Source organism: Aythya marila (genome assembly GCF_965140915.1).
Source record: "Aythya marila genome assembly, chromosome: 1".
Taxonomy (NCBI): domain Eukaryota; kingdom Metazoa; phylum Chordata; class Aves; order Anseriformes; family Anatidae; genus Aythya; species Aythya marila.
In genome coordinates this window covers 60717552-60789640 of record NC_139042.1, presented here as the reverse complement: position 1 = coordinate 60789640, position 72089 = coordinate 60717552, and positions in this window count along the sequence as shown.

Here is a 72089-nt window from a genome sequence, read left to right as displayed (position 1 = left end):
CTTCATGCTCATGGAAAACTTTGGAGTCCTTTCTTTGTTCACAGCACAGGTATAACAGAAGCAGATGGGGACCTTCTCTTTGCTAACAGGCCAGAATACCATAATAGTTGGGTACATTTATTTCAGCTGTTACAGGTGTGAGCTCTTACAGCTAATGCATTATTATGACATCTAAAAACAACACCTTTTCCCTGGGATGGACAAAGTTATAGAACTGGCTCTACACATACAGAAATTCTGATATATTTTAGGCTTCCTTCACAGGGGATATCTAAGAAGCCATGATGTAATTTAAAGATAGACTTGGATCGGAACATGCAGTTGCACCAGTGAATGCAACTTAAACATGGAACATTTCATAAAAAACACTGCCTCTACTGGTATGTTCTTTTATGAAAACAATCCAACAGTTTTTGTGTATTCTACAAGTAGCAAGAACATGCTTTTCTTCGGAAAATGTTTTTGGCTTTGGTGCCTACGGTGTCAGGCCACCTATGTGACAGATACCTATGATGGGGAAGGAGAGAAGCACAAAGTAACTCTTTCCCCTTGCTGCTGTACTTTTAATTGCTCTATCTACCTTTTGGCTAGACTTATTCTGTGAGATAGTAGAATCACAAAGTAACTCAGACTGGAAGAGACCTTCTGAGACCAAGTCCAATTACATTAGGTTTCTCAGGGACTGGTGCAGTTGAGTTTTGGATATCTCCGAGGATATTCACAACCCCTGTGGGTTCCTGTTCCAGTGTCTGGTTACCCTCATAGTAAAAGAAAATTTTTCCTTATTCATAGAAAATCAGAAACTCCTGTGTTTTCCAATTTGTGCCTGTTTCCTCTTGATTTATCACTGTGCACTCCTGAGAAGTCCGTCTCTATTCCTTAGTCAATGCAGAAAGCAATAAAACCTCTCCTTATCTTTGTCACCATAAAGTTGAGCAAGACCTCTCCTTCAGTCTCTCCTTGTATGTCATATACTCCAGCCCCTTGACCATCTAAGTGTCTCTGTGCAGGACTCACTCCATTAATGTTGGTTTCATTCTTTTGGAGCTGGGAAGCTCCAAACTGGATACAGTACTGCAGGTTTGGTCTCTCTAGTGCTGAGGGGAAGGATCATCTCTCTTGACCTATGGGTTCTTCTCTTCCTCGTGTAGCCCAGTATTTTTGTTTGTCTTCACTGCAAAGACACTAATGACTCTTGTTCAAAACAAATATGCTATGATGTGATGACATAAATTGTTTTAATTATAGCTGGTCTTAAACACCAAAGTAGTGTTTTTAAAAATTCTCTGAAAACTTTATGTCATCGTGTCACAGTCAATTGTATTCAGAATATCTCAGTTTAGATCTTATTGAATAGTCTGTAACACTCCTAAGTGATATTTAAGCCAAAAGTCTCAATCTACACTGGTGGTATTATCTTTAGTAAACTCTTTTATCTATTGAATAAAAACTTGATTTCCAACATGTGTTGCATTTCTTGCAATGTGAAGGGTTAAATGCAACATTTCTTTAGCTTGGCATGTACATACCCTCTATTCCTTTCCATTTATTTCAAAGGCAGTTCCAGACATGAGTGTGATCTGCTGTGTAGTGTGTATCTTCTGGAATCTTCAGAATGGAATGAAATTACACCAGCTCTAATTCACTAAGAAAACAATTTTGATTGAGCGAACAGGAAACTTAACTGGTGGGTGCTTCTGTAGTCTTGCAATCCTTTGCCAGTTAACTCGAGCATACTCAAATTGCTCTGTTAAAACAAAGCAAAATTTGCTGGTAACCAAAGTATAATTGTTTTGGAATATTAGTCTCCAGCAGATGGCTATATGTATTTTTCTGTGCAAGGATATTGTCTTTTTCTCAATACGACACTGAATAAGTATTTATGACTACTCTATGAGAGACGTCTTACAAAACTCTTTCTGATTTAAAAAAAATTACCCAATTTTGCATTAGTGCTACACCTCCTCCCTACCCCAAACTCCACTCTTTCTCAGTGAAAAAGGTGGGACAGGTGAATCCCCATTGAACACAGAAAAGCAGCATCACTGAAGGCAATGGTGAATTGGTTTCAAGTTCCTGTTCTACCATGCTTCATATCTCCTTATCTGCTGAACTGCTGTACTCATTCATCCCTTTATATAAAACAGAGTGGGATGTTGCTGGGTGGCCTTTCATATCCTGTGCTAGAGATGACACAATCCTCCTTTGTGCTCCTAGGCATAGGACTTGAGAAAGAACATGAGCACATTTAAAAGCAGTGAGTGACCAAAGCACTAGGCCATGTTGTCTTCGAAAAACTTCACCTCAGACCTGAAAGATTATTCTGATGGAAATTCCCAGAGCATAGGCATTATTATTACAAAAAGGTTAGTTTTAGATTCAGCTGTTTTGTGTCTTTACTCCAGCATCTTACCAAAACAAAGACAGAATTCACCTGACTGGGAAAGAGAAAAAAACATTTGGTTGAAAAAAATGGGAATTAATTCCCATTCTCAGTTATTTAGTTTATTTTTTTACTTCACTTGAAGAGAATGGAAGTTGTATCAGTATCCTTATATTAAGATGTAATAATATCTGTAAGTGGCTAATAAGTAGTAGTAGTCTCAGGACAGTAGAACTTTTTACAGATGAATTCCAAAGTGGTAAATATTTTAAATGGGAAAGCAATTGGTTGGAATTCAAAGTAGTCAGTTATTACTGTGGGACATAACAAGTGAGACACCTGTCTTCAGCACTCAAACTCACATTAAATCATATAAAAGCAATATCAACCACACCCGTTTGACTGAGAAATTTTCCGAACAGAGAAAGGGTGGGTTTCCATACAGGTAGATAACTTAGTTGTGAATTGATCAGTTAAATATCTGCCTTACTCAGCCTTTTTATTTTGAAAGTAATTTACCTCTGGCTCTTATTGATTGCCTTAAGCCTCTTTTTTTCTCTGCAGCAGTTTGCTTTGGTGTGAAAGGTGGTAAGAGCCACTCTCTGCTCGTCCCAGAGCTGCAGAGCACTGTCAGGCATCTCTTCCCCTTTTTCCCAAGCTGGGGCTGCCAGCCTGCCCTCCCTGGCCCACACAAGACATTGGACATCCTGAGCATGAGTAGAGGTTTTCATCAGATCCACACAATGTTTTCCAGCCATCTTTCAGCTCTTGGGATGGCCCTTTGTACTCTCTTTATCCTCCAAAGAGGAGACAGGCTGATATCTGATAGCCAGAAATGTTCTTCTATTTTAAATCTAGAGAAGTTAGTGTCAATATATAATCTTACAGCCTACCGATCCTCCAGGATAAACACTAAAATCTAAGAGCACTGAAATGTTTCCCACAGCCCATGTCTTTAGGGCAGAATAGGCCACACTAGCAAAACCAAGACCCCTCTGGGGGTAGCTCAATAGCTACCCTTTTAAGATAGGGAGGAGTTCACAGAGGATAGAGAACAATGTAAAAATGCATCTAAAACTGGAACCGGGTAATGGCTTTTGTGCTAGATGGCTAAAGAGAAACATTGAATGCTCTCAAGAATTGCAGTTCAATTCCTGGTTGTAGCAGTGCAGTCAGGAGTCATGAAAATGGCAAATGGCAATTTTCAGTTATTATTACTTTAAGATAAGGGACTTCTCTCTCTCCCTTCATGTTCATGTCATTCCCCCCCCCACACACACACTTCTTATTTAGAAATGGGAAGCTCCCTTAAGAGAAGTGATGCACAACAGGCTATGTCCAAGTATGTTATAAGCATACTTTGGCCTACAACATAAGTTTTCTTTCAAAAATCATGGTATCGAGTAAAGGCTTTAAATGGAAGCTTCTTTAGGTAAGATTATAATATTTATCAGTGATCAGCAAATTAGTATATTAAATTGATTTATCCTTTCAACTCTAAGGTTCACTTTTAACATCTAACAACCTGAGACATGGTTCATTTATTTCACCTGGACTAAGTGTCTATTGCTTATTTGTTTATTTGTTTGTTTGTTTTAGCATTTGGGAAGATATTAAACTAACTCTTAAATCCTTTACATGAGTATTAGGTACGACTCTTTCAAATAAGCTTTACTTCTGCATCAACACCTATCTTCCAGAATTGAGTCAAAGTACACTGGAACTCTACTCCTTTACTTAAGGCATTGACAGAAAGGAAAGCTGAAGTATCTCTAACCAACTATATACTAAGATGGCACTGAAGACTGTCATTTCTTAGGCACTATTCATCATCCATCTTGACATCTGCTGAAATGCTTTCCTGCAGTTGTATTTAGTATTCTAGTAGATTTATTTATTTAGAACCATGGCATCTCAACAAATGGCAAGTTCAGAATTTGATATGGGTTCTCCCTGTAAAAACACCTGTATTCTAAAACACAGTGCAGCATTTAGAGCTAACAAAAAGCATTTCTATTCAGAATGGATTTAGGTATTCTTTTACTAGTTTTAGAATTCAACTGATTTTCAGGGGGTGGTATGATCCATTTGGTTGTGTAAATATCTCAGACATCCATAGATTAATAAATTCAAGAGAAACATATCCTACTTTGTCACCTTATTCCATTGATATATAAAATAAGCCTTTGTGAAGTAGATGCATACGTTAATGGAAGCTTCAACTGTTGATTTCTCTGTTTCTGTCACCATTATAATATTACTTAATCACAGCTTTTTGTGTCTAATTTACCCAAGAGTATTTTTAATAGAAGCACAAGAGAAGTTTAGTGCTGGATATGAAAAGAAAAGGAACTGGGGTCCAGTCTCTTTGGCAAATACTCCATAACAAGGTAATTCTTTAAAGGTATTTCACATAGATGTAAGAGAATGAAATAAATGCTTCAGAGTCACTTTGGTCTTTCAGATAAATACACAATTAGATTATATGATTTGCATTAAATGATGTTAATTTACATAATAAAATATGTAAAGCATTCCCAAGGATTCAGGACAGATCTACACAAATAGAGAGACCTTTAACAAGCACATGCAAATGATAAACCAGAAGTAAACTTTAAGTGTCAGAGCTTTCATGATGTGTTTGGGGGTCTTTCTTACAAATTTTGAATAAAATTAAATACCGCTCATTCTCATGCATGCGATCAAGTTTCTTACATACCAGTATACCAACATTTTTCACATCAGCATGTGGATGTCTTTAACATTAATGAGACATAAATGCACATATGTAAGAACAAATAGGTAAATGATGTAAAGAAAAGTAACAAAAGTAAATTGGATCATTACAAACATGTCCACTTCTGGTTTTGTGAAATGAAAACTATGAGTATCCTATTAATGAAATATGGGGAGAATTTGCTTTCCAGATATTTTTATAAAGATAAAGCTTTTATTTTCACAAAGATTTAGCAAGTGATGTAACACAGAAAAAGGATGCAAAAGGCTGGGGGGGAACTGAAGGGAGCCTGCCTTCTTTTTTCATGGAAGACAGAGGCAAAGGAAAGACATCAGGCAAAGGAAAGAACTATGCTGGCTGGATCTTCCAAATCCAGTCCACAAGCCTTTATTTAATTGGTTGCTTCATTTGACATCAGTGAAGACTTTGATGTGAGTAAAGACTGTAGGGCTGTCTCCTCTCTGATGTCATCAATGGTTGGACTTGATGTTCTTGGACATCTTTTCCAACTGAGGCAATTCTGTTTCTACATGTATGATCATCTTGAAGAGATCTCTCACTTTGGCTGCTTGTTCTCCCAAAGCTTCCAAATCAATGTTGATTTCCAGCATCTCTAATTATACATTTAAACTTTACAAACCATTCTGAGAGCTATGATTTTAATTTTATATTTTTACACTTGTACCCCTATGTATTTTGGAACAGTTCTGGGACATGTTCTTAGATATGTTTAAAACTATATGTAGCCAATACAGAATACAGATATCAATGTGGTACAACTGAAAATAATGAGCTATGACATAACACTCATAAGTACATCATGTCTTATGTTTACAATCAGGTCAATCAGTCCACCTACCTTTAACAGCTAAGGTTGCACTTTCCACTTCAAATAAGAGAGTGGCAGATAGGTTATGAGCAAGCCACGTGGTTACTTACTTCCTGAACTTTACATTTTCAGAATAATAACTTGAAAATTTATGTAAGGAACAACTGTTAATGAGCACAGGCCTGTTTAAATAGAGATGTAGTACTTATTCATATGTGTTGACTACAGGATGGTGAAGCATTCAAGGTTAAATATGACAACTATGTCTTCAAGGTTTCTTGACTCAACATACATATGCATATATATACACCATTGTAGGGCAGGGTTCTCCTTGTTTAAGGCACAAAAATTACCTCATGAGAAAGCCAGCAAAACCCCAGACTGAACACAAGACACAGTAAAAGCCTCAGATTTTAAGAGGTGTGTAGTTTTGCATTTTTTCTTCTTCTTTTGTTATAACTACATATACCTGACATAGGTACAGTATCGATCCACCTACTGGTGCTGAAGCTGGCTTTTTGTTCATCTGGTGGTTGTGTTACCCTCCAGCTGCATGTCAGTTCATCAAAATCAATTCCCTTTTGATTTTTGCAACAGCAGAGATGGGTCAGCTAACAAATGACAAAGGGCCCTATTCATGACAAAGTGATTGTTGCATTACAAGTACAATTTTGTAGGAATTTAACAAAAAAAGAAGCACAAGAACACAATTTTCCTGCATCATTTGCTGTCTCACATGATTCCTCAGACCTCTTGAATGTCACATAATATAGTATTTAGACCATCTTTAGAGAAGACTAGTCACCTTCTTAAAGAGAAATGCACCAGAAAGTCTGCATTTTTTATTTGAATAGTAAAAATGAGTTCTTCATTTAAATGAATTTTCTAAAACTTTGCACCTTGACTGACCAAAAAGAACCCGCTGCATATTTCTCACAACATTATCACAATATTATCATATCCTATTTTTTTTTAATTATTTAGCATATATTATGTAAGTGAGGCAAGAGCTCACTGATGCAGTATGTGGATTGGTCACTCCTCCTGTTAAACAGTCATAAGTGCCTCCTGCAAAGCTGACTTAACTGCAAAGCTCTAATAGAATCTGGAAAAAGACACCAAGATCCAGTTTTCCAGAGATTTTGACCAACTCAGCACTGACAATTGATGATAATGTATGAATTGACAAAAGAAGGCACAGTTTCAGGAAATGAAATTTTACTGCTGATATTTTTGTCTAAATAAAAGCTTGGTTTTAACAGCTTTGAGCGCATGCAGGCCCAAAATGTCTTACTTTGTTGACATATATCAGATGAATGGCAAATATGTAGATAAAAATACAGTTTAAGCACTTTAACTTATACACAAACTTGAGTGTGAAAGTTTTCCATGGTGGTTGGAGTGTCCTTACTTACGTCCACAAGTAGAACATCCTGGCTGCAAGTTTCAGCTCTGCTTTATTGCAGCAATAATACCAAGGTCTGGGAAACTGCTGTGATTTACCTGTTGAAGGATCACCTATTCTGAATTAGCTTTTGGATGTCACAGAGCTGAAGGTAGTATTCAAATCTTTGTATTTTAACAGCTCTTGGTTAGTGGTTTAGGAAACCAAAGATTTAGCCAGTTTCTTGAGCTTGTTCTCACCTTGCAGGGTTGTAAACTTTTGTCTTACACTCAGATAGTGTCACCTATTTGGTTCCAAACCACAATTGTCCCTAAGGCTGGCATGTTAGAAGAGTTTTGCTTCCAGGAAGGTGGTAACTCATTTTTCAATTTGTCCTTTAATAATATTTTTCATATATATATATATATATATATATATATATATATATTTTTCTCTCCAGGAATTCTTAGTTGTTACTATTTATTTAGCAGTAATGGGGGAAGACATTCTCATTATTAGCTTGTCTAAGAGTGGTTTGTAAGCATTCCCAGGTCAGGGAAGAAAAGGTTATTCTTCCTTTTTGAAAGCATTGTAGGGGGATGGTGTAGAGCTCCCTGCAAGGAAGCAGTTTCCAACCTCTAACCCCATGGACTATTTTGCAAAGTCTTTGCCTTCTCAATTCCAGAGAGGTTTTCAAGTGCAAATTTAGCTCTCCCCATCTACACTGACAGCCAAAAGACGTACGCTTCTTGAACACATAATATGGCTTGGGCTATAGGGCTACCTGGTGCCCTTGTTGGAACTGGGGCTGCATCTACATTCTGCATTTCCACAAGTCCATGGAAAGGACCATCATTTGGCCACTCTGGGCTTGTTTTGATTGTTGTTGAATTTTTATTTTATTTATTTTTTATTGCTAGATAACTCAAAAGAGAAGCAGCTTCTGTTTGTCAGTCAAAAGGAATAAAAATGCAAACAATGACAGTATTATGCCTGTATGGATGTATGATTTGCATTTAGATTTATGTAAATAGCTATGGAAATTAAGTTGGCACTTGGCTTTTAGTAGGTTACTAGTACAGCTCATGGAGTTTTAAAGTTTGAACAGACACATTTTAGTTTCCTCTGTCACAGAAATAACTTTTCTCTAGTTAAACTAGAACACTTCCTTTCTATATTTCACAAGACACTAGACTTTTCTCTCATCTATAGACTTGAAACTATTCATATTTTTATTTTACATTCATGTTTTTAGCCCCAGAAGTTTTAAGCACACAGATGCTGTTTATTTTGCATGTGCGTATTCTTATGTGTTTTAATTTATAAGCAGAAAAACTTCAATTTACTGGTATCTTGTTCTGAAGGATTAGCAGTCAGTACCCAGGAACACATTGGGACTGTCTTTTCACAGCTGTTTAGGCACAGAATAGAAATGCTTATTGATCCTACCGAAACAACTAAGACATGTCTATTATTACTACATATCCATTGATACTCTGGTGTTACATTTGCCCTATAGACGATAGTCTTTAACTAAGGTGTTGTCCAGACTGTAGCCTGATAGGAAAATGCATTATTCTGGGGGACATGTTACTGATTTGTGTGCTCCATTGCAATCTTATTGTTGATATAAATGGGAATATCACATTAACCTAATTGGGAGCAGATTCAATCTTGAATAAATTTCTCTGAATGAAATTTTAGAATTGCTTAGCACTGATATGCTTTCTCTGTATAACTATTTGAAGGTCTTAGTACATTCAAGTATGTTAAATGTGCCTATTTCACATTTTCTGAAATGCTCAATAACATTTTTCTCCTCTCTGATCAGAAGCACCAAAAGCCATTCCTTTCTTCTGGTGCAAACACATGATTTAACTTGGGTTCTGTAGAGTGCAGAGATGCTGGTAGTTTATCAGGGCATTTTTTTTTCTCCCAGCAGTCTCCTTCTAAGGAGTTGATCCATTTGCAAGCTATAATGAGAAGTAGGTTAAAAGAAAAAGGGCATTATAGTGGAGGAGGGAATTAAAATTCATCAGCCTAATATCAGCAGTAGTTTATAGCAGGGCCTTATAAAGGCAGCTCTGTTTTTTTTTTTTTTTTTTTTTTTTTTTTTTTTCTGTGTGTGTGTGTGTGTGTGCGCGCGCGCACACTTTTATTTCCTTTGATATCAGCAGGGGAATTTTCTCTGTAAGACCCATTCCCATCTCACTTTTCTGCTTTCAGATCCCTGCTGCTCTGGGTTTTCTCCTTTCATTTTGATATATGTTATATTCTTCAACCTTCCCACTTGAAGGTTGTAGGAAGCTCAATATTGCCCTTAAAATAGAGAACACAACTGACATGAAAATTCTTCAAGGGGTCACCCTGCTTTTCTTATATGTTGAAAAGAATCCTTCCAGTGACTGGGAGGCCTTGGCGATTATGGAGGTGAAATCCTCGGGACATCATCCTATACTTAATAAAGTGGTACTAGAAATGGCAACTCACTATTGGAAGTTTCAGCCAGACCATATCCATAATGAAAATACATTTGAGTATTCTATAATTATACAATGGTATGCTATAATTATTTTTTTTATGTATATTAACCTATCTCTAATGCTGTTAGTGAATTAAAAATGTTCTGTAATGTACTATTGCTCAAATCTTTGCCCTCTTGTTGAATTTTGCCCATATGTCAAGCTCCCCAGTTTAGTTTGAACTAATTTATTTTCTATACTTCCTGGGACAGAGGCTAAAAAGCCAGTTAGATGCTTCTGCAGAAGTGGGGAATTTCGTTCAACATCCCAATCATAAAGTGGCTAACCTGTTCCGAGGGAAATTGTGGTTTAACTTCCCATAATTCTCTCAAGCTATTTGCTGGCTCTTTTGCTTTCTGGTGATCCTCATTGCTAGGAAAGCAGTGTGCAGGGGAAGCATGGTCGATTCACATGGTCGACTCCAGCAGTGGCCTTTGGTGCATTTCTAGCTTTTACAAATAGATGGCACTTTTGACTTGTGCTAGAGCAATTCAGCTGGTAGGATGCAATACCTGAAAAAACACTTGCTAAGGTTTTCATAAGTCAGGCACATATTTGTTATTACTTATATAGGGGCAAAAGAAAGGAAGCAGATTCAAATAGTCTGCCACGTATATCTCAGGTGGTGAAAGCTTAAAAATATAAAAATTAAATAGTAGAATGGGTAAATCAAGTACAATTGTAACATATTTTGAGACTCACACACTGGTTCTCAGGGCAAGCTGTAGGAGAATTACCTTTTAGTGCTGAGTTGTTTTAAATGTGAGTGAGGCAACTGCCACAAAAGTCTCTTATTTGCTGCTTTTCTGGTCTACACGTGTGCACACAGAGACACACGCACACAGGGGGGAAAAATCAGCCTGTTGTCTTGCAAGTGTTACTTATCATATTAATTAAAATCTGGTGACACGATAACACTAGCAGCTGTGTGGGAAAGCGAGGGAAATTAACAAACGTTTGATTTGTTGTGTTGCTAATGTGACACTTATTATACAGGTCACAGTAAAACAATACCTCAGCCAAAATATGCTAATACTGGTGGAGAACTGTTGCAGTTGTAAAAACATTGGTGTTTATTATAATGAGGCAAAATAGCACATTACCTTTAGCAGAGAGAATTGCTGTTTCTCAGGGCAAGAATACAGTGTATCTGAAGGTTTAATAATAGGAAAGATGTAGAGGAAGAATAAAGTGAAATTATTATACTTATTCATGCAAGCCACTAAAAAGAAAACAACCTCTAGTAAGAAAAGGAAGTAAAGCTCTTAGAAAGCAAAATATGTAATTTCTAATGGACATGGATTAAATGGAGGATGCCTGCAGCTTCTTCGTTTAGCATTCCAAGGAACTTTGTTACAAGAACAAAAGAAAATGATTTGCTAAGATACAAGTTATGCTATAAAATACACATAGCACTGAAAAAGTAATTACATTTAGAAATGGATGTATTATCTGCCCTTTTCCCCTGAGGAAAACTAATATGTAAGCTTATTTTTAATGCTGGCTTATATCCAATCAACCGGTTTGATAACATTTTTAAACAAAGAAATTTGGACTTTAAATAATTATTCCCATGCAATTGTTGGATCACATATAATTGCTTGTTGTTTAGTACCTCTTCCCAAACTTATTTTGCCTATGGTATACGGTGTTTTGTTTGTTTATTTTTTGTTTTGTTTGTTTGTTGTTGTTGTTTTAATATGTATAAAAAAGAAATAACTTTACAGAATTCAAATTAAAAATTCTTACCACAACCAAAGTAAAAATTAAGAGTATGCATTCAGAATGTTCTAGCTATTTACATCATCCCAGGAAGAACTTGATTTTTACCTTTTCAAATGTTTTTTTCATTTCCAGGGTATTTTCCCGATCTCTGTACCATATTTTTTCAGCCCAAGGAAGGATATATTTTTTTTTTGTTTCTGATGTTTTGATCATTTTACTGAAATGGGGTGTATGAAGTCAACCATTTGTTTGACAGTCTTTGACAGCAGATTATGTAGATTTTGTCTGACAGAACACTAGTCATTCGGAACTGAATTCTGAGTGAGCAGTCTAGACTAGAGGTCAGACTGCAGGGTACAAATGGGGACAGATATTTCACCTTGCCGTGTGAGAGGACACAAAAAAAGCACACAAACCAAGAATTGGTGAGAACTAAAAGGTTGAAGCCGAGGTGATCCAATTACACAATATTTACAGCCTAAGATTGTGTGTAAGTCCTTTTGAACCTCCTGCACCTCCAGTTCACAGAGGAAGCAGGCTCTGCTTTAGAAGTCTTCCCTGAAGAAATGTAAAAGTACTCTTTAAAGAACTGCTCAAATCTAAAATGCTAAGCTATACCTGTTGTCACTTGTGTTTCCCATCATTCACCTTGGTTTCAGTTTCAAATGGGGTATCAAAGGTGCCCCAAAGTATAAAAAAGTATATGTAGGTGCACTTACCAGTAAATATTTCTTTATTCCTTCTCTCTTTCCAGAATAATGCCAGTAAGAAAAAACATACAAAGAAGAGAAAAGATAGTTATCTAGGATAACTCAGTTACAGAACACAGGCAGTAGATCTTTTGAATTCTCAGATGGAAATTGCTAGGTGTAAAAGTGTAATACTGATATATTAAATTAAATTATTGGTAAATTAGATGTAAAAACCAAACCAAACCAACCAAACAAACAAAAACAGAGGAAAAAATCTTCCATGATTTAATGGTAACTGGACTACGATATCAATGAAACAAATTTGCAAATATCTGAAGCTTAAGCATTCAATAGAAAATGCATTTATTTTTAGTGATTAGTATTACTGTTAACACATGCAAAACAAAACTCAGAAGAACATTTCAGCTGTAGATTAAAAATAATATGTCTAGATCAGGAAGTATATTTTTTAATAACTCTGATTTACTTTTATTGGAGATAATTTTCAGAGGAATGCTGGCATAACATTTATTATTTATCCTTACCCATTCTACTTGTTCTTTTATTAATATATGCCAAAACATAGCAGAAGTCAAAGCAAAAGAGATTAGAGAAATTCCAGAAAGAGATTAAGTTTTGTTTTTGTTTTGGTGGAATCTGTATAAATTAGATGGAGCTTTTATGTAAACTTCCACCTTTTAGAGGCATGAAAGGATGTCTCTAAATGTTCAAGGAGGTTAAGGATACCTGAATCAATGATAAAGATGCCAAGAGTACAATTTAAATCTACTAAGTAACTAAAATCCTAAAACCATTATGTGAAAAAAGAGAGAGGAAAAAAGAAAACACTTAAGGCTGATGAAATATCAAGGTTTATTATTCTATTAGACTTTGACAATGAAATGAAATACACAGACCTCTAACAATGTTATTAAAATAAAATTTCAAAGCTTGATTTTTCAATCATGCAGTCAAAGAAAGGAAGACATTTTACAGTCATATCCTGTAGAGTATAGGAAAGTTCTCTGTCAAAGCTGTATAACATTTTGATTAAGTGCTTGATAGATTATAAATATAAGTCAGAGCTAGCAAGACACTATAATAAATGGATTTTCTAAGAATGACTTGTGATCAATTTCAAATTACAGAAGTTTATAATATACTAGGATCTTCCCTACATACACTCTCTTTTATAATGACTTAAATTACATATTTGTAGTTTTATATGTATGTAGGTGCTCAATACAGAAATGCATATGTGCATGTATAAACATATGTATACATATGTATGTATATACATATTTATATACATACTTATATTTGCACATGCACATCTCCATATATATTGTTTCAAGTAGAAGGTTCTACTCTGCAAATTTAATTATTTAATTAATAATATTTTTCATTTTACTAAACTATAAGAATAGATGGGTAGACCTGCTGTGAGTGGGTTTTGGACAAGCAGACTGGGCCCTAAATCCATGGATGATTAGATAGGAAGTCAGTGGCCAATGCAATGTCATAAAAAAGGAAGTGCAGCACTGTTCCTGCTAGATTGCAGTAAGCAGCAAAAAAAAAAAATATATATATATTTTTTTTTTTTTCCCTGTGCCTCATTTCTGGTGTGACATAACTTTGTAAGAGGTCTAAGGGAAAAATATTTTGGTAGGAAGTGAACAATAGCTGATTCAGTTCTGTACTCTCAACTTTTGTTACCAGTACCGTTCGTTGAAATAATATCATTTATTGATATAATTTAACCTCTCTCATGAATTGTTTGAAAGCAACCAGTCTCTTAAGTACTATTGATCTATGCTCTACCTTGATTTTAATGGGCACTCTTATAATACTGTCTTTGGAACCTATGCTATTTGTCCATAAGTACCTTAATCTCAATAATTACAATTATATTCATTATAAAAATACTCCACGTAGTACATAAACTATTTGACTCTTAGCTGGAATTAATTTGTCATTATCTTGTTCTGAACTGGAAAAAGCCTACAAAAAGGGAGGAAATGACTACAGAAAGAAGAGACAATTTCCAAAGGCTTTATCTAACAAAGAAGTGAATGTTTTCAGTAAGAGTTATAGCACACAACATGCTTGAAGTACATACATTCAGTAGTGTAATAAGTTTACTATCAATTGTTGGTTCATAGGTCATTGGTCATAAATTATAATTTGAAATTACTTTCTTCTGAATAAGTTCTGATATTATGCAGATTTTTCATATATCAGAATTGTTAGAGTTCACAGTTAAAGATTCATTATCAGTGCAAGCCTGATAAATTTGTCAAGATGTTAACTTTTATTACTAACATTTGTTTGTTTAGATTACTGTAACTTGTAAAGTATATTTATAATAAGCATTAGACCAGGAATAATGGGAACTTTCCTTTTGAAATGTCACAGATGTACCATTCCCTTTAATTCTCCAGAAATATGGGAAGTGATGATAGAAAAGGGGGTGGGGGGGTGGAGGGGGTTCCATTCAAAATATGTAATTTGGTTTTTAGGGACAATATTAAAAAAGACCAATTTCCATATATCAACACTTCTCAGTGAGTTCCATGAAACATTTTGATATGATTTACCAAAAACAGTTTTTGCATCAGGAACATTACAGTAGCTAATCTGCATCTGTAAAGAGTGGGAAATGGAATCACATTAGATATAAATGCAATGCAAACAAGAAGAAAAAGTTAATGCAACATTATGGTAGAGAATTTAAATGTACAATAGTGAGGATATTCAAAGTTGTGGTTCCCACAGCAACAGTAACTCAGTTTTATTTACATTGAAGTATTATATATGTTTTATTCCTTATAGGAAAACTGATTTTTATTTTATTTTTTTCTCAACTGCATGGGATAACATTTGCACATTAAGAAATATTTGTCTCTGAAATGAAACTGTGAACAGTAAGGATGTATATTTAGGATATTTCTTCTTGTGGCTAAGAAAATACTTTTTGTATAGAAGGTGAGAGAAATTTAGCATGGGACTAGAAGAATTACTGTGCAATAATTTAACACAGTTAACTGTTTAGCTGATGAAATGTAATGAGATTTGCTAGAATGATTTAAATATTTCATATTTAAATATTAAACTTTCTCATATATTCGATATTGTTAGATATTTTGCATTTAATATTAATATTTATTATCATTTATTGTGTTTTCTGTTAAGATTTTATACTGGCTGGATCATCCATGACATAACCTTTCAGTAAAAATGTAATCCCTATTACAAGCTTCAGAAGAGCCAACAAAACTGATTTCACCTGTGGGCTTAAAAACTGGGCAGTAATAAGTAAACAGAATGAGAAATAATAACAAAGCTAGAAACCTACATTTGGCTGCATATTTCACCAAAGTTTAAGGTTTATGATGATGTAGAAATCTCATTTTTGTTTGCTTTCTCCTTCTTTAAATAAAACAAACACAATATATAAACAATGGAAAATAATCCGCAATATCCATCCATTAGGCTTTTCCCTTGTGAGTCATTAGTCTAATGTGAATTCTGAACCTTCATGTTCCCCAGCTGTAGACATCTGTCACTCAGGTGACAAAGCAACTGTTAACCTCTTTTTGGGTACCAACCCCTACAGCAATACTTGAAGTACCCTTCTTGAAGCTAACAGAAACCCTGAGCCATTCAGAAACTCTGAGCTCTCTGTAGCTGTGGCACAAGGTTAAGGTACATCAGTTAGTAATAGGATTACTAAAATTTGTACATTTGATATTTAGAAATTTTTGACTTACAGGGTGTTTGGTCACTTTTCCTCCCCTTTTGCCTGCCAGTGGGACTTTGACTTCAGGTCAAAGAGATGCTAGAGTGTCTCAGCTAGAGATGCTATGGTGTTTGTTAGGGCCAGGTTAGTGGGGACTTGCATGATGTAAGAGAAATATATATTTAGCAGTGCTAGGATTAGAAACAGAAAAAAGACAAAGTACTGGCTGGGTCATTGTCCCACCATCTGTCTTAATATACTCCCTACCTGGAGCATGGACAAGGAAATGGAATATTCCAGGACCTCTTCCTAATGAGCACTCCTGACACAGTGGAGCAAATGTTGATACTCAAATATTGAACTTTGTCATGGTATGTGGCCCATTTCCTTTGTTAGCATAAACATCTCCTGGAAGTTCCCCTGACACATAAGTGCATGCACACACCTAGGTTACCTGAGAAGCTTAAGTTTGTCTCTGTGCTACTAAAATGTATGTGCTTCTGCACAACACTGCCCACAATACTTAGGACTAGCTCCCCATGGAGTAAACTGACTGTGCTCTCACTACGTGACAGTGGGCTGAGGCTTTATATGCTGTTCCTCTGGGACTGGGACATAATTCTCATTTTTAGTATGGTATTTTCAGATCAAAAGGTCCAAAATAATATGTGGTCTCTGTTGCAGCCTACAGCCATGGTATTTTCACAGCATGAAACAGAGAGCATGTGTTGTATGTTCTGGGGTGTGGGATAATAATATGCAAGTGTGGGTGAATGTGTAAAACTTACTGGTATTGTGCTGAAAAACTGTGGAAAGCAGGGGTATTGAATCCGGTGCAGTCTCATCCTTACAATATGTTTAGAGAGATCTTTAGCCCAAATCCTATCCAGATTTTTCTGGGAGATTAAAAACAAGCAAACAAACAAAAAATGGGATAAACTGAGGATTTTGTAGTATTGGCTATCATGTGGTTCAAGGTTTGAAAATAGTCCTTACAGTGCTATAATTAGCAGTAGTTTGCTTATTTGTTTTTGTTTGTTTGTTTTGCTTGCTTTTTTTTTTTTTGGTTTTTTGCTTGCTTTTGTTTGTTTGTTTGTTTGTTTGTTTTTGGTTTGACTTAGCAGGTCCAGGGATGGTCAAATACGTTGTACCATTAAGCTAATTGTTTCATGAAAAAAAGGTATTTTTAGGTCCCATGACCTGTGAATGTTGTTTTTTTTTTTTTACAACATTCACGTTTGTGGGCTTTTGGGGAAGTGTACTGTTGACAGCACATCCACCACACTCATATTTATCCAGACTCCTGGTCTGATGCTACTAATACTTATATTTAACAAGCTGTGTTAAATTAAACTCTAGTCTTCCTGTAACTAATTGTCATCAGAGATGTGCCTGTAAATTGATAAGTATTTATAGAATGGTCTTCTGACAAATAATATACTAAATACCCTTTGAGTGTCCTATACATGCAATGAATATGCACTGTATATGACTGAAATTCCTGGATTGTTTGTTTATATTCATTTATTTTTTTTTTATTTTTTAATTTTAATTTTTAGTGTTTTTAGAACAAAGTAAAAAGAAATTCATGTTAGCATCCTTAGTAATTTTGTTAGAGAAAATATTAATTTCACAATTTCACATAAAGATTAAAAAGATTTCTCTTAAGTTTCAGTTCTACAGAATGCAAAATGAATGTTTGGAGGGAGCAATATGGAGAAATTTACACTGGTAAATCAACTTTGTTTAAAAACAGAAGACATGTCCATTGAGAACCCTTCAATAAAGTCATTTTGGAGAAATAAGAATGACATTATGTGTGAAAGTCTGTGCTTATCTGAGTGTGATAAATTAGAATCAGACCTAACTACATGGAACTGATTGTTTCCACAGAACATTTCTAAATAATTAAATATCACACACATGATGCCAGAATACCACAGGAATAACACTCTAAAATATAGTGAGGTGAAATAACAAATGAACACATACACAATTATGTTGCTTGATAAATAATTCTAAAAACAGTGAAAGATCTTGAAAAAGTAATTTTAAGAATGATATTCTAAATTAAGGTAACTAGACACTCCTAAGACAATTATCTTTAGAGGAAAATATGTCCTTAAAAAAAACAAACTGCAGAAATCGTAGACATAATGCACATTAGTCTTTGTATCCAAAAGGTGAAAAAGACACTTTACCAATTTTTAACTGACTGGAAATCATGATGGCCCAAATTCTCTGTGACGTTTTATGTGTACTGACTCTCTGACTTGAGTGCAAGCACAGACCTGCAATCCACAGTCTCTAGGCTCTGATTTGTCAAACTCTACTGAAAGAGAAGCACACAGACTTTGCAAAAATCTTTTTTGTTCTGAACTTAGGACTTACAGGGATAAATTCCTCTTTTTGCAAAATCAAAACATTGGAATTTTCAGAAAGTTATGCATTCTTGAGAAAGAGAAGTATGTAATAAGATCACTTATTTTAATTATACATTACTGAAAATTATACATTACTGAAAAACATTTAAAACATTATCATGAGCTTCTACAGACTCATTTAAAATATTATCATAGATATGTTGATAAAAAAAAAACATTTCAAATTAGCTCTATGAAACTGTTAGACTCACACATTATTCTCTATTTCCTAATAAATTGATTTATTACCTGTAAGAGAGCTGTGTAACGCTTTCAGTAGTGTCACTTTCAAATTAGGCAAATGAACTGCAGTGAAAATTGGTTAATCAGTTTTAAAAATGATTATTTTTTAAAAGCAAGGTATATCTGGAACAGCTGGAGGTTTCAGACATTTCCATATGGATGGCATTTCTGTGTCTTTGAACATACTAATCAGAAAACCCAGGGTAAAAATCCAAGACTGTTCATCTTTCCCTGGCTACAAAAAACGCTGTGCTGGATTTCTGATTTTTACCATGCTCTGCAAAGGGTAGATCCTTAATGAGATTTTAGTGTGTTATTACTTAGGCCCTGTGGGGTTGATTCTCTCTGAATCAAGATAGTCACCTAGAGGCAGAAAGGAATTTGCATTGCTGGCTCATCTACCTGCACTCATGCTATAGGCACAATAAGGAGAGAGCAAGTGCTTCTTCCAGAGCATTAATTCAGAGGAGCCAATCTGGATTCCTACTGAGTCAGAGCAGCAGCTCTATTGGTCCAAGCAGCAGCTTCTCTCTGTCAGGGACAGAGGAGGCACGGTGGGACCAGCCACCAAAGTTGCTTGGAGGCAAGCAGGCACCAACAGCTGGGGCAGCCGCATGGCCACCATGGCAAGGACTGAAGAGCAAAGGCCAAAGGAAGACCTCTGTTGATTTCCTTTGCACTGCGCTGCACAAACACTGCATTGGGGAAGCTGAACATGCAGGAAAAAGGCTGCTGGAGATAGTAGGGAGAATGTGTGGCAGAGAAAATTAGGAACTACAGAGGGAAATTATGCAGACTGATACAGGACATTGGCAGAGATGACCATAAGTTTCCATCCAGGCATTCACATTTCTGGAACCTTGGTGGAATAATTGGTGCTGCTGCCATCTGCTTTCCTTCTAGTTGTTCCTTCCCTTGGTCCTCATATAAGCCTTAACTCTGATCATCGTTCATCCCAGTGGCTACTCAGGACAAGTTCACACCAGGAAAGATTTGTTTGCTTTGCAAATGCCTTCTTTATTGAAAAAAAAAAAAAAAAAAAAAAGTTTTTGTTATAGTCAACTGTTGCATTAACTCACATTTGTGAAGCTCCCTTTGTCAAAGATCCCTGTTTTTTGCAGGAGGCACTGCTCTTTGACACTGCAGTGCTTGGACTTGTCATGGCTCAGCTTCTGTTGGTGTCATGTCTGACCTCAAGGGTCTGTTCTGATTCAGAGAAGACCTCAAGTAGTTCTTGATCACTTGAAGGATGATCAAATCTGTAAGAGAGATAGTGTACAGGAACCCAGAAACAAGCACAGGTTGGAAAATATATCATGCAGTAAAGCTTCTGCTTTCTGCTCTCTACAGTGAAAACAGCAATTCTTCAATAGTGAGTAGTGACATGGTCAGTGTTGTGCTAGCAATATTTAGTGCTACAGCACATTTACAGAATCACAGAATCACGGAGTTGTAGGGGTTGAAAGGGACCACAAGAGATCGTCGGGTCCAACCCCCCTGCCAAAGCAGCTTACCTAAAGACACTTACAAATGTTACATTAACATTTGTAAGTGTCTAATTATCAGAATCAGAGAAATGAGAATCACGGAATCATAGAATATCCTGAGTTGTAAGGGACCCACAAGGATTATTGAATCTAACTCCCAGCCCAGGACCACCCAAAAGTCAAACCCTATGTCTGAGAGTGTTGCCCAAACACTCCTTGAACTCTGTCAAGCTTGGTACTTTACCCACTTCCCTGGGGAGCCTGTCCCAGTGCCCGGCCATTCTCTTGGTGAAGAACCTTTTCTTAACATCCAGTCTAAGGACTCAACATGTGGAAACTGAAATTTGAAAATGGTTGACACAACATACTGAAGTTTCCTGGTTAGGTTGGTTATTAGACTGTTCCTGGTGAATTTAAGTGCATTGCAAGACTCTCCACATATTCAATACCTAAAGAAAAGGTGAATAATTTTATAAGCCTCGATGAATATCAAGACAAAACCTTTTGTATACCACTTGTGGTATGCCTTGTCTGCCACGAGCTGCTCATCTCTGTTGCTGGAGAGAGCCCTGCCCTGTCTTTAAACTCTGTCAATATATTTCTGCTGAAGAGAGATCATGAGTAAAGAGGCTGTTGATGTACCATCACATCATGTACATGATGTACATTTGTACCATCAGTTCTAAAGCCGTTTTTTCCTCAACTTTTTTACTTTTTTTATGTCAAACATAGAAAATCTTAACAATTATCAAGAATCTAGTATTTTTGAACCACACAGCTATTACTAATATGAAAATTACACATTTGAACTTGTGTTTGGAAGTCAGAGTTGACAATGAAAATAATTTTGATAGATATGAATATGCGTTGGTGGTATAGAATATAATATTGTAAAATATGGCTCATTTTTAACTTTAGGATTGCTTTTTAACTGTACCATTTTTTTTTTGTTTTCCAAACGGCAAATATACCAGATTCACTTACTCTGATTCCTCCAAATATTTTTTCTTCTGCTTTCTGTACTTTTTTCTCTTGACACAGCTGAGGATAAACATTTGTCTGACAGTTTAGGAATGAATTTGCTCAGGTATGCTGAAGATCTTCCATATCTTTTTGTCTTGTATTCTGTGTGTTCTTAAATTCCCTTAGGGTCTGGCTCAATGATTTTGTCTGTTGTAACCATACCCATCATGCTGTCTTAAGAGTTGTTCCTGCCTCCTGCTTTATGTTCTTTTAAATGTTATTTTGCAGTCTGGTGCTCTGAAGTCATTCATTTCTGATTTAGGATCAGCAAGCTAAAAATATAAGTTTTTGGGAATGCAACTCTGAACCTGAGCAGTTTGCTATGCTTGGGTTCTCATTCAGGATGGAAGTGGTTAATGTACTGCAAGCACAAGACTAGTGCTTGCCCTGTTGAGTTCAGCCTGTGCAAACTCTTGGTGAAAATCTAAAGCCAATAATATTTTTTTCCCTTTCAGCTATTGTTTGCTACACTTGCTGTTGACAGTCCTTTCCAGATTAGGAAAAATATTCTCTTTTCTTGGTTTCTTTCTGCTGACCACACAATTAACCTACTTGGATAATGTCTGTTTTTGATTAATAACTTCTTATTTTATCACAAGGATGCATAATTTTATTTAGTTTCTCAGCATTGGTTGGATTTCCCTTGAAAATATAGGACATTGTGAAGTCTTTCCAGAAGCAAATGTATTTACAAATTCACTACATTATAGATATTCTCCCTGTGTCTTTAATTTTGGCATAATTTTCTGTGGGTCTGCCAGATTCCTTCCATTTTGAATAAGCACTTTTAATTTTTTTTTTTTTTTTTTTTTCATTGTAAGGATAAGTATCCATTCCCAAAACCATTTTAAAGTAGAAATCAATATATTATTAATAAGTGTGGAAGATCAGGACATAAATCCAACATATTCTGTGCTTGTTTACTTCCTACCTGGATTTGGCTTATTGCAATACTAGAAAGTTCATCCTGTACTGGATATTGGAACTCATCAGTTATATCTTTGTCTAGGGACTTAAAATTTAAATGAGAGTTCTGAATTTATATGAGTTTTTAATTGAATAAATATAGTTCCAGTCTTAATAATTCTATGCAACATTTTAGATACAGTCATATTCTTAAGCAGAATATGAGTAAGAATTATTTCATTAATAACTTAACAACAACAAATTTATATTCTTTCTCTACCAAAAAACAAAACTATTTTTCCTTTTTGGATATTGTTTAGTACTTGCTATTGACAGTTCTTCTCAGATTAGAAAAATCTTGGTTTCATTCTACTGACTATATAAATAACCTACATGGATAGTGTATTTTTATTTTATTTTGATTTTGATTAATGACTTTCTATTTTATCACAGGAATGAACAATGCTATTCATATATTGTTAAAGTACACCAAAGTTAATTCACATTTTGTAATTTTTGTAATTTTGTGTAATATTTCTTATATAACAACATTTAGCTTTTAAAAAGTATTTATATTTTTGAAACATTTTAGAGCCCTTAAGGTCTCATACAACATCTGCTCAAACAGCATAAAAATCAGTCAGAAACTAATGAAGATAGAAGGACAAACATCTAATTTAATTGACAGTAGAAAAGTTCTGTTTTCTAAAAAATAATTGAATTATTTATTTCAAAACAGATTTAGCAACTTTTCAAATTGTTACTAAAATAAATTAAGGAGCCCTCAAGCACAATTATTTTATTCCATAATAAAATAGTAGCAAAAAGATTTTCACAACTTGTGTTGGGTAATTTCCTCCGTGTCATTACATTTTTACTTATTGATGTCGAGAAAGGTTTCTTCCTTAGAAATCACATCAGCTAAAAAAAGCATCTATTTTTTTACTCCATTGCATTCTGCAGAAGGAAATGCAGTATTTCCTTGCATAAAATCTGCACTTTCCAAAGCTAGCTTTAAAGTAATTTTGGAGGGGCATGTTGTCAAGCAGGTAGAAATGTTGTCAGTATGTCAGTCAAAACTAGTGGTCAAATATTCTTTTGCCATCTCAGTGCATAGACATAAGAGTGTTTTCTCAGATAATACAACTTTGGTAGATAACCTAGTGAAGATAGTTATCTACCTTGTGAAAGTAGATAAACTGTGTGAAAACAGTTGTCAAGGCTGCAGTGAATGAAATACTTATAAAGAAGTGTTTTTCATCAAAGTATAATGTAAAATTTCATCTAGTTTGAGAACCAGTTATTTGTGTTCTTTTTAAAGAGAGTTAAATCATTATTAACAAATTAAAAAGTTTTTTCTTTCATTTACACTGTTAAAGCTCGTTCTGTTACTGGGCAGGTGAGGCTGATAATGCTGGAGTTCATGCTGGGAACCAAAAGTGCAGTTAATAAGGAGATAGGCACAGAGTCAAAAAATAAAAACAAAAGAAAACGGTGATTTAAGGGGCTGATTTCTCTCTCTCTCTCTCTCTCTCTTTTTTTTTTTTTTTTTTCTTTTTTCTTTTTTCTTTTTTTTTTCCCATCTAAATCAGAAGAAATCAGGAGATCAACAGCTGGAAACCCCAAAGAATAGGAATCCTGAAAGTAATTTTCTGTCAGATGAATGAGACAAAAGCAAGAATACACTTACAGACTGGAGGGAGGTTAAAGTTGGTTAAAGATATTTAAATTAAAAGCAAAAGAAGGTGAAAAGGAGGTTTAGGTCTTAAGATAGAGAATAATGTCTATAAAGTAAAGGTGGAAAATAAAGAACAAGGCTCAGGAGTTTTGGGGTAACATTCAGGAAGAGCTGATAGGGAAATAAGAAGATAACTCTTAAAAGCTAATCATAGAGCAGAGAAATCTGTGGATTTTTGAGAGGATTTGATGATAGTAGATGAAAACATAGAAAGCAGACAATACGCCACAAGGACTTCTCACAGCTGTGTGTTTGCTGCTCCCAGCTCAGACACATACAACTGTGAAAGAGGCCAATGAATGTTAATACAAGGGAGTGCCATTATTCATAACACGGTTAGAAAGAAACAAAGTTTTGGACCAAAGTATGCCATTTAGACTTGTGATCAATTAGAGCTGAGGAAACTGTCACCTCAAACCTTGCTAGCCATATTTAAACCGAGCTTGAATTCAAAGCAAAGTTTAAATTCCAGGAAAGGAAGTTCACACAGGGGAGACATACATGACTTCTATTGAAATATCGTTTTCCAACTGACTGCCTTCCCCCAATCAAGCCTCTTTTGTAATGAACTTCCTTGGGATTTCAAATGTGTCTTCTCTGAATAACATTAGCCGCTCCAGATCACTGCCTAGTGCACTGACAGAAGATAGTCTACTGCCTTTGCCTGCCTTGCCAACCCTGCAGCTGGCTCTTCCACAAACTCCTTCAAGACTGCCAAAGTGGGACCTCTCATTCTCAGAATGACGTGCTGTTCTCCAAACATTTCCTATATTTATTCTCTTTAACTTATCATGAATGTGATCACTAAGCACATGGAGAAATGAGGCAAGAGAAGTATTTTCTGTAGAGTAGGAATTTTATGTAGTGATTTTTCTCTTGTGTGTCAGGAGAGTGTGAGTTTTATTCAGAGTTCTTTCTGCAAACAATACAGTGATGAGCACATAATCTAAATGTCCATCTCTTCTGCATTTCATCTTTTTGTTTATTTATTTATTTATTTATTTATTTATTTATTTATTCTTGAAGTAATTGTTTGTTTCATTCTTGAGCAAGTGCACTGGGATTCCCCCTTGCCCATTACCACCTACTTTAATCTTCTGACACTGTTCTAAGGACAAAGAAGTAACTGAATCCCACTTCAAACTTCCACTGTACCCTGCCCAGCCACCATGAGACTTTTTCTCTAAAGGTTACAAGGACAGGTTATTCTGAGAAAGGGACAGGTTATTCTGAGAAAGGTTATTATCTCAAGACAGTAATATGTGTCTGCATAAGAGGGAGGAAAGCAGCAAAATAAGGCTGACATATATTTTTCCTTTTGAGTAACTAGTAGGATACGTTTTTTGCCCACACCTGAGTGCTTGTTGGAAAGGAGCTTCTACCCCAATATTTATATTTAGATACAGCTGTCTCTACAGATGATAACAATACTCTGTATGCAGTTATCCAGAGAATGGTATGAGGGCTCCTTCCCGGGGGCCAAGTGCTCTTCATCTTTGGTGCTTCCAGCTCTTGTACAGCTTTGGGTTTGAACCTAGATATCTTCAGACACTTTGGAAGGTCTGAGCTGGTACTTTTCTGATAATCGCATCACTTATCACAGAGACGGATAATATGCACTGTGTAGCTTGCTGCTTTAATTTCTGTGCAGCTTTCTTCCAGCTGCTTCTGAAGATAGTTGATGTCCTTTTAAAAACTAATGATGTCAAAGTTAGAAGAATGCATAGAAGAAGTGTCCTATTCCAATACAGAATAAATCAGATGAACAGTCTATGTCAAGTCATAAATGGGCAATAGAATAGAATGTAATAGAATAAATGTAATTAATTGGTTAATTGGTAATTTGTAATACTTTAGGTGAGAGGACAAAAAGTATTTCTTTATACAAAATACTTCTTATTGTTACATTTAACTAATTGAGTCTGTACTCCAGCACCCCTGTCTATGTAGTGAAGAAGCATTTAACTTTGTTACTGACTTTCTTTTTACTATTCTTAGTAATTTTTGGGGGGTGGGGGTAGCAAGAAAGGCCACTTGTCCTGTGGGAGTTTGTTAATGACTCTTAGAAATGTGTGCTCTTATTGGGGAAAAAGTGCTTTACCTGTAGTCAATCCTAAAGAAATGCGGGGTGAGGTCCCAAGATTGCAATACTTATTTTACATAAAACATCAGGTTGGTCTTTAAATAGGAGTCCCAGAAGCACAAGGCATTTTATTATCCATTAAGTTACTTAGCATCCACTATATTTTTTTAGAAGTTATTTTCCCCAGAGGAGTTCCTAATATATGGTATTCCAGCAGAGAAGAAAAAGAGAAAAGTATCTACAGCAAATAATCTTCTGCTAAATTAAATCCCTATAATTTAGGAAGTGTAGTAGATAACAGTAAGAGTGCTGAGAAATTAATGTGATATCTCTAAATCTGGGGTCTGTCCTGGACCTTTGCATGGACAACATGGAAGATATATATTTCTTAAAGGGGAGAAATTCAGTTTCACAAGGTTTGTTCTAAGGCAAAGCCAAGACTGTATTGGCAAAATTCTTATATTTTCTCTGATGAGGCAAAAAATCTAGTATGAAGAATAAAACGTGAGAGACACTGAACAATAGAAACTGAGAAAATGAAATATTAGCTGCAATGGAAATACAGAGAAGGAAGGTTTTCTTTACAAAATGAAATGATCCAGGAAGAAAATAAGAGCTTCATCCAAAAAGAGAAGATGGAGCTTAGGAAAACTGAGTGATCAAGGAAGGTTATGGCCTTAGAGTGAATAACATCAGGAGAAATACATTTATACTTCAGTTTCCTGAATGACCACTTTGTTCACTTTGTTAACCTTTCAGCCCATCCAACTGGCACATCACTGATGTGCCAAAATTTTCTCCAGTTGTTGAAAGTGATAACGTATTGGACCAGATGTATAAATACAGCGTATGAAGGTATCCTTCAAATAACATGAAATGCAGAGGCAAAGTTTGCCCCCACAATATGGATTAATCTTCTGGGTTTTGTTGCTGTCATTATTGCTAAACGATATTATTTCTTCAGCTAGTTTGAGAAGTCGTTTCTGTCTGATGGTCATGTTTTAAGTAATAGTGCATGTATTCAAACTCAGATCAGATTTAGCTATGCAGGTGAAGTTCCCAAAGTTGAAGTTCCCTGAGAACAGCTGAAATATTGGAAGGCAACTCCATAATCACACTAACAGATATGTTGTAGGAAGGTAAGTTCTTCTCTGAAGACTGTTCAGAAAATGTGGGATGAAAGGGATTTATGGAAAGGCATTAACAAAGATTCATAGTAGTTGAAGAATGCAGCCAGACACCCCATTCTGACTGTCGATCTCCTTTTAAGCTTTCCTATGCTTCTGTCTCTCTCAGACTGTCTGATGCACAGAGGACAGAGTATCTGTCTCCCTTTAGACTGCTACGAAGTCTAGCAAACAGAGATAACCTAACATAAGAGATAACTTAAGGATCCCTCCAAAGATGATGGATGAGGATTTTGGTTGGTTAACTAGCTATTTCAGCTCTCTGGAAAAACTGGGCAGGAGTTAAAAGCAGCAAGATTCCATCTCTAAATTGGAGAACAAACTTTTGGGAGAAGCAAATGTTAGCCTACCAACACAGGTAGTTCAGGTAGTTATAGCTAAACTCAAAGATGGATAAGTTCTCCCCAAAGGCTGTGTCTGTAAACCTCAAGTGATGATGTTACTCAAACAGGGATGCAGTTGCATTGTTACTGCAAATGTCCTTTTAAATTTTATTTTATTTTATTTATTTTTCAGTAAGCCTTGCAGACTGCAGCTTCACTCTCTTATCACATCTCCAATCTATAATGAAAATATTAGTCTGCTTGCCATGTAGAAGTGATCACCATTAAAAAATAAACAAAGCAACAACAACAACAAAAAAAATAATCATCAACAACAACAAAAACAAACAAAAAAACAAAAACAAAGCACTGCAGCAACTATCCTAAATCTTGTCAGGGAAGAGGATCTGCTGAGCCTAACATGACGTGGAAGCTTTCATTCTCCCTATATTTTAAACATCCTGAAGTTGAAATGACTTGACTCAAGAGAGTCCATTTCCTTTCAGGTTCATTTCTTTATGATGCTGAAGGGGAATAACTTTCAACTTCCAGTCACCCACAGAAGGTACAGTGTGGTGCATCTGTTTTAAGTGCCTTGTGTATGCAGCGGCTGTTGATTATATATTATTTGCCAACATGCTAAGTACAAAGGCAGATAGTTGCTGTACTTGATAGGCTAATTTTAAAGGGGATCTGTCAGTAAAAAAAATATCAGAGAAATAAAGCAGAAAAATGCCCAAGTTTGGATTCAGCTTCTCCCCCTTTCCCAGGAAGGAGCTGCTCAACTCTTAAGCAAGAATTCAAATGAATTGAAAATTCCTTTAGAACTGACAGCCCAAGTGTAAGAATGATAAACGGCTTTGGCCTTGATAATTTTTATTAAGCACTAAATGTCACATTTAACCTGCATTACTGAAAGCAATTACCCATGTATCAACAGTCAAGCAGTGCAGAGCTAGACGCCTGAAGCAGCAGCATTATGCTCCATCTGGGAATAAGGATTTTCAATTAGAAGGCAAATAGCTGGAGAGGGGATCAAGTCCTCCAGTGGCTCCCAAAGGAGGTCTGTGAGAAGCAAAGTCTTCATATCCAAGTAATCGCAGGCAATGTCAACAGAGCATTCCAAACCATCTGCTGCCAGAGTAGCGTTTACTTTATCAAATCTCAATATTTACAGAACACTGATCAGCTCATGGGACCAGGATGGCTCACTGCCAGGGTGTTCTGGGAAATTCATTTTAAGGTGTGTTTCAGTAGGCTAATTAATTTACAAGCACCTGTTTCATCACTGGGAGCTGTTAGCACACCAGATGAGCTGCAGCAGGGGAAGGGGACTTTTTATCCTGGCTAAATTGATTTCAATTGATTTTCATTTACTGATGGCACAGTTGTAGTTTAATATGAGCATGGCCTAAAGTCCTATTGTTTATTAGTGTATAAGCCAGTTTAGTTTATTATTTACAAATGTACATTGGCTCTAAGAGATCTGTGAGATTTTTTAAGTCATATACAGAACACACCTTCCTGCAACAAAGTATATTATACAGAACCTACTAATTGTTTTTTTGTTTGTTTGTTTGCTTGCTTGTTTGTTTGCTTACTTGTGGTTGTGTTTTTTTTGTTTGTTTGTTTTTTCTTTTTTTCATTCAATTTTGTTTTATAAGAAAATAACACATAATTTTCTGTTGAAAGATGGGCCTAATTCTGTTGGTGTGTCATTTGGAAATTCTCTGTGAAGGAAAAACGATGCTGTAAACCTCTATGTACCTAGCACCAGGAATCGTGCAACCTAATCTCAAATTGTTCTGTCATGCTAGGCACTGAGTTTCCCAACTTCTGTGTCTCAGTTTCCTCTGTCAATAAATGGGCTGTAATAACTTCTTACAACAATACTTCTTCACATCAGGGAGCCAATTCAGGATTAATTAGTTCATGTTTGAATGTCATTTTGCAAATGGAAAGTTCAGGATACTTCTAGTTAAGATGTGACAAGTGGCACAGAGGAGTGATTTGTAAAGCCAAATTAATCATTTTTGTTTCATAACTACAGTGTTTAGAATTAGGGCTCTTTCCCTGGCTGGCTGCAGAGCTTCCACAGTCTCTTTGTGCTATGCTGTTAATAGCCAAGAGATACATTATGTAGAAGAAGGGTTATCTTCAAAGCAGACTGGACTTCTGAATATACAATATTTTCACAACAAACTACTCAGAGCTGAGTGACAGACCAAGAATGAATTTCAATCAATATTTTTCTAAAGTTTTAGATTAACATATTTGAGAAGATAAATCAGAGAATAACCTGAGAAGAACTTGCGTTGACACAACAGGATAAGATTTAAGAGGTCCTGGGACCTGAAGACTGTCTTGAGCAGATCTTTGTGCCCTTTGGGTCTCATACTGTAAAATGAGGATAATATTAGCTGCCTCACCTGTCTTGCTTTGCATTCTTAAACAGGGACTGGTGGACAGTGTTTTACTAGGTGCTATGACAGCAGTTTTAATCTTACTGCTCCAGTGTCAGTTTGCTCCTCTTGACACTGCACTAATAGGAAAAAGGAATAATGATAATTTTGTTAGAGTAATGTCAAAATAACCTAACCCATACTGGCTTCCTCTTGATGCTCCTGTAGTACAATTATTTTCCTTCAGAATTACTGGTCTAGATCTTCTGTTACTCTATCGATGTGTGGGGCCTATTTGCAAAGGAGAGAATATCTCTCAATAAAGAAGGCAATTTAAATTAGCAAGTGAAAGCATAGTTTAGGTAGCTAGAAGCTCAGCTTAAATGAATTTTGACTGCAGACAAAAGATTGCATTCTTTAACTGCATTAAAATTATTCAGCTGGTGAAAGACTTTGGGGCCTTAGTGGATTTAAGTTCTTAGATCCAAATTAGGTATCTATCTCACACAGTTTTGCTCATCAATGAAACCCTTGGCAAAGAAATTATGTGGCCTGTTGTTTGCTGAATATAGAACAAATGTTCTGTATGTTCTTTTCAGCTTGCTTCTAACTTCAGGTCTGCTGCTCTCCAGAAAGTTTTGGCCTAATTCTTCAGGGAACAAGAAAAAAATCACTAAGCAAAAAAATTTAGCTCCTTACATAACAGCCTACACACATGATGGAATTTGAGTCAGTCTCTGCTAAAGAGTTTTTCAGGTCCATGAACAGAAAAAATTGGAACAACTGGTCTAATGAATTAAAAGTGTTATTTTTTGCTTTAAAATTCATTATATAGTTTTGTGTATCATTTCTTGTAGTGTAGGAGAAAGAGTCTGCATCATCTTTGTGCACTCCTTATTATTGTTCTCTGAGGGGTGCCTTGAGACAGCAGTGCCCTTGGAATATCCCTAACATTTTACATGGTAGTCTTCTCCTTGGCACATGCACAAGCATATTCCTGAGGTGTTAGGAATTGCACTGAGGACTTCACATGATACTTGTGATACAATAGAGAACTGTATTCTGCTGTCTGCAGGATTGCCACATCTATTTAGATATACATATTCAAAGATGGAGGTATACTTCCCTACAAATCTGTAAAATTGTTGCACTAGAATATTTGTTTTTATATGATTATATGATGATATCATGTAGTCATGAAAGGTTTCTTTCCATTTAAAATGTATTGTTTGCTTTAAATTTGCTCTTTCATGGTCCTGATCTGACATACTCCATGTCTTTGGGTTCCTTTGACAGAAGAAAGCTTATTTCCATCCTCTGCATTTGTTATCTATTGGCTGGCAGTTGCCTTCTAGAAAGAGTTGTTTGAGCATGAAGATGTTATAAATTAGCTTGCTTATATCTTGGTAGTGATGAAAGCTATAGACTGGAAATTGTTGCAGAAGGGGAAAAAACCTTGTATGAATTTCAACAACTTTGAACCCATGCCATGATTTCATGTAGTTTTTAATATTAAAAGCAGCATGGTTTGGGGATTTTTTAGTCTGTAACTTATCTTTATGTGTAAAGAAATGGGTAGAAAAAGATTTTTTCTCAGTGTTCTGTTTTGTCTGCTTGTTTGTTTATCTGTGAGACATTTCATTGCTTTTCTCATCTCAGAAGCTGACCGTGGTAATGTCTGTGTCTGAGGGGTCTCCTTCGCATAGAAAATGTGGAAAATTAAGAATATTTAATAAAGTCACAAGGCTCAGAGAGGGGCCTTTAATTTGTTCAGTATGTGAGATATTTGAGCATTATCATAAATTTGTTGCTTATAGTGAGTTGATAAAGTACTTGGAGTTGTGCAAAACAGAAAATACGTTGTTTCCTGGTTCAAATAACTACTTTAGTCTAATTCAGTTTTTAACAAATTGTCCACATTCTTTTTCTGATTTTCAGAGAAGGTCACCTTTATCAAAAAATTCAACAAATCGGGCAAATAGGTATTTAAAAATGAGAAAGCTGTAGGTTTTCAAAACATTTGGAATTTGCTTTTACTTCTCAAATCTGAAAAAAAAATAAATGAAGGAATAACTAAAACAGCATGTTATGAACATGTTAAAAAGCTGATCTACTATCCTCTGTATCTGGTAGTGGTTGCTATAAAGTTACTATTGCTTACACTCAAAGGCAGTTTTTTTTTGTTGTTGTTGTTGTTTTTTCTTTTTTTTTTCTTTTTTTTTTTTTTCAAATTCAATGAAAAAGAGTCTTTTGTATTCATAACACTGTTTTTTCTATATTGCAACCCCTACAGTGATTAATATTTTACTTTTGAAAGAATTTTTGGTAGAGATATCGATCAGGCAAATTGGGATAGAATAAATTCTGAATTTTTAGGATCATTTGGGTATATCTCAGGACTTCAGAGCAAGACGAAATTGATTTCATATACAAAGAGAGTTGTATCAATCATTTAACATACACATTAATAGCAAGAGACTAATCCTGGACTATCCAAAGTTAATGGCAAAACTTTGGTTGGATCTAAGAGTTTACCCAGTACATAAGTTTTGAGAAAACATGTCAAATTATCTCCTGCAGTAATTACCTTGGAGTAATTCTCTCTAATGTTTTACAGAGGGTTCAGTGAATAATGGTGAGCCAACCTAAGGTGGTAAAAATGACATCGATTTACAGAATAGAAGGGGGAAAGGAAGGCACTGTTAGTACCCTGTTAGAAGTGATGTGACTATATAGCAGAAAATAGACTGGAATTTCCATTTATTTCCAAAGAGCTTACAGTCACGGGTCTATACCAGGTATTTTTGATGAGCAAGCTATCCTCATAATTTCCATGCATTGTTAGTTGTGTTTTGCTGTTAATTGTTTGCATGCACAGGGACAATTGCTTTTATTTGCAAACAAAATGCAATAAATCTTTAAACTGTTGCAGTTTGAACAGAGCTGACTAGCAGCTGCAGGAACAAAATTCTGTATTTACTTGTTATTGCTATTTGTTGTGGTAAAGGTTTGTTCCTTATAATGCAGAAAATACATACTTCCTCATTAAGCCCTGGATTTAGCATGGCCATTGAATTGTTCTATGGAAGCCTCCAAAAAGCTTTAATTACTACATGTAGAGGTCTGTCTCTGTCCTCCCCTCTGACCTAGGAGTGAAAGGATCTATATTTAACTTTTAACAGCATCCATAACCTATTTGCTTCCCATCCCCATCATTTGCTACTTCACCACCCTTTCACAGCCTGGCTTCCACAATGTTCTTGCAAGGGTGATTCAGCATACTGTAATTTTATTGCTGGTTGTTCTGTTTTCTTTAATGGGATTTGTTTGACTTTGCAATATTACTTTAAGCTGCGATATGTTGTAGGATAAAGATGTTATTATGACAGTGTTAGCTTCTCTGTAAATTACAGTGCCTTGAGGATTGCATTTTGAGACTTCATGTAAACACTTTACAGAGCTAATAACATAGATACCATATGTAAAGCTTGAAAAATATTTAAATAGGGCACATTTGAAGGAATAAAACAATCAAAAGGCTTTTTGGGGGATAATGAAGATTACACTGAATTGTTTAAACTCAATGTACAGCTTTTAAAACAGAACCCATATACTATAATCCATTTTCCCTTTTCTTCCTGCTTAGCTACAATTTATTTGAACTATTGGAATATGTTTTCAGCAGAATTCCGTTACAGTAATTGACAAGATCTCTGGGATAATGTATTTGGAACAACAACCTTTCATTTAATGTAACAATCATTAGTCATTTTTGTTAACAGTCTTGACTAGAAGAAAAACAGTTGTTACAAAAAAATGAAAACAAGCACGCAGCTAGCTGCTTAGACTGAAATGCACCACTTTCTATTATGGCAGTAATGTTGCTTGGATGCTTTGGTTGACTCCAAGCATTTTTTAAAATCCTTTTACATTTCTTCTAAAAAGCAAAAGAGTTACAAGATTGGAGTTGGTAGTTTAAGTCACAGAGGAAATGCAGTCATCAAATATTACTACTGACATAGTATTTTCAGTGTAAGACTTTCTGTGGAGGCTGAAACACAAGCCAAGTCTTAGATCAAAATAAAGTATTTATTATTTCATTTTTTTTCTTACAATATTTCATGTTGCAACTTCTCCTCTCCTCTCCTCTCCTCTCCTCTCCTCTCCTCTCCTCTCCTCTCCTCTCCTCTCCTCTCCTCTCCTCTCCTCTCCTCTCCTCTCCTCTCCTCTCCTCTCCTCTCCTCTCCTCTCCTCTCCTCTCCTCTCCTCTCCTCTCCTCTCCTCTCCTCTCCTCTCCTCTCCTCATTCTTGCTTGATTCCATTGACTTCCTCAGAGTTATGTGTGAGTAAAGTGCATACTCATTTTCTTTTCCCCACTTTTGTGTACTGCACGGCTTTAGCTGGCTTACTTAAAAAAGGTCACACAGCAAGTCCATGTCTTTCTAGTTATTGTCAGCTGTCTTAGGAAATGATTGACACATGCCATGTGACATAACAAAAAATGTAATAGTCCTGCTGCTTAATTTTCTTCTTAATTCCAGTTCTGGTGGTGTTATTTTTCCATCTGTTTTTGTTTGTTTTGTTTTGTTTGCTTTTGCGGAGGGAAGGGGAGAGGGTTTATGTGTGTGTTTTCATTGATGAATATATATATATATATATATATATATATATATTATATAATACATATATTATATATATATATATATTTTTTTTTTTCAGTTTTCCATGGACTTTAAATAAAAACCAATTTCTTCAGTTAGGCTGTGAAGCTAGCATTGCTTACATTTCTTTAATAAAAATTCTGATCTGTAGTTATACATGCAGCAACTCTGTGGCCATGACGTTTAGTGAGCAGAACTCACCTAAATAACCTGAAGTTAATTGTGCCAAGGAATTCTGAAGTTAGGAGTATTACTCACTGGAGTAAATGTTGCTCCCTCCCCGTTTCACCACTGTGCCCACTTGCAGGTCTTAGTACTGCAGGTCTGAGGAAAGCCACCCAGAGACTAGTGACTAATCATTTAGACATTGTATTGTTGACCCTGTCTGAGTACTACCAGTTCAATACACCTCTACACATCAGCCCTTTCCTCTTCTTTGTTCCCAAACCTATTTCTTACTGTCAAGGAATTTGAAGAAAAGGAACCAGGACCTGAATCATCAGAAAATGGCACGTACTGTGCTACTGTCCTTCTCCAGCATAAAGCTGAATGACTGTGTGGTTTCCTATATAAAAAGTGCCTTTTGTAAGATTGCCTCTTTGTTTAAACAAAAAGAGAGAGAGGGAGAGAATGAAATATACTATGGAATACTCAAGCAGATGCTTGGCATTATATTAACACATGTATTATGGCGTATCATGTAATGGTACACTGTGGGGAATAGTAATGAATAGTTTGGAGCACAATAATGTGCATTGTTGATGTTTGTTAAAATAAAGATATTCAATTTATAATAAAAGGGATTAAAAGCTTAATTCATGACTATGTTAATATTTGTCTGCAAGTACACAGATAAATGGTAACGTACCTTATCACATTAAACACCTGCACGTACAAGTTCCTCTGCTGAGATCTCCATGGGATTGTATGTTTTACAGAGCTTAAACTTTCATTTCCCAAAATAATGATATCATTCATTTACAGATATAGATAGGCTCTTCTTACTCAAACTCTATCCTGAAATGAGAATTGTTACTTCAACTACAAAAATGTGGGATTAATTACCACAGTGATTGCCTGCTGCATCATCTGATGGTATTTGTATATAGAATTTATATATTTTGCAACAATCTGATTGCCTGACAGAAGTGAATTAAGACTTTCTGAAATACACTGCTGTTAAAGGTAAATGATACCTCCAACATGGATGTGATGAGCTAAGCAGTGGTGGCAAGCAGATCTCATCTTAACACAGATCGCCTACTGTCTTTCCTGCATTTCCCACATGCCATTCTCTGTGAACAACAGGAAAAAAAAAAAAAAGTGCACTTGTGAAGAAAATGCATAATTAAGGGGAGTGATTGATGTCTGAACTATTTCATTGTTTAGCTCTGCTGTGCAAGTGTTTACAAGCTTACTGGATGCCAGTGCAGAGTCAGCGTATGTACTTGGAAGTATCCAAAGGACAAAATTTCAGTAGAAGTACCCATCATATTTTCCTCCATCAAAAACATCATCCAAAATAAATGGTGATAATTCAGAAATAAAAAGAACTAAAAGAACTTTATCTGTCAGCTTTGCTACAAGTAGATCAGAAAATGAAATCTTGTGAAAACAAAACTAAGGATGACAAAGAAGTGTCCAGACCAAAGTCAACAAATTGGAGACTTGCAACAATTTGACTGTTTTAATATAGTTCAAAGACAGTTCAAAGCCACTGCACTGGACACCAAGCAAGGGCATCTTTCTGGAGCAAGGAAAATAATTGTGGAAAACAGAAGTACATGGTTGGATATTTCCAGCTAAATGCTGAGTGGAAGCCTGAGACAGAACTTGCTTCAAAATGGTATTTCAGGACAATAGTCTATCAAAATAAATAAATAAATAAATAAAAATAAATAGAAATAAAAATAAAAATAAAAAAGGTTCCCCATTATCCTTTAGATGAAACCAGTAAAACCATCAGATGATGGAAGCATCAGAGTCATAGCTGTTTAAGAAATAAATATTTCATTCAAAGATTTTGTATGAAATATATTTTTCAGGATCTCCCAGGTTTACAGATGCATAATATAGTCAAAATATCCTCTGTGACACATGTACAGTAAAACAATTTGAAACTACTGACTTTGCTATCTTGTCCTCTACATAAGCAGGTCTCATATAAAACACATGATCTGATCTATTCAGTTTTTCAGGTTGGTTCTACAGAGCCATATCCTTCCTCCCATTCCCTTCCATACACATACTCTTTAAGCCATTTTAAATCCATTTTAATCCATTTTCTATTGGCCAACCGTTTAATAGAAAAGTACTGTTTATTAATTGACTATACCTTATGATATTTCATTTTCCTTTTATTCTACACCCCTATTCTCAACTAAAAGGAAGATTTCACGTTTTAAACTAATCTTTAGCATGCAGTTTGATTGTTCAGTGCTACAGCATGATGGAGAGATTATGACCCTCTTAGCTGTGTCAATTGCAGTTATCTAGTGTATTACTATAATCAGAGTTTTAGTCTATGTTTTCAGTGAAAATTAAGTCTCTTTGAGGATGTATGTGTGTGTGGCTTCTGTGAAGGAATGATCACCTTATTAACCAGGAGAACCAGGGAGTCTATCATTTGAACATCATCCGTACCTTCTGAAGTAGCTGTTCATTAAACAATTCTGCAGAAGATGTTGGGCACATGTAAATGCCTGCACAGGGAGACATTTTCCATACCTGAGGGTATGTGAGACAACCACTTTGGGCTGGCAGATGCTGGACTGATGCAGTGGAAGGTCTGTCTGGAACAGAACCAGGGTGCTGGGAAAAAGAAATCTGAGGGTCTGTTTATGCCAATTGCCTGTATTCCATCAATTGCCTCTTATCCTCACCCTTGTTATCTATCCATTAAGTGGAGAAAACTAAGATTAATTTAATTTAATTAAACCTGAATACCTGCTAGGAGTGCAAATAAATACATTCATTTTTCTACAGATTTTTGCCCCCTGCTTTTCCCCTACAGTCTCCAGTTGTAGCTCCCCAGCCACCTATCTGTGGTGCTCCAAGTCCTTCATCTCTTGCTTCTTAACAAGCAGGTACAGCAGCAGTATTGGCACATAAGCAGAAAGACAAAATCTAAAGACTAACCTGGAATAACAGATCCCCCTGTCCTCATTAATGATAATTCTTAATCTCTTTATTTATCTCACAGAATATAATAAGATGTAAGGAGTCAGAGATACTACTAATATACCTAAGTTAAGCTCTGAGTCTTGCTACTGGTAACTTTTTTTTTTTTTTTTTTTTTTTTTTTTTTTTTTTTTTTTTACCAAACTTGGATCTACAAAAAGATCTAGACTTGAAAAAAAAAATATCCAGCAGCTGACAACTAATATACTGTAAAAAGACTGAAATATGTTATTTCAGTTGTAGCACTTTAGGATGAAGTGACAAGACCCCACGTTTCCCTGCATAAAGCAGTTGACACAGTGCTGACTGCAAGCTGAGAAGCTGGGGTGGTGTTTACTCTGTTAAATGTTGAGGGTGGAACTTGTCTCAGAGCTGCCAGCAACTCCCTTCAGGAGGTTCTGATCACCAGTGAAGCAACAGACCTGAGAACTGTGTAATGTCACACAGTAATTTGGGACGATAAATTTGTCACACAGTAATCTGGGACGATAAACAAAATCACCTGTAGACAACACTGTGGCAAGACAAGATTTTCCCCAATCAATGAACCTGAAAGTTTCACAGTTTGAAAGATGACCTCTTAGACTTACTTGCTCTTGTTCTATGTTGGTTTCTTCAGGCTGTTGGGAGAAAATGTTATAATTGAAAGAAATCCGTTTTACTTTTTGTTTGTTACAATAATGTGTACTGTCTCAGGACCACTCTGGTCTGTAGTTTCAGAAAGTCTTAGTGAGGGGTAGAGGGCCAGCAAAAGAAGCAATATAACATTTAAAGCATGCGAATACAACATATATATATATGTATATAAAAAAATATATAACTCTTTTGTCTAACTCAGAAAACACTGTTGAAAAGACATGAGTGTCTATCATCTTTGTTTTATTTTATGTCTTTATGAGACAGCATTAATAAAAATAGTTAGGTTATATATTAAATGACCCTGCTAGTCTACAGATATAAATAAGAGTTGATGATTTTCTCAGTAGTTAAATTTTATAAGTAAACTTTTTTTTTTTTTTTTTCCACAGAGCTGTTCTGCAGAAATAAAGCAGCACACACTTATTTTTATTTATTTATTTATTTATTTATTTTTCTTAAAAAAATATATTTTATGTAACTCTAACTAGATTTTTTTTGGGGGGTAGAATATGTCTTAATTATATGTGATAGATTGAGGGAATTAAATTGGAGAAATTTTCAATTCATATTCTTCTGTTAAAAATTATATATGTTTCTGAGTGACATCATTTAAAAAAAAAATTCTTCAAGAAGTCCTTATTCACACTAGTATTTTAGATCTTTCTCTGTATATTTTTAAAGATAACTACTGTATGTTTGGAGGAAGATCAGTTTCTTCTTTTTTTTTTTTTTTTTTTTCCTTTTCCCTCTTATTTCTACAGAATGACTTTCTTTTTAAACACTGGGACTTTTGTTATGTTAATCAGTCAGGGAACATTTCCAATTCAATTTTACCTGAGCGCTGGTCAGCTAGAGTTTCCTTTGTTTGATGTCCCTTGAGCCTTCCCTTGTCTTTTAAACTGTAATTTAGTTGGAGCTGCTGTCAATTTACTCCGTCCATTACATTTACAGTGATATTCCAGACATTGTCTTCTATTCAGTCCTAGAGAAGTTCCTCGACCTAAACAAAATGTGCAGGGAAAAACCCTATAAAAATCCATAGTACAAGCACAGAATGAACTACTGTTTGCCTATGTTCAGTGCATGCATAGAAATTAAATTGTTGCTACCTATCCAGTTTATTGTTATTTTGTTTTTAATCTAACAGATCCTTACACTCAAGAGAGCTACCAAATGGTAATTAATTAGGATTTTCAATGAAGTGGACATGTCTCATACAACTAGGCAGCCAGCTTGCAGTCTGCTCTGCCATGCCTTTGTATTAATGAGATTTTAAACTCTGCTACTTACTTTTTAACTCCACAAAACAGCTCTTACCATTAAGAGTTGTTGTAGTTGTTGTTATTTTTTTTTATCACAATTACCAGCTGTCATGGACTTCAACAAATAGAGCAATTTTCTTGCCCTTAGTCCGTATCAGCAAGTTCCTAAGGCTTCATTGTTCCAGGTGGGAAATTGTTGCTTTAAGCAGCTGCTTTCTATGGGACAAGAAGGCAAAAAGGCCCAGAAGGAGGATGTTTGAATTGATTTTAACTGTTGAGGTGCCTTTTCTGACAGTGATGCCAATGTCTGTGGCAGAAGGGGAAAGTATTGCCTACATGAGCTGCCATGTGTGCTTATGGAAACTGCTACCTAGGACTGGAGAGCTTAAAGTTAAAATACAGAAATATCCTGCACTTTCCTGGATCTCTCAGGAGGAAACAGAAATGAAGTGTCAAGTGACAGAGTAAAACTTCCAGTCCATGTTAGTGGTCTTGGCAGTGATAGCTGGCCATGCTGTGCTACTTTGCCATACTTCTCTTTGCCATGAAAACTCGTGTAGAAGTTTCTGTTCATTATAGTGGAAGCAAGAGCTTGGACCATGATTATAAAGCTTCTCCCAAGCGCTAAATCTCATCTGAGAAACGAAGCATTTGTTTCACACTGCAGTTGCCTTAGTTGCCACAAGGCTGTCATGCATGTCCCATGTACTGTGAAATGTGATAAAGGCCCACCTGACAGACTGCTAACAGACACTTAATGGCATAAGGCTTGCAGACCCTGGTATAACATCAGGCACCTTCTGTAATGTGTCTTTTGAGTCATTCTTTTGCATGGGAACAGGATGGAGATATCTCTAGCCCCTTGCTGGTGTCTCACAAGATCTCAGTAAACTGATGAATCTAGAAAGAAAAGGAAAAGCAGGGACTTTGGGAAGCTTAACAGAAATGGAAACAAGTGGAAGTGCAGCATACACATTCTTCTGAGTCTCTACAGGCATTATGAAGATGCTAAATTTTCTTTTACAAAAAACTCCCCAGCCTGGCTCAGGTCACTTTTGGAAGCATCCTAGCTTGCACATTTTGGGTTGCAGGGCCTTGGGTGGGGGGCAGGCATTGTTCTGGCAGCTGGATACTTTGCGGTAGATTACCAAGAGTACTAAGGCCTGGGATACATGTAGAGTCAGGAGCCAAATCTCACTCTGCAGGTGGGCTGCTCTGGGACGCTCAGCAACAGCATCATTTACGGGTTTCTGACCTTTGAGTCTCTCCCATATGGAGGACAACTGATGCATCCCCAAAAAGCTACATTCATGAAAACAGGAGTCTCCTGTTTCAACCAAAAGCAGTATGGCCTGATCCTGCAATGCCTTCTCAGCTGCAACTACTCTGCTGGTGAATTTGTTTCTAAGGATGCAGTGACCTTGGCTCCTTTGTGTCCAGAACAGATTGGAAGCTGTATTTATCTGCATGCAGTCCAGAACAAAGAGATGTAAGGCAGTTTCAGAAATGGCTCAATGTTTCAGGATATTCTGCTTGGAATCTGCACTTTTATGAACCTGTTTTGTACTTACATGTACAGCTAGCTTCTCCCCTTGAGGCTAGGGGAATGTCTCCAGGACAGCCAAATAATGAAGCTGTCAATTTATTCATTTGCCTCTAGTGTGAAGCTTAAAAATAGGATGTGATCAATAGCTAATGACAAGATGCATGGAAGAGCAGGAGCTGCCTTCCTTCTGCCAAGAGGCTTGACAAGGTTAGTGTTCTGGCAGTACATGGATACTTGTACGGCCCTAACCTTCGTCAGCATTGCTTGTTGTAATTATCACGGTTCTTCCCTGGCACTTACCTTCAATCACTCCCTCAACACAAACAACTCTCATATTGCTTTTCCATTATAAATTGTATTTGGTGCCCAGATTTTAAAAGGGCTAACTTATAGATTTCTTTTCCTGTCCTGTTTGCTTGATTCTGTTTTCCTTTTAATTATGATAGGCAATGGTCTGTGTGCTAGGTTTAATTACATTCAGCCTCACTGACTGTTACAGTGGTTTTCTCTATATGCTGCATATTTGAGCCCCATGTATGGATCGGCATTTCATTCCAGGTATAATCAATGAACCTTGTTTTAAAGGCTACTATAAAAGGAGAGATCAGTTTCTGCAGACAGTGGTTCACTACATAGGACATAGCAATGTATTTCAGTGCAGAAGCTGAGCAAATTTTTTTCCAGTGGAAAAAAATATTTTAGTACATCCTACTGATTTTGGTGGGATATATTTTCTTCCTTTTCTTCCTTCCTTCTTTTCTTTCTTTCTTTTTTCTACCATTCCTTCTAGCCTTCATCTCAGTATTCCTGTCATTACCAGCAATGACGCAAAGCTGGATTTAAATTCCGTGATGTATCTAGGTGCGTCCCAGAGCCCAGAGACTTTAAGCATATAGATAGAGATACTCTGGATAGTTGATGAATATCCCAGACAGTCTGCTTTCTGACTGTAGCAGACTTTTTGGTGGAAATCATGGTGTTGGCAGATAAGGGATCACTGCATCTATCAAGCAGTGGATTGTACCATAAAGCTGTGCTGTGATGCATTTAGGCCCATAAATTCTTGCATCCCTTAATTTGGATTCAAGTACATCCAGCTAGACTCATTTAGGACATCCCTGAATGTGCTATTATGATATATATATATATATATATATATATATATATATATATATTGTTTTGTTTAATTTTGTTTTGTTTTGATGGTGTTTAGTTTAGTTTTGTTTTGTTTTCCTTCTTTCTCTTTATTTTTTTTTCTTTCTTTCTTTGAATATTTTGGAACCAAAATTATTGATATTCAGAAAATGATAACATTATGGAACATAATGTTATCATAATATCCTGTGTTTCTTACCATTGATCATTTTAGCCACAAAGTGGTGGAATAAAAATAAATAAATAAATAAATAAATAAATAAATACAGAGAGTCCTTCCTGCATGATTTTTAGTCACTTGACAAGAGAATAGAAAGCCTGACAGAGTCCAGAAAATGCAGAAGTTCCTGTTTAGCAGACCAACATAAAAAACAGCTGAATCTCCACCTAGTGCACATCTAAATGTATTCTCCATCAGAAAATAGCAATTATTGAATACATCATGTACAATGACATCAGGGAGCAAAATGTTCCTCATCCTGCCCAATGGACCATGCTGCAACACCTGTTTCGTATCATGAAACCATTTATAATTACTACCAAAGAAGTGAGAGCTAAAATGGCATCATTAAATCTAATTCTATGAATCATGCCTTTGATGAAAAAATCCCTAAGGGGAGAAGGAAAGAAATAAAACATATTTAAAGCACATTCACTCATTTTCCAGTGCTTTAAATACTTGAGCCATAGAAACAAACAAGTGTTGATACCATACACAGTCTTAGAGCTGATAGCTACTTCTATGATTCTACACTGACAAGTAGTCATTAAATTTGTGTTTGTGTTGTTTTTGTTTTGTTTTGTTTTGTTTTGCTTTGTCTTTTTCCCTTGAAGATGGTGAGACAGTGGTGCCTTCATATGACCTCATATTGTTCTATTACCTGCCTTGGGCTCTACCCCTTGTAAAAAGAACATCTTTCTTCCTTTCTTTGTTTCATTTTTAATTGTTTTTATGTCAGTAAGTAGTTTGAAGCAGTAAGTCTCTTTTGTGTTCATTTATATTCTTTGTGCTCTAGGGTACTCAAGTGTCCCTTATAGTAATATATTCATCTTTACTTATAATTACATGGGTTTTATGCCTCATGCTTTCGTGCTTCAACCTGGCCAAGGCAAGTGGCATACTCAAGAAATCCATGTTTTGTCATTGCATTTCATCAAATTTTGTCAAGAATGAAAACACCACTGGAAATGCACTATTAGAAAATATTGTCATAAGAGGCTCTGACGCAGCTGTAGGTAGCAATGAAGCAGGGTCAGACATAGTCCTGTAGAGCCATCTGGTACCTCTGCCCCCATTTAAATAGCAAGGTATGGTCTGAGATGGTTTGTGTGAACACAAGGCCTGGTACAACTGCTTTGGATAAACAGAGATTATTTTTGCTTACAGCACATCATATTCCTATCTGTAGTTCAGAAAGAACTAACTACACACTAACTGCAAATTATAATTCAAAGTACCTATCTTGGCTATACAAAACTTTCCATGGAAATTCCCTTTTGTTCCTAGGGTGGGCTATTCCTGCAGCCATGATCCCAAAACATACTTACTGTCTGTAAATTTTTAGTGGGCAGAAGGATGTTCCTTAAAACTGGCCACATTTTCATGAACTAAGGCTGGACTATGGTACTTCTCTCAAACAGTAACAAGCATCCATCAGACATCATAATTTCCAGCACTGACTAGCAAACTCACTTATTTTCATTGGATTTGGATCCTACTACTTCTGTGAAGTGTACTGGTTAGGATTTTTCTGTTCTTGTACATTAAAGAAGGGCTGTAGTACTATAACTGAAAAAAACGTGGTATAACATGACAGATACCATTTTGGCTAAATAACAGATTGGAAGAAGGAGATGATGCACAGCTGTAAAATAAGTGAAGTTGACATGACTGGAACAGGGATGTCAGCAGAAAGGTTTGAAATGGGTGATGGCATCACAGTTACAGGCCAAGCCCACCATTCTAGCACACACCAGGAAAGCCAGGAAAGCCCAGTTATTAAAGATCAGTCATGTAAGAGATCTCTAGAGTGTTTCCTATGACTAAACATTTGAATTTAAAATGATGTAGAAAACAGAAGACAAATAGGTGAGTCCAAGATGAAGATGTTCCACATGGCAGAAAGGCTAGTGTTACTATGGAAAGAGATGAAGTTTGAAAATATAGTTTTCATGATTTTGGACAATAGTTTTGGAGTTAATTTGTGTATTCTGTGCAGTATTTACTGTTTACAGTGTTTTATGAGTTTCTGATTTATCTTTGTGTGGTTTATAGTGGTAGAAACCTCATTCATATATTATGCTGGCTGTAGCCTACATGCTAAGAATGGTTGCTGATAATCCAAATTTACTTTCTAGCTTCTTCACTGAATTCTAAAGGACTAATCAAAACTCTTTCCAATTCATCTATTTAACTGAGAAACAATTATTGCCACCAATAGCAAAGGTCATGTATGTAACTGCTAGCTATTGTCTTGGTAAGGCAGGTGGTCACCAGTTTTCTTTTCCTTAAGGCCAGTCCTGCTCTAGTAAATGATAGGAGAAAAAGTGGCGAGTCTTTCTGCTAAGGAAATCAGAGTAATAAACAGCAGCTTTTTTTTTTTTTTTTTTTTTTTTTTCCTTGTCACTGGCCTTCTGTAGTTTTCATTCAAAAGCTCTGCAGCTGGCTCTTCTATTCTAGCTTGTGGCAGTGAATAGTCCCGTTACCATCACAGCAGAACAAGGTCAGATTCAGACAGCCACATGCTGGTGTACCTCAGCCAGTTCTGGTGTTAAAACAGTGTAGACTTTCTAATAGCTTTGCCTGCACCAGTATATGTATGCTGCCTCTGGACTAGGGTGTGATACTGTCTTCTTAGCACAGAGGAGTCAACATTAGCATTTTAGTTTGGCTCAGGAGCATGTGTTTGAAACCAGCACCTATTTGCCTCCATGTTCTGCACTGTGGTTCCCAATGCAAAGCAGTCTCCTAGCATATGAACTTGATTCCTTTTGGAAGAGATCAAATTGGAAGATGAATTCTGGAAGGTCACCTAATGTTCTCAACCATTAATGGGCATTTAGCCTCTGGAAACAGAACAGAGCCAGGCTGAAATAAAACCACCTCAAGCATGCAAACTTCAGGTCCTCTGCACCAGCACTTTCCCCTTACAAATGTTCATCTACTGGGTGATGAATATTTGCTTGCTAAATAATCATAGCATATATGGTCAACAGGGCAAGCGGTAATGTGGATTATTTCTGCAAAGGTGTCAGTCAGAGTTTATTTAGCAAAGTACTACCTGGGCTAAATCACCACTGTTGCAGTTCAGTTGTCTGTTTATTTATTTATTCATTCTTATTTTTATTTATACCTGTATTTAGTATAGTATATTAGGTGAGCATTTTATGTATATATGCATATATATATGTGTGTGTATATGTATACAGATGTACACAAACACACTGTTTGGATGTTTTGTAACATAAGGTAATGTACTAGATTTTTAATCAGAGCATCCCTTTGTCATAATGAAAAACTAATTGTGTTGTTGTGTTCTGGAGGTCAAAGTTGTTATAATAAAACATCCATCCTGGAGCTTTTTAGAGGAACCTGTTTAAAAAGGTTAAAGTGGGTAATTATCACAACCCTAATTTACAACTACTTGGCAATAAGAGTTGCTTTTCAATGAACCGTTTATTCATGATCTGCTGCTTCACACTGCAGGATTCTTCTTGACTAGGTTAGAAAATGTAATTAATAAATGATAGGATTATTTATGGTTCACGGTGCCAGATTGGGAAATACAATGATATACAGAATGAGCTAAAAATTATTCTTACAAGCAGCATCTTGGTTTTTAATTCATGGATTGGATTGTCACATTACTTGATATGGTGTGGTGAACTCCTGATGGTATTCATAGGACATCATTTTATTTGTCAGCCTAGCTCCTCTGTGTGCCAGTAAAAATGGACATGCTCCTTTGAGAACAGAGTTAATGAACACTGATGTGTTAATCTCTCTCTACTTGAGGTAGGGTGACGTTTGTGTTTGTACTTAGTTTGACTGTATTAGTGATTATCTCAAGCCCCCGTTGGAAACTGGAAGATGGTTATACCTGATAAACATGAAATAATCCTCTTCAAGAATTTATACTAGTAATACTAGTTAAGGAACAGACAGGGTATCTCAATTTCAAAATACAAAAATATTCTAAAATAGAATCATGTTTGCTCTAATACATTTATTCATGGGCAAAATGCCTGGTGATGTGTGACTGGAGTTGGAATTTTGCTATGACCCTGAAAGCCTGTAGCATCCAGATCTAAGAAGAAAAACATCCTGAATGATAACATTCTATATTATTATTTGTATTAATTATTGCTTGGGAAAGTGTTTTTTTTTTTTTTTTTTTTTTTTTTTTTCAATGAGAAAAATATTACATTCACTGATTTCTGCACAGTTGTATAGAACACCAGCAAAAAATCTAAATTTGAGGCACATTGGCTTTCTACCATGCTTTGTACTGATAACATACTGGAGCTAATCAATGAAAATCCAGGCCTTAACACTAAATATAAATGTACTGTGGGCAAGTTCATTTTCCAGTTTATTCTTAGCTCAGCTCTTTTTAAAAATGCTTTTCTGTAGTAATTAGGATTTCCAACAATTATTCTAAAAGATATCTGTGTATGTAATTGAGACTTTCAGAAGTGACCTAGTAAGGGAATTAAAAAATGCCTTTAAGTTTAGATAATGATTTGAATCTCATGGGTTTAAAATTTTAAATGGTGAAGAACACTGAACTAAAGATTAATGGGTGAAACCTAGTGATTTGCAGGATCACAGAATCTGAGAATAGCTGAAGTTGGAAGGAACCTTTAGAGGTCCAATATCCTGCTCAAGTAAGATCAGTTACAGCAGGTTGCCCTGAGAGCTTTTGAATATCTCCCAGGATGGATATTCCTCAGCCTCCCTGGGCAACCTATGCCAGTACAAATTTAATACAGATACAATTGTTGTAACAATATTTTGTTTAAAGTATGGTTAAGTTTATGATTTTCAGTGTGTGTATTTGCATACACATGCATATACAAAATAATACTGGCATTTGATTTTCTTAGACTATTCTTCACTTTATCGCAGCATTACTGGATTATAGTTCTAAACACTAATTTAGGCTCAGGGTCTGGTTATCTGTTGCAAGCAATGATGTCTGCATCTAGTTCCAAGTTTCCTCTGATTTTGTTCTGGATTAAATGTACAATATTAAATGGGTACTTGAATTTAAGCACAAATATGCATTAGAGAATATCAAAAAGATTTCAAAATGAAAGTGAAATAATTAAATTTGATAAAATGGGGAAAAAAATATAATTTTTTCTCTTTAAACTCTGAAAATTTTGTAAGCTGGAAACATAGGATGCTTTGTTCAGTTTCATCAAGAGTTTTTCTGTATCTACTGTGATTTTATGTACCAGACATACAAATGAAAAGGCTCTAACTTTTGCAAATACCGTTTTTGGAGTCTGCAGGCTATTTGAACTTTGTCATGGAATGTTCGTCTATGTTCCAAGAAGCCTTTTTTGTAATCTGGGAGAATATCCACTTCTGCTTCTATAATATGGTATGTAACGTGTTTTGTAGTCTTCAGTGTCTGCAAGGAGTCTGTCTGACTCCTGATGGTTCAGGAGGGAAAACTCATAGAATGTTTCCCAGTTCACATGACTTTATGATCCTTTTTTCTGCATGTGTACAAACTAAATCTTTGAGATGTGTAAATTCACTTAATTCAATGCCCCAGTCACTACAAGTAATACAAAAGCCAGTATGTTATTTTTTCCTAGACCTATAGCAGCACTGCTGGTCTGCAACTCCTATATCAAGTCTTCTCCAAAGAGAAGAATATACACATTAAAAATTATTGGTGTGGAAAACAAAGAACTTCCCCCTCTGAAAAGTTTAAAGGGCAATATCTGTCCAGCCTGTAATGAGACATTTTAGATCACAGAATCACAGAATTTCTAGGTTGGAAGAGACCTCAAGATCATCGAGTCCAACCTCTGACCTAACGCTAACCAGTCCTCCACTAAACCATATCACTAAGCTCTACATCTTTAGGTTAGATGTTAGGAAGAACTTCTTTACCGAAAGGGTTGTTAGACACTGGAACAGGCTGCCCAGGGAAGTGGTGGAGTCACCATCCCTGGAAGTCTTTAAAAGACGTTTAGATGTAGAGCTTAGGGATATGGTTTAGTGGGGACTGTTAGCGTTAGGTCAGAGGTTGGACTCGATGATCTTGAGGTCTCTTCCAACCTAGAAATTCTGTGATTCTGTGAAATTCTGTCTTTTAAAGACCTCCAGGGATGGTGACTCCACCACTTCCCTGGGCAGCCCGTTCCAATATCTAACAACCCTTTCGGTAATGAAGTTCTTCCTAACATCCAACCTAAAAATCCCCTGGTGCAACTTTAGCCCATTCCCCCTCCTCCTGTCACCAGACACATGGGAGAACAGACCAACCCCCACCTCGCTACAGCCTCCTTTAAGGTACTTGTAGAGAGCGATAAGGTCGCCCCTGAGCCTCCTTTTCTCCAGGCTGAACAAGCCCAACTCCCTCAGCCGCTCCTTGTAGGACTTGTTCTCCAGACCCCTCACCAGCTTCGTCGCCCTTCTCTGGATTCGCTCAAGCACCTCAATGTCCTTCTTGTAGCAAGGGGCCCAAAACTGAACACAGTACTCGAGGTGCGGCGTCACCAGAGCTGAGTAAAGGGGGACAATCACTTCCCTAGCCCTGCTGGCCACACTTCTTCTTATACAAGCCAGGATGCCGTTGGCCTTCTTGGCCACCTGAGCACACTGCTGGCTCATATTCAGCCAACTATCAACCAATACTCCCAGGTCCTTCTCCGCCAGGCAGCTTTCCAACCACTCCTCTCCCAGTCTGTAACTCTGCCTGGGGTTATTGCCCCCCAGGTGCAGGACCCGGCACTTGGCCTTGTTGAACTTCATCACTGCCTTTAATCATTTTGCTGTCAGTACCTCCTACAGTTCCTTTTCTTGCAAAGTAGAATTACTTTCAGCAGGCACCATGAAGCTAAAACATTCTGATATGCTGCTATTTGAGTTTCTTTTCTGCTTTCATGATGCTGAGAGCATTCATAGTTATGAACAAAATGTCATTTTTTGTTCTTGACTTTTATTTTTCCTTTTGGTTTTTCTTTTACATGAACCCTGTTTATGGGAAATAGTAGAGAACTAAAGTCTTTTGAATTAGGTCTCCTGGACACATATATGGTTCTTGTTTTCCTTGATGGAACTAGAAAGACTCTAAGGCTCTTAACCTGTCTTTCAAGGCTGTAAGCAGGAATGATACCTAGGAGTAAATATCTATCTATATATATCTATATCTCTCTCTCTATATATATATTTCTTTTCCTTAAAACCATTTGTAAAAATATAAGCCCTTGTATTCCAAATACTAAAGATACCATATTAGGGAAAGTGTCTTCTATAATGTTTCAAACAAAATAAAGTGTTTGTCTTTCTTAAGTTATATTACCTCCCATATTTCAAGAAGAAGAAAGTGAAGATTCTATAGAAAATGTAAAGATGTTTGTTTTTTTTTTTGCATAGGAGTTGTCAAATAAATATTGCTGAACTTTATTTGACTGACATTCAGCCAATATCTGGCCTGTGAAGAACAGTGGTGTTTTTCCTATTTGGTTAAAGGTATGATTCAATTCATTCTTTTTTTTTTTTTTTTTTTTTTTTTTTTTTTTTTTTTTGTATATTGTATTATTTTTTCTATTCCTTGGTGACCGACAGTAGGTCAAAAACCCTAGACTTTCAATAATTTCTGCCTCAATATTGTGCTCTCTTCTTATGTGTCCTCTTCCTCTGAGGTTTTAATTATTTTGCTTCATTCACCCATGAAGCAGAATCGCAGAATCCCCTTATGTGCAGTTACAGGAGGTGCCTTGCTATTATTTTATTTTTGTTAATTTTTTTTTTTTTTTTTTTTTTTTTTTTTTTTTCCCCAAGCATTTCTACTTAAGCACCTGAGGATTTTTTATTTTTTATTTTTTTTTGGGGGGGGGGACGATGACGACACCTAATTTCTGTCTTTTTTAATTTTAATGTTTTTTTTTTTTGGCTTCAAAAAGCTTTTTTAGTTTATTTCTGATTTGGTATGCCTCAGCTTAGCTAACACTTTGTGGTTGGTCCTCTGTGTGGATGCATGAGAAAGAGGAAGTCTCATGTTATTTTTAGTGGTGGATGAACAGTCTTCTATTTTTATTCAGACAGTTTTGGTGCTTCATTTCAGGAGCGCGTCCTCTCATAAATACATGAATTCCTCTTTCGTCATCACTGTACACATACACACCTGCATAAGTGTCAATTTAGGTAAGCCATGTGGCCTAAAATTTCAAAAGATTTTAGATTATTTAAACCAGCCTATTCTTTGGAAATTGCAGGGCATTCGTCCTTCAGTAGACCAGTGCAGTGACCAAAACCACAAGTCACCTATGCCTTGCCCTAGCCTAGGCTCTATAAGATACTGTGACTGTTGGGGTCAGATTGTCATTTCCATAATTACATACATGTTTTTATAATAAAGGATATTAGAAGGCAAATCAGATGAAGAATTGCAAGCACATCTGCCTCCTGTACAGGACAGGCACTTTAAACCATTCCCTACCATGCATACCCAGAAAAACACCTGCTAAATTACCCTGGTGGTTGCAATATGTGCTTTGGTGATATGCAACTTCACATCATCTGCATGAACCATAGACAGGAGTAGCACTGCTTATAAGTGTAGTGGGTTTAAGTGGCAAGGTTTTGGTAGAGGGGGGCTGCAGGCATGGCTTCTGTAAGAAGAATCCAGAAGTTGCTCCATATTAGTTAGATAAGGGCCCCAGAGCTGGCCAGAGCCGAGCCAATAGGTGATGTTGTTTGCACCTCTGTGAGAGCAGATTTAAGAAAGGAAAAAAAAAGTCTGCTGCACAAGAGCAGCTGGGAGAGAGGAGTGAGAACCAGCCCTGCAGACACCAAGGTCAGTGAAGCATGAGGGCAGGAGGTGCCCCAGGCACGCAGCAGCAGTTTTCCTGCGGCCTATGGAGAGGCCCCTGGTGGAGCAGGCTGTCCCCCTGCAGCCCATGGGTCCCCCATGGAGCAGATCTCAACACTGCAGCCCCTCCATGGGTGGAGGAGCCCCCAGTGGATGTGGCCTGGAGGAGGCTGCAGCCCACGGAGAGCCCCCGCAGGAGCAGGCCCAGGGCCAGAGCTGCAGCCCGTGGAGAGGAGCCCACACAGGAGCAGGGGGTCTGGGGGGAGCTGCCGCCCACCTGTGGGGGACCCGTGCTGGAGCAGTTTGCTCCTGGGGGATGGATGGATGGACCCCGTGGTACGGAGCCATGTGGGAGCAGTTCTTGAAGAGCTGCTGCCTGTGGGCTCAGTTTGGGAAGGACGGCATCTCGTGGGAGGGACCCCATGTGGTGCAGAGAGTGACTGTGAAGGAGTGGATGAGACAAAGCATTAGGGACTGACTGACCGCAGCCCCCATTCCCTGTTCCCCTGCCGCTCAGGGGGAAGAAGTGAAAGAGGGTGGATGGGGGGGAAGGTGTTTTTGGTGAGTGGTTTCCCACTTCTCTAGCTTGCTAGTAATAGGCAATAATTTTTTCTAATCTTCCTATGCTGTGTCTGTTTTGCCCATTATAGTAACTGTTGAGCGATCTCCCAGTTTTTGTCACAACCCTTGAGCCCTTTGCATCATATTTCTCCTGCTTTCCCTTTGAGGAGGGGGAGTGTGAGAGCAGTTGTGGTGGAGCTCAGCTGCCCACCTGAGTAAAACCACCACAATATGCTGTTGCAAACTTGAGCCATTCATGATTTTCAGTCTTCCTGGATGATTAAGCCTTTATTTCTCCTGTCCTCAGTAACCCAGCTCTTCTCTGCTTTCCTTTCCTTGACATTATGCAGTTCAGCTTCTTTTGATCTTGCATAGTCATTTCTCAAGCTATTGTATCAGCTGCAAGACTTTTATTCTTCATAGAAGTATGTTGTGGCGCATCACATGCAGAGGGCTATATCTCTAGAGATACTCTGTAAACCCATTTTGCTATGCATATGCACAATCCCTGTCTGTAAGTAACGTGTCATCTCTTAGTTGCATGGCATGGAAGATAATAGGACTCTGCTTCACAACCTGCGTGAGTGACAGAAGTTCAGCACAATGAATTGGCTGTGTCTCTTGTGAGCAATCTGACCGTCCCAAATAGACTTGCAGTAACATGACATCATATATTGTCTCCATCTCTCCCTCTCTTTCTCACCTAATCATCCGTAGAATGAGGACACACAATGATGTGCTTGTGTATCATTTGGGATCAGCAACCAAGTCACCTGTGAATTATACAGGTCAACAGAAATGGAGGTTAAGCTTTGGTCCACTTGCATTCTTCCCGTGTCGTCAGAGATTAGAGACAAAACAAACATAGAGATACACCACAGGCATTTATTAAATGATATTAGAATTGCTTTATTATGGTGAGAATGAAGAAAGGAGGGATTATATCTCAACGCAAAGCTTATTTATTCTGATCCCAAGTCATCAGGGGGGCTATTTTAATTGTCATAAAATAACTTTTCTCGGTAAATATGTGCCACAGTGTAAAAGCGTCTTGATAGTTTGCAGGCATAGGGAATGTTGAGTATCAGTGAAAAAATGAGGATTACTCCTCAGTAATGGTCTTAGCACTCTTGAATTAACTTCTGGATTACACAGATATGGACACTGATTCTTTTCTGCCTTTCCCTCAAATTTATCCCTTCATCCGTTATTTTTCTCTGAATTTTCTTGTACTCTTCTGAGTGGGCCATTAATTTGTAATCTGTTCCTGAACGGCAGTTAGTAGAACTGCTTCTAGAACTTTATTCACAAGTTACAATTAGCCAATTCTAATTCCCACTAGCCAATTCTCTATGTGCTGCCCCTAGTCTATTTTCTGAAATATTTTCTTTCTTTCTAGAAGACTTCTTTGATTCACTGGTTAAGTTTCCAGCAAGGCATCAAATACTTTATCAGGGAGTGGGGGGTGGGTGGGTGGGTGGGAGCAGAGCAAACATAGGGTTGTGGATTAGCTCAAAGTTGATTTCTTTCAGTATATAAAAATAAGTCAGAAAGTGTAGTTCTGGGAAGAAAAGAAATTTGGAGAATTAATATGTCAGAATGACCTGAGAAATGGCTTATGGGCTTGGAAATACATCTTTTTTTTTTTTTTTCTTTTTTTTTTTTTTTTTTCCTCCTACCTGTGTCAGTTAGGTTAATAAATGATATTACCTCTCCCTACAAACTCTGTCATTTGAAGTGCTTATAGATGAATGAAAGGAAAGTTAGAAACAAGTAAGAAGCACCAAATATATTATGAAGTAAGGAAGGCATTGTGACTTTAGATGAAACCTCCTGAGATAGGTAATTAGTTTGAATACTATCAAGATATAATACAACTTTGAAAAAAGTGATTGTGGGAATACAGGGAATGTAGGCAGAAAAAAAAAAAAAGTGATCATCCAGACAGAACCACCAAGGCTGGAGAAGAGTAAAAATGACAACATTTTACTGGATATTTGAAATATAGGAGGAAAATATTTGGAGTTAACAAATACAGCAAAATATCAATAACAGAAGATATTACATTACATAGCTTCTCCATCAATAACCTAAAGAAAGCAGAGACCACCATGAATCTACTTCTCATGCTCTCAAATCTGACTTTATTAAGGCAAAGCAGAATTTGGTTAAGGCAGTATGATAGGATTTTTCTACTCAAAGTTCTGAAACATGCTGAACAAATTATCCATCATATACTGTAAATATATGCTAGTATACACTTTCACTTCATTTATCTACTTTTCACTTTACTACATATGATTTCACCATTTATGGTATTTAATTGTTTTCAATATGCTTGAGCATTTTCCATATGGTTTTCAGGTGTCAAGAGAATAGACTATGAATGAGGAGCTGGTGTACCCTTAGCCTTTTAAGTTGTATCTACCATCATAGATCTTCAAATATTCTGGAATCCTCTGTTACCATTAAAAGAAAGAAATAAAACAGTGAAACTTTCAATTAAATTCTTACACAGACAATACATGTTTCTATTGCAGGAACCATTTACTGAAAGACTCAGAGAAGTCTGTTGAAGCCAACACAAAGGGGGCTGCAAACTTATCTTTTATTTGGCTCAGAAATCTTTCAGATTTAAATTCCTACACAATCATGAAAACGAAGCACTCTTACTAGTTTAGGGTTTATTTTATTAATACCGTTAGCTCTCTTCCTTGTACACACAACCTTTGAAAACAATTTTTAAATTCTCTTAGTACAAGCATATTGAGAGATTGGTCATAAATACTATTACTGATTGTTATTGCTCTGAACAATCTGTTCATTGCATTACTCGTATTAGAAATGGAAAGACCAATTAGACCTGTTAACCCACCTTTTTGTCAGTAAGTTGATTGGGAATTACTGAAGCATAACAATTCTAAGTGGCTTTTCATGTGAATGCCAAGCTAAAATGGATATTCAGAGATGCATTAAGCATTTGTACCTGGCACCACATTCCTCATTTAAAGATCTGTATGTTAATTTGCAGAAGTGCAACATAAACATTGTTCAGGCTTCTGTCTACCCTCTTGCCAATATTTGTATGTATGTAAGTGTTGAAAATTACAGGCCAAATGCTGTGACTGAGGATGAGGAGTACAGTTGACATGGATTACTAGGACATAATACCTAAAGAGTGATATAACAGGAGGATATTGTTAGAAGGGCTCAAAATTTAACTACCATAGACACAAGTAAAAAAGTGTTAGTTAATACTAATACTTGAATACATTTAACAGAGAAAATTTTAAAAATGGTCAAGACAGCATTTCTTATGATGAAGCTTTATGTCAGAAAAGTAGGTAGGACTTCTGAAAATGGCAGTCAGCGAAAGATACCATATGAATTGCTAATGATCATGACCAAGCAGGATATGTTGAAAAGAATACATTTCTTTTACTTTGTGATGTAATTTAGTCAACAGGTAGTTAAGACAGTTATAATTTTTTCAGTAAAGAGATATTGGAATTTGCTCTTTGCTGAGAAAAAAATAATTCCTTTGAGTTATCTGGGAATAGAGCACAGGCTCCTTGGAAATAATGCAATTGCAGAGCCCTGCCACCTCCTCAGCTTGAGCTTCCTCAACATGAGTCTGGGAGACAACTTGCCAGGTCTGTCCCACAGCTTGTGGGATCAATTTGCTTTTACTAAAAATCACTAAAATTTGTGCATCTATTCTGAATCAAAATAACACATTTGAAAGAAAAATGCCAGTCAATATTGTATTCTTGTGCAACTCTGCTTTATTATTATTATTATTGTTGTTGTTTTTTTAATGAAATGATAAAGAAACTTAAGTCTACTTGCACAGATTTTCTCAGCAACCCAATAATCATATTTCTGTATGCCATCAAGTAATATGGTGGTGGTACTGAGATTTCAGGTATGTTTGGTAGTAGCATTAACACAGTTGAAAAAAACATTTACTTGATGCTTGCAGAAAGTTCACAGACAATTTCCCATTGTCATAAAGTGTGTTCCCTTTATCATTAATTTATTCAAAGATGATTTGCCAAAAGGTAGAGCCTACCTTCCACCTGAGAAGAGCCAGACCTCTTGTTGCAATAGAGATGAGTAAAAAGAACATTGTATATTAAGCTAAGTGGTTGATCCAGGAGTTACAGAAATAAATAAGCATCCTTCTGTTTTACTGCTGAGGTACCTTGCTGTTTCCTGTGTACACATAAAGAACATCTCAAAAGAAAACAACCTTTCTAACCATTTATCTATCATTAAAGATTCTTTGCAGATTTCAGGAAGGAATATTGTTTAGGAAAACACATGTTTCTCCTGGCAACCTTCCTGGACAGACAAAAGCCCTAGGGAACATGTAGGCTTCCAGGCTTTCCTCAGCATTGAAAACATCACTCTCCATGATGGCAAAAGAGAAAGTGAGATCTTGACTGTGGGAGCCTTGAAGGGCATGCCATGCCAAGAGCTCCAGAGACCATTAGACTGGGTTAAGTTAGTCACCTTAGAAGATTTTGGCCACTTCAGAAAGTGAGGAGAAGGGCAGCCTGAAGTATATCGCACACCTAGAACATTAAAGGTTAAAATGAAGACATTGCCTATAAATATTAATTGGAAACTACCTCAGTGAAGGGTAAGTGAAAAGGTATAGCTAACTGGTGATACTCACACTAAAGATGAAAAGACGTTCACTAATTTCAAAGACAAACACATCTCTTGCATTTCTTGACTGTAGTTTCACTCACACAAGTGAGTCGGCATGCCCACAGCCCAGTGCTTGTGCCCGTAAGAAGTCTTTGAACATCTGTACTCCTCTGCATTGGCCTTCCCCATGCATCTATTTCTCCTTGCATTTTTTTAGAGTGAAAAAAGGGGAGACTAGCAACTGTTTTGGAGATGACCGTCATTCTAGAGCTGGCTTTGATGAGGAAAAAGATGGACAGCCTGGGGCAGCTGCTTGCTGCTTGGTTTCAGCAACCAGGTCTGCTTTCTGAGTTAAATTTACCTGCAGCCCTCAGTCAGGGACCTCTAGCTCCCTGTACAGTTATGAGCAAGCATTCTGCATTGCAGTCTGCTAGTATTTTCTTTCTTTTTGTTTTGTTTTGTTTTGTTTGTTTGTTTTCTTGATGGGAAAATGTTCAAAAATAAATTTCCTTTAAATTTTAGCTTCTTTCAGTTATCGAATCAAAATAATTAATATATATATATATGTTTTATGTGCAAAATCTTTGACAAATTCACAAAATTTTTTGACAAAATCTTTGACAAATTCACATATATGTGAAGATTGCCCAAAGACATACTTTTATATATATACATACATTTACATGTATGTATATAACACAGAGCTAGCATGACATCTTAGACTTGCTGCATAGAAACAAAATACCATTTTCTTAGGTAGCAAAATCAGTTTGGATGATTTTCAGTGGCTCTTACAGAAATGCATGATTTAGCAAAGTTTCTGAGATACACTTGATTCAAATTTGTGAGACAGATATTTGTAAGATACCCCTGAGATCCATGAGCAGAGAAGATCTCAAATGATGTATAATAGTTTTCCTGGTGAAATTTTAAATTAGTTGCTTTGTAGTAATATAAGGAAAGAAAACAATAGCATTAATATTAGGAGTAGTAGACTTGAGCTTGAACACATTATACCATGTCTGTTCATAAGCCACATAGACCAGAATTTACAACATGAGACCATCTAAAAACTTCAGGAGGAGATAAAAATCCCCAAATTCAACAAGTAAGGGTAGATAAAATATGCTGTAAGTTAAAATTTTTAAGTCACCTAGAACTGGATTCTAGTCTTAAACTAAGTGCATGAAATATTTATTTGGATTCAGGCCAATATTTGTATGTCTTTATTATAAGTACAACATCTCTATGGTAAGTTTGAAGTCAAATGGCTCTATAAAAAATGGCAGTGGCATTAATTAAACATATACTTTTCTAACTCCTTGGGATTCTATGTCTATTAATCATATATATTGATCATATGTCAGAGAGGTTCCTATTTTGATGGGATTCATCAGAGCCATCTTCTTCCCCATTTTTTCCTTGGCTATATAGTCAAATATTTAGAAGGTGTTAGCAGAACTGGAGGAGAGTACAAGAAGTCACTGAATAGGATGGTAATTTATTACCCTTATCAGGCTTAGGTTTTTTTGTCTCATCAGGTAAAAGCATGCCGAATTTAAGTCATTTTTAGCACGTTCAAAATGTAGATGTTGAACTGATTACTTGCAGTGACTCACCTGACTAGCGTGACTTCTGCTTGCATGCAAGTGCAAGTATGGGTGTGGAAGTGAACATGCAGTTGAAATAGAGGTAGAACTGAAATACTGATTCTTACTGGGCACAAGATTGTTTTGCCTAGTCACATAATTTACAAGACTAATGACAGTGTTACTTCATTTAAAAAAATAATAATATTAGTGATGTTTCCCCACCTGGATTTTTTTTAATGAATATTTGTGAATTTTGTTTATCTAAGTGTACTTAAAATGAGAGAAATGTAATGAATTGTCTACCATTTTTAAACATGTTCTTTTAAAATGGTTAGTTAAAAAAAATCACAATTATTTCACCTCTTGGATATTCTGGGTTTCTTCATTTACCATTTATCTGTGATTCTTAGACCTCTCCATCTGCAAGTATATTATTTGGACTCAGATTTTGTATGCTGTAGGTTAGCATAAAAGCACTATGGTATGTTCAGCCATCTTGGCATTGTCATTTGAGGCTTTTTTTAATTAAAAGTCTGCCTTGGAGTATGTCAAGTGCTCCTGTATTTTTGCCATTCTTCTTATCTCTATGGCAACAAAAATATTTCAACATTTACATGGGCATCATATTCTTTGCTAATGTACTATCTGAACCGTTTGTATGCTGAGAAGGGGAACAGCAGAGATTGGCTTCTGCTGGCTGGGATGCAGGAGTTGTCAAGACAACCAAGAGGCCTAAGGATGTCCTTACTAGTAACATTAAATTGAAGCTTTAAATTAATTCACCCTCATGTGTTTTTGTAGCTTATGCTGTTAATTGAAATAATAGGAATGACCTTCCCTGTACATTCAGAGCACCTGTCCTATTAAAATTGCATGTGCTATTTACTTAAGTACACTCATCTATCAGACAAATCTAGCGTGAAATAGGGGAAAATGGAAGACACTTATATTGTACTGCTATGTATTGACTTGTAGTAATAGGAGAAGCAGCTTTTCTTGTGTCAAGCTTGAGATAGTTGTGATGAACATTTTATTCTGAAACTTCATTTATTTCTGCTTCCCTCTCAAGAGCCTTAAGTCTGCATAACTCCAGACACTACAATTTATTCCACACTGTAGAATCTAATTGAAAGGAATAGTTAAAATTGTTTTTGTGACTGTAATATATTTGAAGAAGCTGAGTATCATGTTTTTGTGTATGCAAGAGACTATCTTTCTCATCAGAAAAATAACCAGTAGGAACTGTTACTTTTTGTTCAAGTCATGGTCTTGCACAGACTTCATTTGTGAAGTTACTTTTAATCATTTTAAAAGATAATTTTGTACAGAAACTGGTTGAACTTTTTGTGCCTGATCATTTAGATTTGCACAGTCGAGTGCATAATCACATAAAAGGGAAAAGATTCTATGTTTATATGTACTTTTGTTTTCCTCCTCTAAAGAAAACAATCTGCAAAAAGCTGTTTTGCTTAAATTCACAAGAGTTTCATTTTGATGCTTATGTATGTCAGATAATCATTTTTAAACTGTGTATGGGCAACAATGTACACATTTTTAAAGGACTGAAATGATTTCATCCTTCTCTGCAACAAGTTTAAAATATAAGTTTCCACCATGTATCTCATGGAACACTTTTCAAATCATAAAGAAAAAAATGAACTTCTAGTTCCAGTTGGCCTTATGCATTTACATAGATCATAAAACAGAAGAACGTTTGGGAATATATGATTTTCCCATCACTATATGCACTGATGCACGGCACTGTGTAGTTATGCTGATGTATACCAGCTGAGACTCTGATCAGTAAAGGAATAAGCCATTGAAGCATGTTTTTTGGGCAAGAAACTATTCACCTTTATAGATTAGGAAAGAGAGAGGATGGATTTATGCGTTACCTCAAGATTACAAAGAATGTTGATATTAAAATGGGGATTTGATCTCCCTGTATTTGAGAACACTGGTGAAGTTCCTTGGGAACTCCTTGCTGTAAGGACTAGTACATGTCTCTAAGGAACAAAGTATCTCCTATTACAATCATATTTCACTGCATGAAGAAACTCTAATGAAATCCACTAACAGAGTGGTACGACAATTGGTTAAAACAAACATACTATGTAAAAATGAATACCACAGCGTGGATTGGCAATGCCATATACTTGTTTCTGCCTTTGTGAAGTAACTGATTACTGAGAAAGGACAGGAGGCAGACAGGTACCCTCCTTTCTTCCCTTAGCTGCTATTAATCTCACCAAGACTGGTACCATCTCTATGATGTGGCAGGAATGGTGCAGTCTCCACATCAACACTGTGGCTGCAACCAGTTTACTGCATGCATGTTAATGCTCACTCCCACTGGTATTTGAAACATCTGTAAGTGCTCAGCACATCTGAAAATCAGGCCATTTAATTCCAGGTACTTTAACTACAGGTTAAGGGTCTTAAATTTAGGTGTGCTGGTTTGAATGTTTTGGATCAAACCTCTCCATCAACCCACAATCAGCAGTGCTATATAGAGATGATATTGCAGAATGAGATACAATCAGGTCAGAATTATTTGTAAAAATAAGCCTGTAATATAATACATCAGCATTGAGCCCACTTTAAACTACAGTTCTTAGAGCATAGCTGCATATAATATGTTTTACTAAACTTACACTGGCAAATCCCTGGCTAACCCCTCAGTGGGTCTGCATCTGAAAAAAAGAAGAAAAAAAAAGTAAAAAAAAAAATTGCTCTTCTTGCTACTCATTTGTCCCATTCACTGTTCTGTCTATGTATAGAAATTTTATTGGTAACACTGAAGTCATCTTGGATTGCCAAGATGTACAATGGAAGGTGCAGGGCCCTGGACCAGAAAATCTTGCCACTGTTTTCCCTGTTTTCAACACCCCTGGATATTTTTATGATATTCGGGGTCTCCTGTGACAGTCTGTCGGTGTTTTTGCAAGGAGATGGAAGGCTGCTCCCTTGTAGCTGCATCATGTACTTAGGCTAAGCAAGAGTGATGCTGATATTGGTTAATGGAGGGTAGTTTGGGCAAATCAATATTACCCACATACCTTCTGGACAACCTGGAAAAGGAGCAGGGCTTCAGAGGGTCAGCATGAGCTTCAGGGGTCAGCATGAATTTCTTGAACCTCCTCTTACTGTGAGGCCGCTCTTGATCTTTTCTTTTTTTAATGTAGAGGAATTTTAAATTATCGTAAAAGCGGGCTTAAAAATTATGGAAATGAGGGGATATGCTACAGTGGCATTGAAACCAGTAAAAATTAAATCATTATTGCTTTCCTCCTCTGAGAGAAAAAGGCAGAAGGATAGAGGCAGAACAGTCTCTGTAGCATTTCTCAGATTGGCATCAGACTAGTAAAGGTCCCAGAAATTGTAGGAGCCCAGACTTTTAGAGATGGAAACTGTCCCACAGCATTCTCAATGCCTTGCTCAGCAGATGTGAACTGCAGGTGAGTCTCACTTGTTGAGATCCCTAAGCAAAACCTTCTTAAAGGTGAATAATATCTCACTGGTGTCCACGAGAAATGGTCTCAATGAGTGTTCTCAATCATAAGACTTTCCAGCCATTGCAGAAGTACAATTGAGAGTGACAGGGGTCAAAAGTCAAGCTCAGAAGAAAAAAGCATCTGTTATAGTAGGTCAGGCATTTCAGATGATATCTAGATGATTGGATCTGTAATCTCATGTGCAAGTCGCTTATAGCAGGAAAAAAAAATACTGTACTGAATCAAGCTCCTCCAGGACTCTGTCTTCAGGATTAATTTTTCCATTTTTGGCCTCTATCCATATTTTCTGGAGGTGTGACTTGCCTATGCAACAGTCACCATGCACAAGTCCATATGGAATATTTCCTAAATTCAATCTAGCACAACATGACTATGTCTCAGTCATCTGTTAAAATAAAATGTAATGCTCTTTTCATAATTTAGCCTCAAGAATAGTTTTTCCTTGGAGAACTCTGTACCACCTCCTGTAACTTCCTAGTGATGAGTCTTGAACAGGTTTAGTCCCAGCTCCAAAAAAAAAAAAATAAAAGGCTTTCAGAACATTTCATGATTCTCAAGTATTTATAGTTAAATATTGTGGCTAGTATCTAAATCTCCCTTTTTCTTCCTTTCTCTCCTCCCCAGAGTTTTGCTCCCTCTTTTAAGGACCTGGATATGGCACGGCAGAGTTCCCTTATTAAAGCAGCTTGCCAATGTTTTCTCTGTCTTCAGCACTGTGGGATATTTCATTGACACTCAGGATCTCCTTCGATATTCTCTCTCTGTCTCTCTTGACATTTTTGCAAGGAGGGAGAAAGAGGCTGGGGGAAGGTGCATATAATGCTTCCACTGCTGAGCAGTATGAATTATATCTGCTGGAGTAATAGTGTGAAGTGGCAGGGATCCGTTTTGATGAATCTCATGCTGATTTGTAGCCCCAATTCTAGCTGTAGGTAACACTGAACACCTGTTTGGAGTACTAGAGAGATGGAATAAAGCTATGTACAGTAAATATGCTGCGTACTGTAGCTGTTTGTTTATTGTCACATGGTAATTAATTTGCAATTATATTTTGAAACATACCAGAAGAGAAGTGCTAAAGATAATTCCTACCACCCAGAAAGAGGCTCAGCAGTGACACTTGTTAGACTCTGAGCTAGCTGATTCTCCCTTTTCTCATCACTGATTGCTTTTTTCTTTTGTCTCAGCACAAAACAAAAGGTTACAAAAGAGACTTTTGTGACGATTCATGCCTGGATACTAATGGTCTGTAGTACTCTAGAACAGTGTGTCTTGAACCCATGTACATGCACACACAAAAAATAGGCAGTGTGAAGATCTAAATGATTTTATCTCTGACATCCATTGCATTACCACACCATACGTAGTATTGCACTACAGAAGGCAAGTTTGTGAGTACAAGCTCCATTCCTCATCTACCTGTGAAATCCTTCTCTCTTTATCCAAACACTTGCTTTGCTTCTGTTTAGCTCATTCAGAAATGTCTGTTAAGAGATTTTTTTAATCATTCATCATTCTACTTACCTTTGACTGATATCTCCTATGAAAACCAAGCTGCTGCCCTCAGACTTTAAAATGATTGTAACTCAAACATTTATTTTAAATCACTCTTGTGTTTTATTGCACCACTTCACAATGACCTTAGTTATCTGCTAATGACTCCTTCATTGATCTCTCCAGAATTTCTTCTAATATGTCTCACATACTTGGAACTCTAGCTTTTCAGAAGTAGAGCCCAAAATTGACTTTCTGCTAGCAATCGCTAAATGAACAGAGCACATAGTAGTGCCATAATAATATTGTAAGACTACAGAAGCAGCTGTATTATATGTTGCATCAAGTTCAATTTATTCAATTTTACAACTTTATGTTTGGTTCATGTGATACTGTTTTTAGAAATAGCTTTTAACTATACACATAGGAAGCTAATTTTTTAATTTTTATTTTATTTTATTTTATTTTATTTTTTCCAGAGAATGATTGATTCTCATGTCCATGCTTGATACCAAATCACGTTTTTGATTAGGCTTGCAATTTTTATCTTTCTTTTCTTTCATTTATCTATTTAGTGTTTCCACTGTTGACGTGTTGGTCTCAAAATATTTTAAGAAGTTGTATGGACCGTTAAAGTCAAAATCTAAATTTGAATGTAGATCATTATTATTTAACTAAAGTTTGAAGCTTATATATCCATTATTCTGATGTTGTAACTGTCCTATGGCTGCACAAGAATAAATGGCTTCCACTGTGCACATTGAGGTTTGCTTTGTACTTCAGAATATGCACATGGATCTCAAACTGCTAGAGACACTGACTTGTTTTATACAAATTTACAATTAACTGCAAATATATGGAGTATAAAAAGAAAAATCTTTTGATGTAAAATAAGAAATAGATCAATATTTCTTAGAGAGAATGCTAACTTAATTTGCAATTATGTCATGTAAGGAAGAAAAAGAAAAATGCTGTCTTCCTCTGCAAATCTTCCCATATACGACATTTCTTTGACATTTTCACGTGTTGAAAAGTTACTCCTAAGGAATTCATTTCCATTGCTCTCACTTGGTGTCCAACAGTGACTGATATAAATATTTTATTAGGCAAACCTGCAGGTTTCTGAAGATTATATGTCTTATCAAGTTGACCCTTATAATTATGTTGTCTTCTGTAACTGTGGGATCTCTTTAATTTTGCAGTCTTTTTGTAAATATTGAACCATAAAAAAAGTATACAATCACAAGCAAAAGCAGACTGTGAGTAAGGAAAAGTGTAAACAAGTCTCTTCTGCTTGCTCGAGAAAATTCACATCCTGCTTGTTGCTGCAGAGACAATGCCTTAATAGTAAGTTAGCAACTGGCCACAGTGCAGTGTGTCCATAACTTGTGAAAAATCTCTTTTTCCAGGCTGTTTTGCTTTGTTTCTCTTTTAAGGTAATCACTACGGATTTTTTTTTCCTTTTCTTTTTCTTTCTTTTCTTTTCTTTTTTCTTTTCTTTTCTTTTTCTTTTCTTTTCTTTTCTTTTCTTTTCTTTTCTTTTCTTTTTCTTTTCTTTTCTTTTCTTTTCTTTTCTTTTCTTTTCTTTTCTTTTCTTTCCTTTTCTTTTCTTTTCTTTTTCTTTCTTCTCTTCTCTTCTCTTCTCTTCTCTTCCTCTTCCTCCTCTTCTCTTCTCTTCTCTTCTCTTCTCTCTCTTTCTCTTCTCTTCTCTTCTCTTTCTCTTCTCTTCTCTTCTCTTCTCTTCTCTTTCTCTTCTCTTCTCTTCTCTTCTCTTCTTCTTGGAACATGGGATTTATTGGTGAAATATTTCAGTTGCTGTCTTAAGCATTGTGAACTCAAAGGTTTGCAGTTCTGTCAAACTTAGATGGAGGTTGTACGTTAAGAAGAAAACACTTATGGGTTTTCATTTGATACAGTAATTCTTCACACAGTTTTTTGAAATTAGCTTTCGTTTATATCCTTCTGTAGCACGTAGCAATTATGAAACCACCACGTCTGCTGTTCTCTGCCATTTTCCTCTGCTTTCTGCAATTTTTTAGTTAATGAAAACTTTGACTATATAGATAAATGAGAACTGCATTTATGCTGCCTTTTTAATTTATTTTTCCCCAGCTCAAAATATCTGAAATACTATCAGATTTTACCAAAATTGTTCTTGCAGTATGAAACAGGGTGCATGGTGCATGCTTTTTATGCCTTGGAATGTAATATGAAGGTGCATGAGGGAAGCTTCAGGATGCAAAAACAACTGAAATATTGTCGGAGCATAATACAGACTGATAGGAACCAAAGGTAGTACAGTTTTGTTGGCAGTAGTTTCTACAGTAAATTCTCCCCAGCATTCATTCAGACTTTATATCCCAGAGGAATTAGGAAAGGTTCCTCTGAAAAGGTGATGTGACCAATAGCCCAGCTGAAGTGCCTCTACACCCATGCACACAGCATGAGAAACAAGCAGAAGGAGTTGGAAACCATTGTGCAATTAGAAAACTATGGCCTAATTGCTGTCACAAAAACTTGGAGAGACAGATCACAAAACTGGAACACTGGAATAGAAGCCTACAATCTTTTCAGAAGAGACAGGCAGGGAAGGAGGGACAGGGATGTTTCCCTCTATGTTAGTGAAGGTTTTGATTGTGAAGAGATGCCTCTGAAAAATAGCCACTGACAGGTTGAGAGTTTGTGGGTGAAAGTTAATGGCAGGACCAATAAAGGACACCTTGTGGTTGGCGTCCACTACAGGCTGCCTGATCAAGGGGGACCTGTTGTTGAGGCCTTCTTGCTTCAACTACAAGAAGCATCATGCTCACATGCTCTTATCCTGATAGGGGACTTCAGCCACCTGGATATCTGCTGGAAAAGCTACACAGCTGGCTCTGAGCAATCCAGAAGACTCTTAGAGTGTGTTGAGGATAATTTCCTGGTCCAGGTGCTAGACAAACCAACCAGAGGAGAAGCGTTACTTGACCTGGTGCTTACCAGTGTGGATGAACTCTTTAAAGAGGTTAAAATTGGAGGCAGCCTGGGGCTGCAGTGACCATGCCCTAGATGAGACTGTGATCTTGAGGAATATGGGCCTGGTGAGGAGCAAAGTCAGGACCCTGAACTTCCGCAGAGTCAACTTTGAGCTATTTAAAGATGTAGTGGACAATATCCCCTGGAACACTGTCCATAGGGACAAAGGAGCTGAACAGAGCTGGCAACTCTTAAAGAATGTTTCCCTTAGAGCTTTCCATTCCCCTGTGTAAGAAACTGGCCAGGGAGAGCAGAAAACCAACATGGCTGAGCAAGGACCTGCTTGTCAGACCGAGACACAGGTAGTGGAAGCAGGGACATGTGGCCAGCAAAGAGTACAGGGGTGTCGTCTAGATGAGCAGGGATGGGATCAGGAAAGCCAAGGCATGGATGAAATTGAGCTTAACAAGGGATGCAAAAAATAACAAGAAGGGATTCTGTAGGTACATTAGTCTGAAAAGAAAGGCCAAGATGAGTGTACCTCCTTGGAGAAGGAAGAACTGGTAACAACAGACATAGAGAAGGCTGAGGTACTCAGAACCTTGCATCAGTCTTCACTGTCAGTCAGGCTTCCCACATCTTTTGTTTCCCTGAACCTGTAGATGAGGGCTGGGGGTGCAAAGTCCCTCCCACTGTAAGTGAAGAGCAGGTTCAAGACCACCTAATGAAACTGAACAGGTACAAATCTATGGGACCTGATGGCATGCATTCTGGGGTCCTGAGGGAACTGACTGATGGAGTTACCAATCCATCATATTTGAAAAGTCCTGTCAGTCAGTGAAGTCCCTGGTAGCTGGAGAAAGGGAAACATCACTCCCATTTTTAAAAAGGGGAGAAAGGAGGACATGGGGAACTACAGACCAATGAGCCTCACCTCTATGCCTGGAAAGATCATGCAAAAGATTCTCCTGGAAACAGTGTCAAGGCACATGCAAGACAAGCAATTGATCTGAGCCGGCATGGCTTCACCAAGAGTAAATCATGCCTGACCAATCTGGTGTTCTTCTATGATGGAGTGACCACATCAGTTGACAAGGGAAGACTGACTGATGTCTTCTACCTGGACTTCTGTAAGGTTTTGACACAATCCCACAGGACATCTTTATCTCCAATTTGGAGAGATATGGATTTGAAGGCCAGACCATCCAGTGGATAAGGAATTGGCTCGAAGGCTGCACCCAGAGAGTTGTGGTCAATGGCTCTATGTCCAGGTGGAGGCCAGGGACAAGTGGTGTCCCTCAGGGGTCTGTCTTAGGATGGTTGCTGTTCAATGACATAGACAGTGGGATCGGGTACACCCTTGGTAAGTTTGCAGATGACACCAAGCTGAGTGGTGCAGCTGAAATAACAGAAGGAAAGGATGTCATCCAAAGGGACTTGGATAACCTTGAGAAGTGAGCATGCTTGAACCTAATGAAGTTCAACATGTCCAAGTGCAAGGTGCTGCACCCAGGTCAGGGCAAACCTAGACATGAGTACAGACCGGGAGAAGAACTCATTGTGAGCAGCCCTGCAGAGAAGGACTTGAGGGTTCTGGTGGATGAGCCAGCAGTGTACACTTGCAGCCCAGAAGGTCATTTGCATCCTGGGCTGCATCAACAGAAGTATGGCCAGCAGGCTGATTGGAAGCAGTTCTCCCTCTTCTACTCTGCCCTTGTTAGGCCCCACATATTCAGGTCTGGGACCCCCAGCACAAGAAGGATGTGGATCTGTTAGAGACGGTCAATAGGAAGGCCACAAAAATGATCAGAGGGCTGGAGCACCTCTCCTATGAAAAAAGGCTGAGACAGCTGGGGCTGCTCAGCATGGAGTAGAGAAGGCTCCAGGGAGACCTCATTGTGGTCTTTCAATACTTAAAAGGGTCTTATAAAAAAGATGAAGAGCAATGTTTTACATGGGCAGATAATTTCAAATAATTTTCAAATGTTGTAAAGCTCTATCACATTCTAGAAGATCCCATGAAGTTCTGTTCCTAGGAACTGACAAGCTATTTCTGTGGTATCTGTGGCTTTGTAGTTCCTTGTGGTTACAGAAAAGCAGAAAAGCCATTTTTAAAAATTTTATTTATTTATTTATTTTTTCCCTGGGTAGCAGTTACTTGCAATATCCTGTAACATAAAATGGAGAAAAACCCTACACATTTTATAATTTTACGGAGCAATCTAAATCCATAAAATCAAAAAATACCTAAGCAACAACTGTACAAAGGGTAAATGCATTTATTCTGCACTATACTTTTGACATGAAATGCTGTGTTCTCACTGTGTTCTCATATTTTGTGTTTTGGAGAAGATGGGGAGTTTGTAGGCTGTATACTAATGCTGTCCATGTTTCAGTGAAAGTAGACCCACTTTAAATAAACACTGAATCCAATTTCAGTCATTGCTATATCTCTCGATTGCAATTTATTTTTCTTTAAGTATGCAGAATGAAATTCAGAGCTTTTCATTTCTTAAGAGATGAACAACTGGAGCACTATGACACATATAATGCTTAATTTCAGAAGCAAGGAAATTAGGCAAATGGATATACTGAGACCAGAATTTAGATCAAGATTCAGTTTCTGAGCTTGATGTGGAATATTAGCCTTTTGAATGATGTTTTTTTGTTTGTTTGTTTGTTTTTTTGATGTAGTCTCTAATACCTTTACTCTTTCTTCCCATTGACGTTCTTCATCATGTATATGTTAAAATTTCTTACTTATCAGTGGGGGAGGGTAAAGCTAATTAGATTGATGTTTATGATTATAAAACCTATCCATTGTACCTTCTGTGTATGTGGGAGAAATTAGGCTGGTAACTTAGCTCCCTTTCTCCATGGGAAAACCCTGGAAAAGTAAATGTTAACAGCAAGCATCCACAGACTCCGTAAAGACAGGAAGAAATAGGAAAACTGCAGCCCCATGATACTATTCCTCCACTGAGGTGTGGTCAGTGTATTCATCAGAGAGTATTTTGTGACATTGAATGAGACTTACATGGTTACACAAAGCTAAACAGCGTTTTTTGCAAATTCTTCCTCAGCCACAAAAGATGGCCTTTTCTACCAGATTGTGTGTGTGTGTACAGAAACATTTCATTTTTATACTTACAAAACCTGAGTTTTATGAGTGAAAAACGTTAAAAGTTAAATATTTTACCTCATGTTCATGCTGATTTTTTTTTCTTCTTTTAATTAAGCAGATATTTTTATTTCCCGTTTGAATCAGACAAACTGGAAATGGATTTTATTTTATTTTTTATTTTTATTTTTTTTGCTGTCCAGCCAGTGAAAAAAATAATGGAATACTTACTATGTTGTTATTCTTTTTCGATGCTGGCATTTTGTAACTGAACAAGAATGGCTTTCCACCAACCCTTCTGTATCTTCACAAATAGTCTAGAATAGCTCTTGGTCCTCAGTCCACATCCTTTTTACCCAGAAAGGTCTCAGGTAATTCACTTCAAGCACAGGAGCAGACACTCAGAGAAAAACAGATATCTACATCATCTAGTTTGGGTCCCTAATTAAGGTGTGATTCAGAATTGTTGCTTTTAGGAACCTAAGTTCCCACAGACAGTAGAAAGATCCAGGTATCTTCACAGGGTAACCAGAGCAGCTGCACTGACTACTTAAAGTGAAACTATGTGAATGTTTCTTGGAAGACAGCAGGTCCCTGTGCTGAAAGGTGGATAAAAGCTTACATATGTTGCTGACACAAGGGCCCATATTTTGGCATCCTGCAGCATCAAACAGGGAGGAATGCAGCACTCTTCACTAGAGGTATTTTGTCCTTGCAGTATATTGCAGTAACAAAATCTAGATATACTTGCAGTAAAATATTTTCACTTTTCAGTCTCTTATGCATTGAAAAATACTGAATTTATAAAAGCTAATTTGGTGTGCAACAAATTCTAGCTATTCTTCCAAGAAATTTCTGTTTCTTCATCAGCTGTCCTTTCATAAGAGTTTCCCCTATTGGTTAATGTTTGCAAAGTGCTTTGAAGATGAAAGCATTAAGTGCTTGGTGTTATTACTACTATTATAAAGCATACTGTAGGTATGCAGAAGGGAAGTATTCATTGAAAGTAGCTATTTCACATACTCAAACTGAAATAACTTGGGCCATGTTTATCCCTGGTGTAAATTCAATGAGGCCAACAGAAATCTATCAGGGTTGAACCTGGTTCTTCTTTTTGTTTTTATCTATAACACAGTTTTTATCAAATCAAGTTAAGGTCACACTAGGACCTGTTTCAGTAAAAACATGTTTGTCTACAAAACCACTAAAACATCCAGAGAATCAGGTTTCAATGTCATCCATATCCCCCCAAGTGCTTTCATCATTCAAAAGCTTACCATTAAAGAAAACCTCCTTTATTTTCAATTTGTTGCATTGGAGGAAATGTTTGAAAGCTGTCATCTCCCATGGAAAGGCACTACAGCATTGGCTTTCAAAGAGCATAAGTCATTTTTAAAAGTGGGCCTTAGACTTGTAAGTTACTCAACTGCTCTTGAAGATTGTGTCCTTTCCAATAATATGAAACAGCAGTGCACCTTTGGATATCATAATGAAAGCTTTATACATCACTACCTGGTAGTTTACTTGAAGGGTGAATAAAATGATGAAATAAAAGACTAGGGAAAGCAAGAGAGAAAGCTGGAGGAGCAGAAAAAAAGTATGCATTTTTATATAGATTTCACCACTTGACATAGAATCAGAGAATAATTGAAGTTGGAAGTCATCTGGTTGACACACACCCCCAACCCCCTATCCCCCAGTGAAGAACAAGGCAGGCAGAATATGGTCTAATTCTTTTTCAATAAAAATTGTATTCTAAACTGTAGGAAGATTAACTGTGCTAAACCACCTAGGCTTCTCATCCTGTCCCATTCCCCCTGCCCTTCCAGTGCTTGAGAAATGAAGCAGATATCATGTTTTGCTTTTGGTAATGCAGAACACTTGTGGGTATCTTGTAATGCGAGAGGACTATGTGCTGCGAGGTCCCACCTGGACAGAGGTACCTCAATAATACACTAGAAGTTTATTTTTTGTAGTGAGACTGTAAACAAAATCCCACCTGCATGTGAGGAAGACACAGTTAGGAGAATGAATCAAAGCTTTAAACATCTTCTGAGATTTTAGGATGGGTGGGGAATTAATTTATGACTCAATGGCACTAGCAATTCTAATTACTAATAAACTAAAGATAAGGGAAAATTTGCATATGTTTCTCTGTGTTAAATCTCGTTTGACAAAATCTTCCAAGCACATTAAAAACTAGCCAGAAGAAAAAACGATTCTTGACTGATTTTATGGGTTTTCACAAACGAGGATTTTTTCGAATTTACTGTCTTTAGCTGAGTTATCAAAACCTTTTTCCTTAGTTAAAAATAGACAAAGAGTAAATCCTGTATCAAACCCTTAATTTTATGACTCCCACAAAAAATGAAAATGCATGGTATGTATTCTTTTATATGTCTTTCCTCCCCTTAAAAGAGATTATTATTGGTTCTATGCAGATGAAGTCCAGCTAAACATTGGATTTTCTGAGCAATCTATGAAGTCTGCTTTTGTACCTGCTGCTATATTGAGTGACCAGAAGTTGTCATAACTAGAGTATGCTATACATATCCTATAACTTTATATGTATGCAACATGGATTTCTACGTTAGGGTGGCCTAAACTCTTGCAGGACTTCAGAGAGGTTTGCATTTGCAGCTGGTTGCAAAGTCTCAGATTCTTGAGGAATGAATCCTTTCTCAGACAGATAAATATATCAGTATGGTAATGCAAAATACAAGCAATGAGAAAAAAGGATGTGGAAGAAGAGACTCAGTCCTATTATAACAGCATATGCAAAAAAAGCCTCTTTAAAAATGATCATAGCAGAAACCTGCAAAGGATGTTTTCTTCTGATGAACCTTAAACTTAGTTTCAGTGCTAGCAAT